Source organism: Anguilla rostrata, chromosome 6 (genome assembly GCF_018555375.3).
Source record: "Anguilla rostrata isolate EN2019 chromosome 6, ASM1855537v3, whole genome shotgun sequence".
NCBI classification, from domain to species: Eukaryota; Metazoa; Chordata; class Actinopteri; order Anguilliformes; family Anguillidae; genus Anguilla; species Anguilla rostrata.
The window spans coordinates 324,704-395,592 of NC_057938.1; the positions used below are offsets into that span (position 1 = coordinate 324,704).

At 48.0% G+C, this 70,889-nt stretch overlaps 5 protein-coding genes across 10 annotated transcripts in view; 2 read left to right on the forward strand and 3 right to left on the reverse strand.

Moving 5' to 3' along the window:
* Positions 1–3,601: 3,601 nt before the first annotated feature.
* On the reverse strand, positions 3,602–16,135 carry LOC135258097 (uncharacterized). Of its 3 annotated transcripts, XM_064341345.1 has the most exons (4): positions 15,508–16,133; positions 15,046–15,395; positions 4,561–4,943; positions 3,602–4,170 (listed from the first exon to the last, which is right to left on the reverse strand). In XM_064341345.1, the coding sequence occupies exons 3-4, from the start codon at positions 4,916–4,918 to the stop codon at positions 3,761–3,763; spliced, it is 768 nt and encodes a 255-aa protein (XP_064197415.1). In that variant the 5' UTR covers positions 4,919–4,943; positions 15,046–15,395; positions 15,508–16,133; the 3' UTR covers positions 3,602–3,760. The 3 variants fall into 3 exon arrangements, with proteins under 3 accessions (XP_064197415.1, XP_064197416.1, XP_064197414.1); XM_064341346.1 differs by lacking the exon at positions 15,046–15,395 and having other exon boundaries at positions 15,814–16,135; XM_064341344.1 differs by having other exon boundaries at positions 15,046–16,133.
* Positions 16,136–19,566: 3,431 nt separating this feature from the next.
* Positions 19,567–23,340, reverse strand: ndufa11 (NADH:ubiquinone oxidoreductase subunit A11). 3 transcript variants are annotated; one of them, XR_010330865.1, is made up of 5 exons: positions 23,165–23,340; positions 21,933–22,025; positions 21,503–21,625; positions 20,284–20,470; positions 19,567–19,958 (listed from the first exon to the last, which is right to left on the reverse strand). XR_010330865.1 is itself a non-coding variant. In XM_064341347.1 (4 exons), the coding sequence occupies exons 1-4, from the start codon at positions 23,241–23,243 to the stop codon at positions 20,358–20,360; spliced, it is 408 nt and encodes a 135-aa protein (XP_064197417.1). In that variant the 5' UTR covers positions 23,244–23,340; the 3' UTR covers positions 20,258–20,357. The 3 variants fall into 3 exon arrangements, 1 of the variants encoding a protein (XP_064197417.1); XR_010330864.1 differs by having other exon boundaries at positions 19,567–19,989; XM_064341347.1 differs by lacking the exon at positions 19,567–19,958 and having other exon boundaries at positions 20,258–20,470.
* Positions 23,341–25,835: 2,495 nt separating this feature from the next.
* On the forward strand, positions 25,836–34,387 carry LOC135258100 (AP-1 complex subunit mu-1-like). 2 transcript variants are annotated; one of them, XM_064341351.1, is made up of 12 exons: positions 25,836–26,091; positions 27,216–27,372; positions 27,894–27,961; positions 28,793–28,923; positions 29,811–29,958; positions 30,188–30,314; positions 30,766–30,830; positions 31,082–31,153; positions 31,290–31,448; positions 32,115–32,240; positions 33,097–33,172; positions 34,130–34,387. In XM_064341351.1, exons 1-12 carry the CDS (start codon positions 26,050–26,052, stop codon positions 34,150–34,152), a joined length of 1,194 nt encoding a protein of 397 aa, XP_064197421.1. In that variant the 5' UTR covers positions 25,836–26,049; the 3' UTR covers positions 34,153–34,387. The 2 variants fall into 2 exon arrangements, with proteins under 2 accessions (XP_064197421.1, XP_064197420.1); XM_064341350.1 differs by having other exon boundaries at positions 25,839–26,091; positions 30,822–30,964.
* Positions 34,388–59,166: 24,779 nt separating this feature from the next.
* LOC135258101 (Krueppel-like factor 2) lies at positions 59,167–63,991 on the forward strand. The gene is made up of 3 exons (XM_064341352.1): positions 59,167–59,578; positions 59,801–60,698; positions 62,736–63,991. The coding sequence occupies exons 1-3, from the start codon at positions 59,501–59,503 to the stop codon at positions 62,909–62,911; spliced, it is 1,152 nt and encodes a 383-aa protein (XP_064197422.1). The 5' UTR covers positions 59,167–59,500; the 3' UTR covers positions 62,912–63,991.
* A 4,029-nt stretch (positions 63,992–68,020) lies between these two features.
* The window catches only part of LOC135258103 (epidermal growth factor receptor substrate 15-like 1), a 21,579-nt gene continuing 18,710 nt past the window's right edge, over positions 68,021–70,889 (reverse strand). Inside the window, exon 22 of the mRNA XM_064341354.1 lies at positions 68,021–70,889. This exon is cut by the window's right edge and continues 145 nt beyond it. The gene's annotated coding sequence lies outside the window, so the exon portion shown is untranslated.

Below are 70,889 nucleotides of genomic sequence, written 5' to 3' on the forward strand. Positions count from 1 at the left end.
GGAGAGGGAGACGGGGAGAGAGAAAGAGATAGAAGGAGAGAGAAAGAGGGAGAGGGCAGGGATGTTGTCATAAGAGACAGGATGAAGAGTTGCAGAAGCATGCATGGCTATGTATCATAAGAGAGACGGCCATATATGGTCTGATATCATGCTGCACTGTATTGGAGCTTAATTGTAGTCATTCTGATTGTTTTATTGGAAGTGAGCTGCTGTGTTGTGCCGATCCCAGACGGTGCCCCGGTCCTGTGCTCTGTCTGTAAGGCTTCAGGGCCAGACCGGTCCTGTGCTCTCTCTTTAAGGCTTCAGGGCCAGACCGGTCCTGTGCTCTCTCTTTAAGGCTTCAGGGCCAGACCCCCGGTCCTGTGCTCTCTCTTTAAGGCTTCAGGGCCAGACCGGTCCTGTGCTCTCTCTTTAAGGCTTCAGGGCCAGACCCCCGGTCCTGTGCTCTCTCTTTAAGGCTTCAGGGCCAGACCGGTCCTGTGCTCTCTCTTTAAGGCTTCAGGGCCAGACCCCCGGTCCTGTGCTCTCTCTTTAAGGCTTCAGGGCCAGACACCCGGTCCTGTGCTCTCTCTTTAAGGCTTCAGGGCCAGACCCCTGGTCCTGTGCTCTCTCTTTAAGGCTTCAGGGCCAGACCCCTGGTCCTGTGCTCTCTCTTTAAGACTTCAGGGCCAGACCCCCGGTCCTGTGCTCTCTCTTTAAGGCTTCAGGGCCAGACCCCTGGTCCTGTGCTCTCTCTTTAAGACTTCAGGGCCAGACCCCCGGTCCTGTGCTCTCTCTTTAAGGCTTCAGGGCCAGACCCCTGGTCCTGTGCTCTCTCTTTAAGACTTCAGGGCCAGACCCCCGGTCCTGTGCTCTCTCTTTAAGGCTTCAGGGCCAGACCGGTCCTGTGCTCTCTCTTTAAGGCTTCAGGGCCAGACCCCCGGTCCTGTGCTCTCTCTTTAAGGCTTCAGGGCCAGACCCCCGGTCCTGTGCTCTCTCTTTAAGGCTTCAGGGCCAGACCCCCGGTCCTGTGCTCTCTCTTTAAGGCTTCAGGGCCAGACCGGTCCTGTGCTCTCTCTTTAAGGCTTCAGGGCCAGACCGGTCCTGTGCTCTCTCTTTAAGGCTTCAGGGCCAGACCCCCGGTCCTGTGCTCTCTCTTTAAGGCTTCAGGGCCAGACCCCCGGTCCTGTGCTCTCTCTTTAAGGCTTCAGGGCCAGGCCTCTGGGCATGCTCTTCCAGGTACAGGCCTTTGTTGCTAAGCTTGTCTTGTATTTATAGCACCCCCACAGTACATTTTAAACTCATCGACTCACCTGCATTTCACTACTAACTACACACAAATATATATGCTAGTCCTTTTTTGTGTCTCAGTAGTGTTGGGGTGTCAACAGTGTCGGGGGTGTCAGTGTTGGGGTGTCAGTAGTGTTGGGGTGGCTGTTGGGGGGTGTCAGACTGGCCACACCCTCTATAGGTGTTGGTGTGTCTGCAGGTGCTAGGTCTAATCCTGATCAATAGACACAAGGTATCACACTGCTGAGCTACTGTATGATGTTATTCATAAATGTTTTAAGAGCATCTGTTCTATAGTCTGTCAACCCTTTAAAATCTGTGTTTTGTGTCTTTCTGGAAATAAGTGTTTCTGGAATTCTCCACATGTTGCTCATATCTGTTAGATCTAAGATTCTAGGAAATGTTCGCCACTGCCGAGGGTGTGAAAAGCAAGGGCTATGACAACATTCTTATTCACAGGTGAAACCCAGGTGACTTTTCAAACACACCCCTCCACACTAGACGCCCCACGCCTGAGACATATAATTCAGACCCAAGATGCAGTTAAATGGCATGCAACAAGTGTTGGTCATCACCAAATTCACTAAACTGTATTTGCAAAGGAAACATTTTCTGAAGTAAAACTGTGAATCAACATTGAGGGCCATTTGTATACTGGATCAGGCCAGTGTGACAGACGCAGGGATACTAGCTAAAACATGTTGTTCCCCTCTGTATTTGACTGTAGTAATTCTCAGAAGGTTTGGGTACATTCCTAAACGAGGTCTACAGTCCCCCACGGCTATCATACCTGCTTTCACACAGAAACAACACGTTACACACGTACTTACATCAGCCTCCTTCCAGCGGGACCTACTTGCGTAATCACTTGCGTCAGGGCGAGATTAGGTAGGCCTAACCTCTGCACCTGCAACCAGACATTCATCATTATAGACTGAGGTCTTCTGACCGGAAACACAAACCATCCGGATTAACTCCACAAGCTCCCTGGTGTTCCACAATCGCTGTCTGTAAATACCGTAAGGACCTAAGCATTTGATTTGTCGAAAGTTGAAAGGGGTCTTCTTGACTCTTAAATGCATTTGTTCATTTACAGGTTTCTCTGGATGTCTGAGAGAGATTTGACCGGCTCAATAAGTAACAACAATAGTAAGCCAAAGATATAACACAGACAGGAACAGAAATGATACAAAGCCTGCTCACCCATCTTCCTGTCTGACTGTGTGATTGTGTGATGATCTTAGATAGGTCTTGGAAATAAATAATGTAGGAAAGCTTCCATCTGAAAAACTGGTTGCAAATGCACTTGTAGTAGTAGAAACACCCCCCCCCCCCCCACCACACGTGACACACAATACACCTGCACAGACCTTCTTTATCCGATAAAGGTCTCAGGCCGCAGAGACATAACCATGAGATAGAACCAAAAACAGGGCCCCATTATGTCACCTCTTAGTCCAGGGCAAACCCCTGTCCGATTCTTCGCTTACATTATTGCATTATAACCGTTTGTGCATATTATCAGTAGTAATATAGTTCATCAACTATTTTTTTTATTTTTTTTATACAGTACTTTACCACCAGGTATCCTTAGCTGAGGGGAGAGATGATCTGAACAAAACCGTCTGCAATATGAGGTAAGGTTTGGAAAAACTTTAAAAAAAAATAAAATCAAAGATAATTTTCATTTTTAACATTCTCTGACAATTATATTTGTCTGTCTTGCTTAACATAGAAATGTAGGATAAATTTCAGTTCAGACAAAATGAAGAATGTAGCAACTAATAAAGATGATTACTGATTGGTTGTTGATGCTTAAAAAAGGGAGGCGGGGTGAGTTCATATTCACCTGGGTTTGAACCAATCCATTCCAAAGAAAATGAGGTAGATTATTTATCACAGCTGAATGAAGCAAAAGTTTAAAATTTCACCCTTCGATCAAAGTATAAGACGAATAGTTTGGCATATAAAAATTGAGATTTTTTGGCTTCTTTTTTTTGTTTTAATAAAAATAACAGATATAATGTTTTTTTTTAAAGATTGTGACGTACTCAATATCATACACTGTAACAGTCTGAGAGGGAAGTATCCTGCAGTTAAACTCTGAGAGGGAAGTATCCTGCAGTTAAACTCTGAGAGGGAAGTATCCTGCAGTTAAACTCTGAGAGGGAAGTATCCCGCAGTTACACTCTGAGAGGGAAGTATCCCGCAGTTAAACTCTGAGAGGGAAGTATCCTGCAGTTAAACTCTGAGAGGGAAGTATCCAGCGTTTGAAACGAAGGGATGGATGTATCCAGCAAAAGACTGTGTCCCTCAGTTTTTTTCTCATGTGTCTGAAAACTTGAGACAGAAATTTCCCCCAGTCACACGGTCACAGCACCATAAACGTTTCAGAAGACCCTTCGGGCTTTCTCATGGAGATTTTGGAATTATTTTGTCCTCACACAAACCATCATGTATCCTCCGTGCCAGCAGGGGGCGGCAGTCTGGGCTATACGCAGCCACAGTCCTGGGCAGACAGCTCTTGGATGGTGTAGTACTTGTTGTTGTTCCCCAGAAAGGAGAAGTCTTCCTCGTAGTGCAGCGGGCGGCAGCAGGGAACGTGGCGAGTGGGCTCTTTCAGGACGCCGGCTGATTGGATGCTCTCCAGCGCCAGGTCGTAGGTCCGGCGGCGTTTGGAGCAGCGGCCGCTGCAGTACCTGAAGACGACCGTCTCCTCGCTCTCATAACCCAGCCCCAGCTGCGTCACGCTCACCTCCACCTCCTGCAAACCGCACAACTTCCTGCCCTTACGCTCCCGCTTTGTCCGCCTCGCCTTGTCCCGCCTCCACTTCCTGTCCAGCAGCGTTCCAATCACCTGCTTCAGCTCCCCCTCTGTAAAGCTCCGGAACATGTGATTAACTGTGGGAATAAACCAAACACTTTACATTATAGTACTGTATTTACTGTATTACTGTATTACTGTATTTACTGTAACACCCCATAACACACATAGCCATCATCAATTCTCTACTTAAAAAAAAATCTAATCTCACTGTATGTTTCAGGTTTCAGATGTGGTGTCAAACTCAGAAATCTGACCACACCTGTAAAATGAGGTTTTGGGACAGTGAACCCCTCTACAATACCAGTTTGAAAGAAATGCTGCTTACGCTAAATATCAGTATGAACAGGGACTGAACCGGCCCCAACTCCCCCTGCAGTGGCTGCTCTCATACTGCCGTCACATTCCCTAAATATGGGGGAAGAAGGCCGACGCACTGAACCCTGATGAAGGGAGCGGAACCTCACCTTCCGTGAGGAGGGACCGGAACCCGTCCACAGCCCTCCCAACCCGGAGCTTCCCCTCGCTTCGCAAGGAGGAAGAGGACGGAAAGGAATTTGAGTTTGAGGACGACGAAGACAACAACGATGATGATGATGATGGTGGTGATGACAACGATGATGGTACTGATGATAATGATGATGATGATGGTGGTGATGACGACGGTGATGGTGGTAACGAAGATGATGAGGGTTTCTGGGAGGCAGGACCCCAGAAGTGTCTGTGGTGGGGGAGGCCTGAGGGGACCATAGTTCTACTGAAGAGTCCAGAGAGGGCAGCAGTGCAGAGCATCAGGATGATGGCACCCCACTTCCATACCCTCATCTTACAATGACGGGGAGCATGGAGACTGCAACACACACAGAAACACCCCTTACTGCAACACACACAGAAACACCCCTTATTGTAACACACACATAAACACTCCTTACTGCAACACAACACACCATAACACACATTACTGCAACACAACACACCATAACACACATTACTGCAACACAACACACCATAACACACATTACTGTAACACACCACCCCAAAACACTGCTTACTGACACAGACACAGAAACACCACAAAACACCTGGGTATTACAGCAAAGCAATACCCTGCAATTGCAGCAAATTTAATGACAGCCTATGCTTCTTATCACACTGCAGTTTGCAAGCCAGGCTTGCACAGAAATGAGCTGGAGAAACATATTTCATATGCAGGTAGATATTGCAAACCCCCAAGTGACCAGCAGGGGTTGCTGGTGCACACCGAGAGTTCAGCTGACACAATTCCTCCCATCCTTGGGCAACGCTAGACCCAGTTATGCTATTAGGGCTGCAGACTGGCACGGTCCAGATCTGACAGTGGCACTTACAGGAACAACCGTGGGTTGGTGCTTTAAAGCAAAAATACACTTCAGGTAGCTTTTCAAACATGGGGACAGAGCCAAAGTATGCAGCCTCAGTTTAAACCTTGAGCAAAAGGTTGTTAGGGGCAGGAGACAGTTGAGGGCTTGTCACTGAGACAGGTCTTTAGGGGGGAGAAAGGGGTGTTAAGAATCTGTGGTTAAAACAGGTCTTTAGGGACACACAAGAGTGAACGGTTTATGGTTAAAACTGGCTTTTGTGGTGAGGAGACAGGTGTGTTAAGGGTCTGTGGTGGAGACAGGTCTTTAGGAAGAGGAAACACCGTTGTGTTAACAGTTTGCGGTTGAGACTTTCACAGATTGCTTCCAGACATTCGTGGTTGGACTGTGTTAAGCAACACTTTGCATGGCTTTGCTGACATGAGCGTGTGCTCTGTGCAATGAGTCACACAATCACTACAGAAGAAGAAGAGGGCAGTCCTCCAGCAGGAATGTGGAAAGCCACACCCACCTGCTGTCAACGTGCGTGCATGCATAGATTGTGTGTATTTGTGCGTGTGCGTGTGCGTGTGTGCGTGCTTACCGAGTGTGGGGGTGTGCGTGTGCGTGTGTGCGTGCTTACCGAGTGTGGGGGTGTGTGTGTGCGCGTGTGTGTATTTGTGTATGTGCGTGTGTGTGTGTGCGTGCGTGCTTACCGAGTGTGGGGGTGTGTGTATGTGCGTGTGTGTGTGTGCGTGCGTGCTTACGAGTGTGGGGTGTGCTGTGCGGTGTGTGGTGCTTACCGAGTGTGGGGGTGTGTGTGTGCGTGCTTACAGAGTGTGGTGTGTGTGTGGCGCATGTGTATGTGTGCGTGTGCGTGCTACCAGTGTGCGTGTGTGCGTGCTTACCGAGTGTGGGGGTGTGCGTGTGTGTGGTACGCTTACGAGTGTGGGGGTGTGTGTGTGCGGCTACAGTGTGGTGTTGTGTGTGCGCATGTGTGTATGTGTGCGTGTGCGTGCTTACCAAGTGTGCGTGTGTGCGTGCTTACCGAGTGTGGGGGTGTGCGTGTGCGTGTGTGTGTACGTGCTTACCGAGTGTGGGGGTGTGTGTGTGCATGCTTACAGAGTGTGCGTGTGTGTGTGTGCGCGTGTGTGTATGTGTATGTGTGTGTGTGCGTGTGTGTGTGCGTGCTTACCAAGTGTGGGGGTGTGTGTGTGCGTGCTTACAGAGTGTGGGGGTGTGTATGTGCGTGCTTACAGAGTGTGGGGGTGTGTGTATGTGCGTGTGCGTGTGCGTGTGTGCGTGCTTACCGAGTGTGGGTGTGTGTGTGTGTGTGCGTGTGCCTGGTATCCCTGGCTACTGAATCACCCCCATATGTATCCCAGGCCACCGAATCTCACCCGTATGTATCTCAGACTACTGAATCTCATCCGTATGTATCCCAGCATTCCTGGGAAATTCCATTCTCATCAGAAATTTGTGGTGAGGGTTAGGGTTAGGGTTAGGGTTAGTGCATTTGGGGACACATCAGAAAATTATCACCAAACACTTTTCCAGGTAGAGCAGTGATTCTCAGGTAGAATAGTGATTCTCTGGTAGAGGAGTGTGCTGAGAGGAGTGTGCTGAGAGGAGTGCGCTGAGAGGTGTGTGCTGAGAGGTGTGCGCTGAGAGGTGTGTGCTGAGAGGTGTGCACTGAGAGGTGTGTGCTGAGAGGTGTGTGCTGAGAGATGTGCGCTGAGAGGTGTGCGCTGAGAGGTGTGTGCTGAGAGGTGTGCGCTGAGAGGAGTGCGCTGAGAGGTGTGCGCTGAGAGGTGAGAGGTGTGTGCTGAGAGGAGTGTGCTGAGAGGTGTGCGCTGAGAGGAGTGTGCTGAGAGGTGTGCTGAGAGGTGAGAGGTGTGCGCTGAGAGGAGTGCGCTGACAGGTGTGCAATGAGAGGTGTGCGCTGAGAGGTGTGCGCTGAGAGGAGTGTGCTGAGAGGTGTGCGCTGAGAGGAGTGTGCTGAGAGGTGTGCTGAGAGGTGAGAGGTGTGCGCTGAGAGGAGTGCGCTGAGAGGAGTGTGCTGAGAGGTGTGTGCTGAAAGTGTCACGTGGTCCCTGGCCCCCACTTCCTGGTTCTCTGAGACTAAAGGCTATTTTAGACGATTTAGGATGTTTCACAACGGACCTGAAAAGCACTCAGGAGCATGTTGGCATTCCTTTCATTTTGAACCTAGCATTTCAACCTGCAACCCCAAAGTGAACAATGCTGACTTTGTTCCCTGCAGATCTAAAAAAAACTCTAGAAAGTGAAGGGTTCCTTTAACCTCGCATGAAATGCATTGCTGAGTTATTACTGCACTCCAGTTTCTCCGTTCTTCCTCTTCCCCTCTGCACCCCAGCTTCCACGTGTCTGTGACCAGCGCGTCTGGTCTGCTTGTTTTCATCCTTGTGTAGGCCATTGAGAGATCAGAGACAGAGGACAGAGGACATGGGGCTGTCTGCTCTGTGTCCTGGCCCATTCCAGGCCCGGACCGGCACCGATCTCATCAGAATGGAATGGAGCTTCTTTGTGTGAGGAGCGGACTCAGCCCGATGGCCTGCAGCCATGTTATGCGCCTTCAGAAACGATGAAGACGCGCCATTGTACTGTTAAACACAAAAACTCCATGAAGAAAACCCTCCAAGTCCCAACCCCTCGCCCCCCACCCCCAGCTGCAGAATTAACACTGCAGCTGCACGTCTGCACTGTGGAATTAACACTGCAGCTGCACGTCTGCACTGGGGAATTAACACTGCAGCTGCACGTCTGCACTGCGAAACTAACACTGCAGCTGCACGTCTGCACTGTGGAATTAACACTGCAGCTGCACGTCTGCACTGCGGAATTAACACTGCAGCTGCACGTCTGCACTGGGGAATTAACACTTCAGCTGCAAGTCTGCACTGTGGAATTAACACTGCAGCTGCACGTCTGCACTGTGGAATTAACACTGCAGCTGCACGTCTGCACTGTGGAATTAACACTGCAGCTGCACATCTGCACTGCGGAATTAACACTGCAGCTGCACGTCTGCACTGCGGAATTAACACTGCAGCTGCACATCTGCACTGGAATAACACTGCAGCTGCAGTCTGCACTGTGGAATTAACACTGCAGCTGCACGTCTGCACTGCGGAATTAACACTGCAGCTGCAAGTCTGCACTGGGAATTAACACTGCAGCTGCAAGTCTGCACTGTGGAATTAACACTGCAGCTGCACGTCTGCACTGTGGAATTAACACTGCAGCTGCACGTCTGCACTGTGGAATTAACACTGCAGCTGCACGTCTGCACTGTGGAATTAACACTGCAGCTGCACGTCTGCACTGCGGAATTAACACTGCAGCTGCACAGTCTGCACTGTGGAATTAACACTTCAGCTGCAAAGTCTGACACTGTGGAATTAACACTGCAGCGCAAGTCTGCACTGCTGGAATTAACACTGCAGCTGCACGTCTGCACTGCGGAATTAACACTGCAGCTGCACATCTGCACTGCGGAATTAACACTGCAGCTGCACGTCTGCACTGCGGAATTAACACTGCAGCTGCACGTCTGCACTGCGGAATTAACACTGCAGCAGAATTAACACTGCAGCTGCACGTCTGCACTGCGGAATTAACACTGCAGCTGCACGTCTGCACTGTGGAATTAACACTGCAGCTGCACGTCTGCACTGCAGAATTAACACTGGAGCTGCACGTCTAGCAGAAGTTGGCAGAAACCACCAAAACGAATGGGCCCTCGCTGGCACCCCTACTTTCCATTCTTAATTTCTTCTGGCATGTCACACTGATCGCCATGGTTACTGACAAGTATCTAATTTTGCCCTCATGGTGACCTTTAGGTGACCTCTGACCCCCATCTGGAGATTCTGCAGCCTGAATACCCTACTATCTGTGCAGCCCATGACTGTGCCTGTGCCTGTGCATGTGCGTGTGTGAGTTTATGTGTGTGTGAGCGTGTGTGTCTGCATATGTGTGAGAGCGTGCGTGTGTGTGTGCGAGTATGTGTTTATGTGTGTGTGTCTGTGTGTGTGCGTGTGTGTGAGAGTATGTGTTTATGTGTGTGTGTGTGTGTGCGAGTATGTGTTTATGTGTGTGTGTGTGTGTGTGTGTGTGCGTGCGTGTGTGAGTATGTGTTTATGTGTGTGTGTCTGTGTGTGTGCGTGTGTGTGCGAGTATGTGTTTATGTGTGTGTGCATGTGCGTGTGCCTGTGTACATGTACGTGCCTGTGTACATGTATGTGTGTGCGTGCATGTGTGTGTGTGTGCGTGTGTGTGTGAGAGTATGTGCGTGTGTGTGTGAGCATGTGTATGTGTATGAGTGTGTGTTTGTGAGAGAGTGAGTGCATGTGCGTGTGTGAGTGTGTGTATGAGTGTGTGTTTGTGAGAGAGTGAGTGTTTGTGAGAGAGTGAGTGCATGTGCGTGTGAGCGTGTGTATGTGTATGAGTGTGTGTTTGTGAGAGAGTGAGTGCATGTGCGTGAGCGTGTGTATGTGTATGAGTGTGTGTTTGTGAGAGAGTGAGTGTGTGTGAGAGAGTGAGTGCGTGTGTGTGTGAGCGTGTGTATGTGTATGAGTGTGTTTGTGAGAGAGTGAGTGAGCGTGTGTATGTGTATGAGTGTGTTTGTGAGAGAGTGAGTGTTTGTGAGAGAGTGAGTGCATGTGCGTGATTGAATGAAACATGTTTGACCTCCACCCCTCCCTCCATCAACTGGTCCAGACAATATTCTAAATCAGGCACATCAGGATTTTTAAAAACGTAATTGCTCTGTATTGTGCTGTCAGATTATAGCGTTTGGACTGAGTGTGTGTGTGTGTGCTGTAAACCTGTGCGTGCTTGTCCTCCAATTTACATTTGTTTGGAGAGAAAGCAAATGAGACACCTGTGTCTCTGTGTCTCTCTCTGCGCATTTCAGTCTCATTGCCAGGTGAAGAGCCCAGTACCCATCCAAACTGCATTGTGCAGGACAAGCCGGAGTGTAAGGTTGTGTATAAATAATAACAGTAATAAGAATAATATCAACAATAATAACACGAACATGCACCAGAAACACGTAGAGCAGAGCATCAGCCCAGTAAAGAGATCGTTCCGGGTAAAAGCCCAGACAATAACATGCATGTGTACAGTATGAAACTGTCAAACATCAGCCAATCAGAGATCAGAGACAGGCCCCCTCAGTAGAGTAAGCACCAGTCACAAGCATCGCCACGCAGGACCAAGTCTAACCCTACTCTGAACACTAACACAGAGCTCATAACCCCACTCTGAACACTAACACAGCCAGCTGATAACCCCACTCTGAACACTAACACAGAGCTCATAACCCCACTCTGAACACTAACACAGCCAGCTGATAACCCCACTCTGAACACTAACACAGCCAGCTCATAACCCCACTCTGAACACTAACACAGAGCTCATAACCCCACTCTGAACACTAACACAGAGCTCATAACCCCACTCTGAACACTAACACAGCCAGCTCATAACCCCACTCTGAACACTAACACAGCCAGCTCATAACCCCACTCTGAACACTAACACAGCCAGCTCATAACCCCACTCTGAACACTAACACAGAGCTCATAACCCCACTCTGAACACTAACACAGCCAGCTCATAACCCCACTCTGAACACTAACACAGCCAGCTGATAACCCCACTCTGAACACTAACACAGAGCTCATAACCCCACTCTGAACACTAACACAGCCAGCTCATAACCCCACTCTGAACACTAACACAGAGCTCATAACCCCACTCTGAACACTAACACAGAGCTCATAACCCCACTCTGAACACTAACACAGAGCTCATAACCCCACTCTGAACACTAACACAGAGCTCATAACCCCACTCTGAACACTAACATAGAGCTCATAACCCCACTCTGAACACTAACACAGAGCTCATAACCCCACTCTGAACACTAACATAGAGCTCATAACCCCACTCTGAACACTAACACAGAGCTCATAACCCCACTCTGAACACTAACACAGAGCTCATAACCCCACTCTGAACACTAACATAGCAAAGCCATGAACCCCACTCTGCACACACTAACACAGAGCTCTCCCCTGACACTAACAGAGCCTAACACTCTGAACACTAACACAGCCAGCTCATAACCCCACTCTGAACACTAACACAGAGCTCATAACTCCACTCTGAACACTAACACAGAGCTCATAACCCCACTCTGAACACTAACACAGAGCTCATAACCCCACTCTGAACACTAACACAGCCAGCTCATAACTCCACTCTGAACACTAACACATTCACTTTTAAAAAATATTAATTTATCTGGAAATGGAATAACTAATAAATACATAAGAAATAAAAAATAATTATTAATGCTGTCCTGTTGCCCATAATTTCATATTTTGTGTTTGTCTACGCAGCTCTCATTGTGTTGCATTAAATGCTCATTGATGCACAAACAGCCTACTCATCATGACTCAGAGAGACTACATTACAGGGAGAACGCAGTCTGCTGTTAAACCGTATGTTAAGACCACTTGCAAGTCGTTCAAGTCGACTTTGAGATGCAAATAAAAAATGTGCAGAGAAAAAGAAACGTGGTGAAGGAATACTGGCCTCGGTGAGACGTTGGCCAACACCACAGCCAGAATGTGCTCCCTTCATCAGGGCTGCAGAGTTAAGCAGAAATAACTCCCACATCTCACACAGAACCACATGTTTACGCCCCCAATCATTCTTCTTCTATAAACATTCAAATATCTTTTCACTTATTTATCTGAAATGTGTGTTATTTTTTGGCTTCCAGTGGCAGTGATATTTTGTATGTGTAAATTTGTTAGTAAAATCTGGGGGAGAAGCACAGAGCACAAAGTCTGATTATTACCATTCAGGCTCTGCTGATAAGGAGCACCGTAGCACAGAGAAACAGGGACATTGAGGGGATAATAACTGAGGGGTCAATCACTGCCTGCCTGTCCTCAAACACGCTCACATAGGGGCCCAACACGCTCGCATACGGGCTGAGCACGCTCACATACGGGCCCAACACGCTCACATAGGGGCCCAACACGCTCACATAGGAGCCCAACACGCTCACATAGGGGCCCAACACGCTCACATACAGGCCCAACACGCTCACATACAGGCCCAACACGCTCACATAGGGGCCAAACACGCTCGCATAGGGGCCAAACACGCTCACATACAGGCCCAACACGCTCACATAGGGGCCAAACACGCTCGCATAGGGGCCCAACACGCTCACATAGGGGCCAAACACCACTCACATACGGGCCAACACGCTCACATACAGGCCACCGCTACAAGAGCAAACCTCACATAGGCCAACACCTCACATAGGGGCCCAACATGCTCACATACAGGCCCAACACGCTCACATACAGGCCCAACACGCTCACATACGGGCCAAACACGCTCACATAGGGGCCAAACACGCTCACATAGGGGCCCAACACGCTCACATAGGGGCCAAACACGCTCACATAGGGGCCCAACACGCTCACATAGGGGCCAAACACGCTCACATAGGGGCCCAACACGCTCACATAGGAGCCCAACACGCTCACATACGGGCCAAACACGCTCACATAGGGGCCAAACACGCTCACATAGGGGCCCAACACGCTCACACACGGGTGAGTCTGGGTCAAATTCGGTCTCATAAGAAATCCCGAAACCAAAATGACGCTGATCTCAGATCGTTAACCCGGGAGATATGGGCCAATGAAATTAGGAACTCCATGACTTTGACCTACAAGAAAAACTATATGTATACTATATCTAAACGTAGACTATATTTATACTATACTAAAGTATACTATATAAAAACTATATCCTATATTTAAAAATGGATCAGAATTTCAAAGTTACTATAGGTAATAATGTCATCAACACCAGCATAAAATTTGGTGGTGGGATTTTGAGTTGCTGCCAAGCTGCATTTACCTTATGTGGCATCGCATCACTTATTCCTCACAGTGTTTTTGAACTGCAGTTAATGATCAGAGCCAACACACAAAGTCTGGCACATGAGAAATTACACTGTCTTTGAGGCCGACTCTGTATCTTCTACCTCAAGTCACAGGTCTGGAGGACCTCCCTGTGTCTTGTGTTCCTGTATTTTAGCCCTAGTGGGTTGCTAATGATGCTGCACTAGCCCCTGCCAGGACTCCATCGCTTCACTAAGATCAACTTTAAAAGACACTGAGGGGGAGGTGCTACTATCATTCTAAGATTATGAGGTACTTTACAAAGCTATGAATCCTTTCAGTATTTGCTACAAGCACAACATTCATAATTCAAATTGAAAGAATACATAAAGTCTGCAGCAGAGATTATTGTTTGGCCTGTAGGTAGGTGAGAATCCCTTCTTCATAGTCTTTATTAACATTAATATTATTTTCAATGGCCACGTTTTATTTGAGGAGAATAACAACCAGGATTATCTATGTTTCAATCACGTTTTCATAACGTATGCCTGGGCCACTATGTATGGAGGTTATACTGCCCGTCCTGAAATTACTGGAATCTGACCGCGCCCCTGTCGTCAGAAAATAATTATCCCCGTGCAGTTTCTACTGTACTGGCAAACTGACATCACTAAGACCTGCTTCTGAAGACGCCCGTGGCTATTCTCTCTTTTATAATCCCTCACGCAGAAGGCAGCTTAATGCGCTCGTTTCATGTTTCCCCGAATAAAAGCATTGCAATCATTAGGAGCGCCTTTACGCACGAGAAATATTAACGTCCATTTCGCTCAAACGTCCAAATAAACAGAGGTATTGAATGATGTTTTGATAAATCAAATTGACACTTCGATCACCGTTTACCGAATATCACTATTTTCAACAAAGATATATGTCGTCCTTCAGGATCTATTGTAAGAACACATGGAACACACACGCATGAGAGAGAATGCGCTCTCACGTGTGCGCCGGCTTTACAGTGGTACAAATAGAGTCTTTTCTTTATTTTTTGTTTTTTTTTTCAATAGTTTAATTTTAAGTTTTCTTTTATGCGCTAGGAGAGGCGAGTGAAGCTGATGTATCTGCAGCGGTCTTCACTGAGCTCGCGTTCTAAATTGGTGGCCGGTTTTCCACAGGTGATGGGTTTAGGAGACAAGATGAGCCCGTCTGCCTCTTTCCACACACGATTTGGACTGTACACTGAGTTTAAAGGCTACCACGCGCCCGAGGCGCGCCCCATGCTGCTTCCGTCTGGTCTTATAATACTGCCCCTTGAAATGCCGTAGAAGGCTACGACAGAGAGGTGAAGGTGATTTGGTTATGCCCTATAATAATAATTTAAACCTGGAAAAAATATGGAGTCTATTCTATGAAGTTCTACAAATGATTAAGCCAGACCAGGTTTCTTAACCAGTATGTTCTGTTTACTTATTAGCGTTTACTGTGAAACTATTAGCCTGGGCCAAACACAAGGGTTACTCACAGTAATGCGCGGGGAACCCGGAGCTTGGTGCTCGTTTTAGCAGCGCTAATGCAGCGCGTAACCGGGCACACCGATGCGCTTTACACCTGCTTCACAAATCCTGGCTGATATCCATAGAGGATGGCGCATCCTTACCGTTCGCCGGGCCAATCCAGACTGGTCTGCGTGCGTTAGCGTTCAGTAGACCCCGGTGAAGTCAGAGCTGTGTATGCACCTCCGCATGGAAAAGCGAGAGGAGAGGGGCTCTCCCTGTCCCTTTACACCGATAATCCATCCGTCTCGGCCTCGCGGGTTAGATTAGGGGGCGCCGCAGCGCGGGACGCTCCAAACGTGAATGGACTCCATCCCCTTCACGCGCGTGCGGCGCAGAAATCCCCATCCTGGCGCAAGGCACCGGGCTCCCCCAGGGACACGCGCATACGCAGGAGCCGATCGCCTGGTCAGCTGTGCCCAGCTAGTCGGCGCCCACGGACACCCTTGGTAAACTGATGAGACAAAGACGGGGACCGGTGGCGTATCCGCTCTCTGAAACTCACGCGTGTATGGAGTGAAAAACAATTAGCAATAAATATAAAACTCCAAACAAACTGGACCTACTTTCCCCTTTCCTGCTTCTCCAGAAAATGAGTCCAGGAATGTCAGGCGCGATGAATTCAATCGTTTAGTTCCACAATTTGCAACAGAGAAAAACTGAAACACCGAGTTATAGACGATCACTGTAACTCCGTCTCCATCAGAAAAACTGAACTTTTTCCATTCTCAAATCCAACAAAAGCAGTGGGACAGTTGCATGGATGTTGCATACAAGCTGCATTTCCCCAAACATCTTCAGGGGGAGTATTCCAGCAACGGTGATTTACACACGAAAGAAAATCCAACACACCTTTCAGATGGTATCCATACCTCTGTCGCTGACGTACATCAAATGTTTCCGCCTCCTAGTTCACAGTTAAGAGTCTGTGTTTCGGCGTCTTCACCTCGAACCGTTTCGCGGCTAATTTCACCTGTCAACAAAGACAGCACCGACACGGGGGGAGACACGAGAATGACGAGAAGCTCTCAACATCCTCCTCGACAGCTCCGCTGTGATTTATGTCCAAAAACACATTACAGCGCTCCCGTCTCGCATGAGTGCAAAGGGCTCAACCCCGGACTGTTGCTCCGTCTTTGGGGTGGAGCTCAAGGGGGGAGGCACGAGGGGTGCGCTGCGTCACAGAGGCTCCAACCCTCTCCGCTATGGCACATCCCACCCGGAAGCACGGCGCAACGGTAATGAGGCATGCTGCTGGTATGCTGATAACATTGATCGAGAAGCAGCGTGCATGGTCCGCGCGCTGGACTGCGACACTGAGTATAACGAGATCGACAGGCAGAGTGAAAACGTGCGGACAGTACAGGTGTCCCGAGAACGGACGGTTGATGCTTCACCTGGCATCCTGGTAATAATTATGCACTCTTGCTTTCAACCTGACAACGCTGTATTCTGTATCCCCCTTAGATAGCAAGCGTGTAAGAAAGGCTGGGGTATGACAGTTATCATGTAATGGAGTGAATGGGAGTCGTTTTATTTGCTCATTGGACCCTGTGTGGATTTTGCCGTATCATGCAGGACAGTGATGAAAACATGGCTACCATGCCCACTATGTCTATTATTTTTTAAACATTACTTGTTTCTGCGCTGCATACTCGGGTATAGACTTTTCATCTTCAGACCTGTACATAAATTATGCTTTCTGAAATTGTGCAATTCAGGTGTGTTCTCCAAGGGAGTTTGTGAAGAGCTTTCAGATGAGGAAACGCCAGCCTTCAGGTGAACCATGTCTGTCTCAATATTAAACCACAGGGATTAATCCAACACCCCTCAGCCACCTGTACACAGATAATAGAGAGAGGACACCTGTGACATCAATTTACTCACCCACGGTGTCAGAATGTGTGCACTCTGGGTTAGAAAACAGCAGAAAACCAATGCTTCATCTTGAAGATGTAATAACTATCTGTACCAGGGGATGTGACAGCCTGCCACTGTAACAGGGGATGTGACCGCCTGCCACGGTAACAGGGATGTGACAGGCTGCCACGGTAACAGGGATGTGCCAGGCTGCCACGGTAACAGGGATGTGACAGGCTATCACTGTAACAGGGGATGTGACAGGCTGCCACGGTAACAGGGATGTGCCAGGCTGTCACTGTAACAGGCTGCCACGGTAACAGGGATGTGACAGCCTGCCACGGTAACAGGGGATGTGACAGCCTGCCACGGTAACAGGGGATGTGACAGGCTGCCACGGTAACAGGGATGTGCCAGGCTGTCACTGTAACAGGCTGCCGGTACAGGATGTGACAGCTGCCCGTACAGGGATGTGACAGCCTGCCACGGTAACAGGGGATGTGACAGGCTGCCACGGTAACAGGCTGCCACGGTAACAGGGATGTGACAGGCTGCCACGGTAACAGGGATGTGACAGGCTATCACTGTAACAGGGGATGTGACAGCCTGCCACTGTAACAGGGGATGTGACAGGCTATCACTGTAACAGGGGATGTGACAGGCTGCCACGGTAAATGGGATGTGACAAGCTGCCATAATGCTACAATTAAATCCAGAAATCTGCATGTTAATGAGATGGATGTTTTTTCTGCATTAAAATGTGATGAAACCAATTAAGAAAGAACACGGAGCACACAGCTGGTAAAGGTGGACCCAGACCGAGCGCTACAAAAACAGGCTTTGTGTGGCTTGGGTTAATTCACAGAACAGACACAAGGCCAGAGCATCAGTTTGCCATTAGGCTGCCACATGTTGTGTGTGGATAAACAGCCTTAATAAAGACCTGCTGTTTGTCCACTTTCCATTTTTAAACAATGTCACAGTTTTAGCATAGGTGATGTAGCACACTTAGTGTACATATAACACCTAACAATTATTAAGAGCAGTAAACCTAGCTACATGTATGCTAACATGCACATACATTCATAAGGGTAGTTATATGCATCCAAGCACACACATAAATAATAATTAGCTAATAATAATCAATGCTACTTTGTATTGTGTTCATTTGGTACAAATGATGATCCATATGAGGAATGTTCAGTAAGCAACATGCAGGCTATCAGAGAGCTAGCTGAGACCTGACAAAGCTGCTTATCCTGTTACGCTGCATCACAGCAGGGTGAGGAATACAAGGGTGAGGGCCAGACTGAGAGGCGACTGGGGTAACCAGGCTAATAACCAGCTCACTGGCCCCCCAGAGGCCCAATCCCACCCCAATCCTGCCCTGCTCTCGAACCTGCCCCAGCCCCCAATCCTGCCCTGATCCTGAACCTGCCCCACCCCCCAAACCTGCCCTGCTCTCGAACCTGCCCCACCCCCCAAACCTGCCCTGATCTCGAACCTGCCCCACCCCCCAATCCTGCTCTCAAACCTGCCCCACCCCCCAAACCTGCCCTGCTCTCGAACCTGCCCCACCCCCCAAACCTGCCCTGATCTCGAAACTGCCCCACCCCCAATCCTGCCCTGCTCTCGAACCTGCCTCACCCCCCAACCTGCCCTTCTCTCGAACCTGCCCGCCCCAAACATGCCCCCCCCCCAACCTGCCTTCTCTCGAACCTGCCCGCCCCCAAACATGCCCCACCCCCCCAACCTGCCCTTCTCTCGAACCTGCCCCAGCCCCGAATCCTGCCCTGCTCTCAACCTGCCTCACCCCCAACCTGCCCTTCTCTCGAACCTGCCGCCCCAATGCCCACCCCCAACCTGCCCTTCTCTCGACCTGCCGCCCCAACATGCCACCCAACCTGCCTTCTCTCGACCTGCCCAGCCCGAATCCTGCCTGCTCTCGAACCTGCCCCACCCCCAACCTGCCTGCTCTGAACCTGCCCACCCCCCAACCTGCCCTGCTCTCGAACCTGCCCCACCCCCAAACCTGCACCGCCCCCAAACATGCCCCACCCCTTGGGGAAGCACAGAATTGTCTAGAATGTCATTGTACGCTGTAGCATTAAGATTCGCCTTCATTGGAACTAAGGGGCCTAGCTGAACACATGAAAAACAGCCCTAGGCCAAGGGGTGTCCAGATACTTTTGGACATACAGTGTAATTGTTTGTTATTTATTTATTGTTTCATTTAGTTTTGTTTGTTCTGACATGTAATTTTTTGTTGGATGACTTGGCTTTGTACATGTTTCATAAATGAATACTCAAAATGCCTATTTGTATATTCTTTGCGATTAAAAAAATATATACTTCCTTTCTTGGCTCCTAGCTCCACCCATCAGAGGACGCGAGGAAAGAAAGCAAGGACAGATAAAATAAGCCCTTACTGTGCGTCTCAGAGGCTGCAGAGCCATGTCGGCCACCAGGGGGCAGCAGAGCAGAGAAACAGCAGGGCGACCCCACTGGGCCGTTTCCTAGTCTGATTAAGTGCCTGAGTGCAACTTTTTACCCCCCTCAGGTCCACACTGCCTCTCAGGTCTCACACCCCCCACTCAGGTCCACACTGCCTCTCAGGTCTCTGTGGAGTGGAGTTTATTACCCTCCCCAGCTCAGCAACTGGTAGTTTCGAGCATTTAGAGCCCTCGCTCTGAAGGTAAGAGTAGTTTCATAGTTTCTACAGCCCTGGTAGAAACAGTATAGGCTTCCCTAGTTCAGGATATGATGCAGTTTCCAATGATCCCAGCCTTTTAACAGGGCTCAAAACATCAGAAAATGTGAACAAACATTTATATTGGAACCAAATTGTCTACTTTATTCATTGACTTAGGTGCAGGAACATATTTTTGTGTTTTTTAACCTTCGTTGTTTTTTTATTCCCCCAGATTAAAGTGTTGGAACGGCTACATTCCTCTAAACATGTTTCCACATGGACGCTAGCATGTGCAGCTGCGTGACATTTCTGCAAACAGACCATTTCCTGTCTTCACCTGTAATTAGCTCCACCATTTCCTCCGTGTGATCCTGCCAACGGCCTGCTTGTTTGTGCCAGGTCTTGCGCGTCGATCACAGTGTGGTAAAACTTCGCCCCCATCAGGCAGGTTGTCAAACTGCAGCACTTATTGATGGGAAGAATAAACCTGATTAACCTGTAATAATTAAATAGGAGTTCAGCACTCAATTAAATTATTTTATCTGGTTTCAGGTAAACACAAACTGTATGCTCTCTTTTCAATTACCTAAAAGTTATCAAGAGGCAAGCTTTCAACAAGGAAAGTAAGCCGGTCTTCTGATTAAATCAATCCCATCCAAAATATGAAACCAAATGGAAACCATTTTGCAGTGTAATTTCTCTTTTCTTTGGTGATGACCGGTCACAGTTCAGACAATAATAATAACCAGATGCTCAACACCATCTTTGAACAGAGGAAAAAAATAATTACATTTATTCAGGACAAAAAAAAGAAGAAATGTACATGACATCACACCGGGGCGGGGCGGGATGTGTCCAGGCGGGTCACATTTTGGGCGGACTGAAGATGTTCCACCCCTCCATCTTGCCCACCTTGGTGAACATGGCGACCGTCCCGAGGCCCATGCATGCGCCGAAACCAGTCATGGCGCTGTGACCTGCCCACCAGAAAAACACCAGCCTTTAACACTGCTAATCAACACTGAGACACCAGCATTTAACACTGCCAATCAACACTGGGACCCCAGCCTTTAACACTTCCGATCAACACTCAGACACCTGCCTTTAACACTGCCGATCAACACTCAGACACCAGCCTTTAACACTTCCAATCAACACAGACACCTGCCTTAACACCGATCAACACTGGGACCCCAGCCTTTAACACTTCCAATCAACACTCAGACACCAGCCTTTAACACTTCCGATCAACACTCAGACACCTGCCTTTAACACTGCCGATCAACACTCAGACACCAGCCTTTAACACTTCCAATCAACACAGACACCTGCCTTTAACACTGCCGATCAACACTCAGACACCAGCCTTTAACAGTGCCAATCAACACTGAGACACCAGCATTTAACACTGCCAATCAACACTCAGACACCAGCCTTTAACACTGCCAATCAACACTCAGACACCAGCCTTTAACACTGCCAATCAACACTCAGACACCAGAATTTAACACTGCCAATCAACACTCAGACACCAGAATTTAACACTGCCAATCAACACTCAGACACCAGCCTTTAACACTGCCAATCAACAGACACCAGCCTTTAACACCGCCAATCAACACTGAGACACCAGCCTTTAACACTGCCAATCCACTCGGATACACCAGCTTTTAACACTGCCAATCAACACTGAGACACCAGCATTTAACACTGCCAATCAACAGAGACACCAGCATTTAACACTGCCAATCCACTCTGATACACCAGCTTTTAACACTGTCAATCAATACTGAGACACCAGCATTTAACACTGCCAATCAACACTGAGACACTAGTCTTTAACACTGCCAATCAACAGAGACACCAGAATTTAACACTGCTAATGAACTTGGTTACAGCCAGTCACTCTGACTTTTACAGTGAAATAAAGGAATCCTGGTTCAGGCACTCTTATTGTGAAATACAGGACTCCTGGTTCAGACACTCTTATTGTGAAATGCAGGACTCACTGCGGGCTCCAAGGAAGACTCCCGAGGCGCAGCCGCCGATGAAGTAGTTGAGGGGGTCATCGGGGGCGTCACGGGCCTGTGCACTCAGACAGGTGGCCATCCCAAAAATCGCCCCCAGACTGGCTGCAAGTAACAAACACACAGCTCAGTCTCCTCAAACAACCACCACATCCACATAACAACGCCAAACAACCACATAACCAACACACAACAACCACATTACCACATACAGCAACCACATAACCAACACAACCACATAACTAACACACAACAACCACATAACCAACACACACCAACCGCATAACCACACAACAACCACCCAACCAACACACAACAACCACATAACGTCCTCACACAACCACTGAACCATCTCCACACAGGAACTCATAACTCAATAGAGGCATAAGGACGCAGAGAGGGGAAGGGTTACCCATGGTGACTGTGCCTGCAGTGGCTCTCTGTACAGCCTGGAGGGCGGAGTCAGGCTGGAACGCGACAATGTGGTAGGCGGAGCCCACAAGCCCTGCAGAAGGATAGGAGAGTTAAGGAACAGTGGTTGGTTGCATGAAACAGTGCCCATATCATAAGATAATGACCAATAATAATAGGGATTTGATGCCTCAGGTGGGAAATATGTTTTTCTGGAAGTTAAATATGTCCTTAATGTTGTGGGGTGTTCAGAAAAGTTATACATAATACATCTAAAAATGTCAAAGTCCAAATCGTACTGGTTTCGTGGAATGACTCTTATACTTCAGTAAATTCTTTAGTAAGTACTTATGTAGTTCTATGCAACTCAAAGTTAAGGGTATTTTAAGGGAAAAGTTAAGAGGTCATTTTCTTTAAGGCGTTTCATGCAACCAGCCAGTGAAGGTGTCAGATCTAACTACAGGTTGACTGACTAGGCACTCAACAGGCACAAAAGGCTGGCAATCTTAAATACTTCATCCACAGGTTATATGCGTATTTAGCAGCAGCCATTACACAGTTTCAATTATCAAAAGCACAAATATAACTGCTTATTAGAATAAAAAATGTTCAGAATCCACAAACTAGCTAATAGCTATTTACACACACAACACAGGCTACAAATCGTAAACTGTGCAAGTCAGTCTCCCGAAAGCTTGCAAAAAAAACAATCTCTCGTAGAAGTGTGCATAACGATCAACCAAGTGGGGTTGAAGTTTCGATACCAGGTGGGACACTGCCGTTATAAAGCTATGCAGTGTATTTAACGTGATTCAGGACAGTAAATATCATATTTAAAATGTAGTATGTGTAGTATGTGTAAGTTGACTATCCGCTAAATGAAAGTAAAACATGAAACGTAAAACAGGTGCACTAACACGTACGTTACGCCGCCTATATCTCATCATCTAGTTGTAATATCGATATAAAATCAACCACAGCTACAAGGCTACCGGTAAACCGCGTGATCAGTTTATACGCCACCAAAACCAAGCTGGACAGGGCTTTGAATGTGATTATTTAGGAAGCTGAGACCCGGGCACCGCCATATCTCTGTTAGGACAAACTTGCAAGCATAGCTAACGTTAGCTGTTGATAGAGACTGTTCAGGCCCACTGTTCTCGCGGGCGCTCTTTAACATTTTATCCGACTGAAACGGCGTCGCTAGTGCTATGCACAGTGAGCCAGACTTACCCAGCGCTGTGCCTAACTTTGTGGTGATCCATGTTTTCCCTACGCAGTCTCTCCCTTCTTCGAGATCCCAGTAACCCATCTTGAATCTAACAAGGGCATCTGCAGCACAGGGAAATACCGCGAGATCGTACGAGACCTGAGTGGTCTTAAAACTTTATTAGTAAGTGTTACAAAAGCAAGAACACACTGGCAAGTCGCCCGAGTTTATATAGCATGGAGACGCTGTGTGTCGATCGCAGATTTTAAGTCTCAGCTGAAAACGCGGCTGTTTAATTGTTGATTTCAATCTCTGTCTCTACAATTTGTTTTAGTTAACCTTTATTTAACCAGGAAAAAACCCACTGAGATCTAAATCTCTTTTGCAAGGGGGACCTGACTAATCATTGATTTGATTTGGTTTTACTCTTGTTCTTTATTTTCTGTCCTTTCTCCCCACTATGGATCTACTGAACTACTTCCTTTCTTATTTGAAAGGTGCTCTATAAATGAAGTTGTTGTTGTTGATGATGATGATACACATGAAGAATCTTCCTCCAGCTCATCTTTTATATTTCTGTTTAATCTGGCAAATTTCCACAAACAAATGCTTTTAGCTTGGATGCTACACAATTTTTTCCCACACAGATATGTTATGAATAATCGTGACATATTAAAACAAATCTATTTACTTCCGTAGTTGGTTTAACAATAATATTGTGTTATTATTGTATTGCAACTACTTAATTCTGAGTGTTTTCTTTTGAACTATTCTGAATTCTTATCTACTTACAATATCTCTGTTATTCCAAGAGAGTTTGCCATTAGAATGGATGTTATTCCTCAAGGGGTTATTGAAGGATAGCAATGAATCACAATGTATCTACCATGCTCCTTGACTTGTATGGTGGTTAAACTTTTTTTTTTAATTTTTTTAAATCTAGTCCCTCAATTGCATCTTGGAAAAATTTGAAAATGAGAGAAGTTAGATCCATTTTTGAAAAAGACATTCCTTGTGCAATATCTCATTGGAGGGATTTATTTCGAATAATCAGTGAATTGTTGCAATAACTCCAAAGCTATAGATTCTTCACACGTGTAATCACTTTAAGATATTTATTTAATCTTTTTTCTTTTTTTATTGTGAACCCCTGGGAACTTCAACTGCTATTATGACTTTAGTTGTACTGATTCCGATAGTTAAATATTTCATTGTGAATGTTAGTTTCCTATACAAGCAGCATTTAAAAATGTTCAGGTTTGGAGATGCCAAGTTTTCATGGTCATCCTCCACCGCACTGATTCTTGGGTAGGAGTCCGAGGAATAACCAGGAAGTGGACCGGTGCTTGGGGACTGATGTCACGGAATGCCAGGCACTGAGCCACAGAACAACACGGGCGTTACAAGTCCTCATTTTCACACACCCTTTACCCTTATATTTACTTCTGTATTATCTGATGCTGCGCTAACCTGTGCAGCCAAAGATCTGGGCAGCGCTGGATATAAACTGTATCATCTAGCTGCAAAAGGGAAACGTGCTGCGGGTGTGGAATCCGTGTGGACCCCTAACCCTAGGACCAGCCCCGCCCCCTTCTACCACATGCAAGATTAACTTTCAGATACACAGAGACCATTAAGCTGCTCACTGCTATCATTGCTAACTTACTCATAATATATCAGGGATTGTTTGTACAATGATGAGAAGGTCTTAAAACTTTATTAGTAAAGTTTTACAAAAGCAAGAACACAGTGGCAAGCCGCCCAAGTTTATATAGCATGGAGACGCTGTGGGTCCATCACAGATTTTAAGTCTCAGCTGAAAACGCGGCTGTTTAAGGTGCTTTCATTTAATTGTTGACTCTAATCTCTGCAAAAATGATTTGCAGATCCAAGGTAACACTGTGCAACACTGCACTCAATGGGACCTTGATTGCTGAAGAAGGTCGCGGCTCATTAGTGTCTCTTGCTGGTAAACGGTGCCGGTCAGTGTGATATGTATGTCTCTCCACTGAAGCTGTTGCTTCTATATTTCCTCCTGGCTTTGTCTGCCAGTGGTGATCGGTGATGTCATCACCTCCTCACTGGTTGCCTCTGTGAAGCTTCTCTGTAGTCTCACACATGGGAGGAGCCGTAAGCCTTCACAGACACTACTCACAAGTGTCTGTGTACCAACGGAGTTTAGCTTGAGACACGTCCTCTTTGGACACTTATCGGCCTAACTAATGAGCCCGTAGCTAGCTTGGCCCGTTCACAGTTTTTACGGCGGGAAATTCATGATCAACATTCCAGAGCGTAGAACCTGTCCCACCAAAAACATTAAAGCAAAAAATGTGCTTTGTCAAATGCCATAGCTTACTCTCTAATGTAGACCACTAATATATCAACTCCATTGATTTCAGTTACCAGTAGTGATTTTTACATCAGCATCATAATGTTCAGTTACTAGCCTTAGCGGAGCAAAACTTCAGCTTCACAATCCTGAAAACTCTAAAGTGCTCTATTAAGCACAGACCTTTTAAAGCATATTACAAATTTGAAAGCCAGCAAGGACTGAAAAGCAACTTCGAGGTTTTCAGTATTATTTGTACGCAACACGTTCAGCACGTGATTCTGGTTTACATATAAGTATTTTGTTCCACGTACCAAATGGTCCTGAATCTTTTTTTACATAATGGGTGGGGTTTGGGGAAGCTGGCATTGGATCTGTTGCCAATGGCCGCTCTGTTTCCCGGAAAAGGAAGGCGTTTGGCAGCTGATCTCTGCTTTGCGCAGCGCAGGGAGCTCTGCGCACTGACCGTTTCTGGATAGCCACGTGCAGCTGCGTTTCCAGTCGCGCAGAAACACAGCATCCTTCAGTGTTTTTCGTAACTTTGATTCACCGGAGTCGCTGCATCCGAAAGCGACCAGGATGTCGGCCAGTGCCGTATATGTCTTAGACCTGAAAGGCAAGGTAAGAATACACGAAGGAGCGACCTGGACCGCTTATTCGCCACCAACTGTCTTAGCGGTCGTGCACCTGTGGTATCGCGGGACAGTTACTTTGCTTGCGACCCAGTAGTTAAAAACGAAAATTAGATCTGTCGTAAAAGTAGCCTAGTTCACAAAGCCAGGCTATGACATCATCACTACCAGCTAACTCACGAGGCTATCCTGCCGAAATCTCGGTAAGGCTGAGGGACATTGATTTAATTAACATTAAGCTCACTTAACACGATATTTTGTTTTTAGTTATTCAGTTAGTTTGTTTAGTTATTCATTTGTGTCTATACTTTTATGTCTATCATCAGTATCGGGTGTAGCTGAATCTTTTTCTAAACTGTAAATTTTGAGGTGAGGATAAAATACAATGGATATGATAAAGACGGTAAATTGTGTGTGTGTGCGCATATTTTTCCTCTGACAGTTCCTTTGTACAATTTAATTGCCAGAATTATTTAGAAAATAGCAGATTTCTTGAGCGGAACAGTACCTTTTTAAAAGCAGTTTCTTGTTGTGAGCCTACAGTTTGCAGACCTGTCAGTTCTGTTGACCTAGCCCACCCCTTAACCCCATTAGCTTCTACATTCCTGGACTTGAATTTCTGTTCCCATGGTTACGAAGTGAAACTTATTGCGATCTTTAGACGATTAGCATCGGGCACCGTGCTCTCTTGGATAGGTTTAAGCTTAATTTCTGTCATGTGCAGCGAATTAGCTCTTGGTGTTGTTTCCACACTTAATGCCATGGAAAAAACTGAATTTTGTTTATTCTTTTACATACTTGGATTCTCTATCAGGACCGTACTTTCTAATTATTATTATTATTATTATTATTATTATTATTATTATTATTATTATTTTACTATTTCTGTATTCTTACCGTAGATGTGCTTGTGTGTGTCTATATATGTGTTCATGTTTTCCTCTCTGCATGTGTGTGTGTTTGCATGTATGTATGTGTATGCATAAGTGCATGTATGCGTGTGTGTGTATGTGTATGACCATTGGTGTGTGTGTGCCAGTGTGCGTGTGTCTGTGTGTGTGTGTGTGTGCGTGTGTGAAAATATATAACTGCAGTGTGATGATGTCCCTTCAGGTGCTTATCTGCAGGAACTACAGAGGGGATGTGGACATGTCTGAGATTGAGCAGTTCCTGGGGCTCCTGATGGATCGGGAGGAGGAGGGGGCCCTGTCCCCTATCCTGTCCCACGGATCTGTGCGCTTCATGTGGATCAAACACAACAACCTGTACCGTATCCTTCCAGAGAGAATCCGGCCTTCTCTACTCTTTAACCTGTACTGTATCCTTACCTAGAGGATACAGCCTTCTCTACTCTTTAACCTGTACATTAACCTGTACTGTACTGTACTGTACAGAGAATACATTTAAATAATTGAGACATTATTTTTTAGATATTATCACCTAGCCCTATGTCTGTTTCATGTGGGTCAGTAAATGCTGATTGAATCAGTGAGTGTTGGGGTCAGTAAATGCTGATTGAATCAGAGAGTTTTGGGGTGAGTAAATGCTGATTGAATCAGTGAGTGTTGGGGTCAGTAAATGCTGATTGAACCAGAGAGTGTTGGGGTCAGTAAATGCTGATTGAATCAGTGAGTGTTGGGGTCAGTAAATGCTGATTGAATCAGTGAGTGTTGGGGTCAGTAAATGCTGATTGAATCAGAGAGTTTTGGGGTCAGTAAATGCTGATTGAATCAGTGAGTGTTGGGGTCAGGGGATCAGAAAGCTGTGCTTTTTTTAACACCATCCTGTCAGTTGTGGCAACATCCAAGAAGAATGCCTGTGTTTCCCTGGTCTTCTCGTTCCTTTACAAGATGATCCAGGTGGGTACCGAGTCCGGGCAGACATATCCTTCACCTGTTCCTGTTCTGCTCAACACGCTTTCCTGTCCAACGGGGAGTTCAATGTCTGGCAACATTTGGTGTCATTTATTCTGTCTGCTTTCAACAGAACAAAAGTATTTACTGTGCTTAATCTCAAACAGGACACACACACATACACACACACAGCCATAACTGTGCGGACTGCAGTAGTGCACACACACATACCACGGTATTTTATATCCTAAATGCTTTAGGTGTTAGCTATCGTGTAGCATTGTATTACCAATTGCTAGATGTTAGCTATCGTGTAGCACTGTGGTACACATTGCTAGGTGTTAGCTCACCTGTTGCACTGTGGTACACATTGCTTGGTGTTAGCTCACTGTTGACGTGTACACATTGCTAGGTGTTAGCTCACCTGTTGCACTGTGGTACACATTGCTTGGTGTTAGCTCTCCTGTTGCACTGTGGTACACATTGCTTGGTGTTAGCTCACCTGTTGCACTGTGGTACACATTGCTTGGTGTTAGCTCTCCTGTTGCACTGTGGTACACATTGCTTGGTGTTAGCTCACCTGTTGCACTGTGGTACACATTGCTTGGTGTTAGCTCACCTGTTGCACTGTGGTACACATTGCTAGGTGTTAGCTCACCTGTTGCACTGTGGTACACATTGCTTGGTGTTAGCTATCCTGTAGCACTGCGCTACACAACTGTTAGCACAGCACTAATTTATATGATTTATCATATGAACTGGATATTTTTGTCCAGCTGCATCATGGTGATGTGGCATTTTGCAGGAGTTGTCATGGCGACGTGTCTGGTTTTACAGGTGTTCTCAGAGTACTTCAAAGAGCTGGAGGAGGAGAGCATCCGGGATAACTTTGTCATCATCTATGAACTGATGGACGAGCTGATGGACTTTGGATACCCCCAAACTACAGACAGCAAGATCCTGCAGGAGTGAGTGCACCCCAAAACTCACACAGCAACATCCTGTAGTAATGAGTGCACGCCAAAACTCACACTGCAACATTCTGCAGGAGTGAGTGCACCCCAAAACTCACACTGCAACATTCTGCAGGAGTGAGTGCACCGCAAAACTCACACAGCAAGATTCTGCAGGAGTGAGTGCACCCCAAAACTCACACAGCAAGATTCTGCAGGAGTGAGTGCACCCCAAAACTCCCACTGCAACATTCTGCTGGAGTGAGTGCACCCCAAAACTCACACAGCAACATTCTTCAGGAGTGAGTACACCCCAAAACTCCCACTGCAACCTCCTGCAGGAGTGAGTGCACCCCAAAACTCATACAGCAACATTTTTCAGGAGTGAGTGCACCCCAAAACTCACACAGCAACATTCTGCAGGAGTGAGTGCACCCCAAAACTCACACTGCAACCTCCTGCAGGAGTGAGTGCACCCCAAAACTCACACTGCAACCTCCTGCAGGAGTGAGTGCACTCCAAAACTCACACAGCAACATTCTGCAGGAGTGAGTGCACCCCAAAACTCACACTGCAACCTCCTGCAGGAGTGAGTGCACCCCAAAACTCACACTGCAACCTCCTGCAGGAGTGAGTGCACCCCAAGACTCACACAGCAACATTCTGCAGGAGTGAGTGCACCCCAAAACTCACACAGCAACATTCTGCAGGAGTGAGTGCACCCCAAAACTCACACAGCAACATCCTGCAGGAGTGAGTGCACCCCAAAACTCAACCAGCAATATTCTGCAGGAGTGAGTGCACCCCAGAATAAACACCCCATAATCGCCCAGTGGCTGTATGCGTACCTGCAGGCTCTCACCTTCACTCATGTCGGGGGGGGGGTCCTCGTGTCTTGGCAGGTACATCACCCAGGAGGGGCACAAGCTGGAGACGGGCACCGCTCGGCCACCCGCCACTGTCACCAACGCCGTGTCCTGGCGTTCCGAGGGCATCAAGTACCGGAAGAACGAGGTGTTCCTGGACGTCATCGAATCCGTAAACCTTCTGGTACAGGGATTCTTTCAAATTAATTTTTTTTCTAAACAATCCAGCATAGTCTCCTGATATTTACAAGCCAGCCAATCAGAGATTAAGCATAGTCTCCAGATATTTCAATGCTAGCCAATCAGGGATCCAGCACAATCTCCAGATATTTAACCCCAGACCCATCATCAGCAGTGAGTATATCAATTCATATGCAATTAGGAATGGCTGGGGGGGTGTCCTCTCTCTGCAGGTGAGCGCTAATGGGAACGTTCTGCGCAGTGAGATTGTGGGCTCCATCAGGATGCGCGTGTTCCTGTCTGGGATGCCCGAGCTGCGCCTGGGTCTCAACGACAAGGTTCTGTTTGAGAACACTGGCCGTGAGTTCCACCGGAATGTTCCATTTTAGAACACTGGCCGTGAGTTCCACCGGAATGTTCCATTTTAGAACACTGGCCGTGAGTTCCACCGGAATGTTCCATTTTAGATCATTGGCTGTAAATTCTTCTAGAATGTCTCCTTTTATTTTTACATTTTCCAGTGACTACCAAGCTCCACCAAGAATATTTAGCAAAAACATTAACAAGGTGAATTCATGACTGGTGATAAATCAAGGCTGAATGTACAATGTTGCACAGTGTTTAGGTTCACAGTGTTCACAAACAGCATGTTGTCAATTCAAACATGAGGCAGTGGTGTTGTTCCATTGAAATAATCCTGAATTGCTTTAGTGAGTCTCCAAACAAAGATATGCAGTGTGTGATAAATGTGTATAAGTTTACCTGGATAAGGACCCCACTGTGATGGCTGTGTGTGATAAATGTGTATAAGTTTACCTGGATAAGGACCCCACTGTGGTGGCTGTGTGGACCTCCATCTGCCTGCAGGAGGGAAGAGTAAGTCTGTGGAGCTTGAGGATGTGAAGTTTCACCAGTGTGTGCGCCTATCACGCTTTGAGAATGACCGCACCATCTCCTTCATCCCGCCTGATGGCGAGTTTGAGCTCATGTCCTACCGCCTGAACATGCATGTGTGTACCATGCTTCACCAACTAAGCATGCATACAAAGACATGTGTGGAGAATGTGTATATATAGATTTCTAAATCTATTTTTAAGGCCTTGTGTGTGGGCACATCTGTTCTGCAGGTGAAGCCTTTGATCTGGATTGAGTCGGTGATCGAAAAGCATTCACACAGCAGGATCGAGATCATGATCAAGGTAGACTTTCCAGGAACCAGACCATTATATTTTTTATTGCAGTAAAAAATGTAATTAAATAGAGAGTTTGTTAGAATCTGTAGAATATGAATGAAATGACTTGTGCTCAGATGTTGGTTCTGCTGCTGTCTCTCAGGCTAAAAGCCAGTTCAAGCGGAGGTCCACCGCCAACAATGTGGAGATCCACATTCCTGTGCCCACTGACGCGGACTCCCCCAAATTTAAGACCACAGTGGGCGGGGTCAAGTGGGTCCCCGAGAACAGCGAGATTGTCTGGTCCATCAAGTCCTTTCCGGTGACACATCCCAAAACCTGCACCCATAACCCACAAAACCTACACCCCTATAACCCATAACCCACAAAACCTACACCCCTATAACCCACAACCCCCAAAACCTACACCCCTATAACCCACAACCCTCAAAACCTACACCCCTATAACACACCACCCCAAAAACCTACACCCCTATAACACACCACCCCAAAACCTACACCCCTATAACCCACAACCCCCAAAACCTACACCCCTATAACACACCTCCCCAAAACCTACACCCCTATAATCCAAAACCCCCAAAACCTACACCCCTATAACACACCACCCCAAAACCTATACCCCTATAACCCACAATTCCCAAAACCTACACCCCTATAACCCACAACCCCCAAAACCTACACCCCTATAACCCACAATTCCCAAAACCTACACCCCTATAACCCACAACCCCCAAAACCTACACCCCTATAACCCACAATTCCCAAAATCTACACCCCTATAACTCACCACCCACAAAACATATTCCCCTATAATCCACAACCCCCCAAAACTACACCCTTATAACCCACAACCCCCAAAACCTACACCCCTATAACACACCACCCCCAAAACCTACACCCCTATAACCCACTTCCCCCAAAACCTACACCCCTACGCTTACCTGTGCGTACCTGTGCTCTGCAGGGGGGGAAGGAGTACCTGATGCGTGCGCATTTCGGGCTTCCCAGCGTGGAGGCGGAGAATAAGGAGGGGAAGCCGCCAGTCAGCGTGAAATTTGAGATCCCGTACTTCACCACCTCCGGGATCCAGGTGAGCGCCGCCGTGCCACCACCTGCCAGCAGAGGGAGACGTACCACAGGGATAATAATTTCACATTTAAAAGTACAGCGCTCAAACTACAGTGATGACCTCAAACCCCGCCCTCTTCCACAAAGCATTCAGAAAAACTCACTGGCAGAATACTGGGAATCATGCCAACCATCAGCAGTCGTAACCTTGGTGACCTTATTCTGGAGGGAGTGCGGGATCAGGGAGTGTGTATGTGCGAGTGTGTGTGTGTGTGTGTGCGCGCATATGTGAGTGTGTGTGTGCGCATGTGTGAGTATGTGTGTGCGCATGTGTGAGTGTGTGTGTGTGCATGTGCGAGTGTGCGTGAGGATCAGAAGAAATGCAAACGTCTTTACTTTTCTATAAAAGCACAATTGCTTTGTGTTTTCATGCTCTGACATTGCGGCATGCTTGTGAATTTTCTTTGTTTCCACTTTTTTTAGGATACAGGCAAGAGTAACTTATCGTTTTTTTAAGAAAGTGACAAAAAATAGTTTTGCTAAGAATGGCCTTTTCATTTCCTAGTAATACTCACAGTTCCTCAACAATTTCTACAGTCACTCCTCTTTCTGTTCAATATTCCTGACCCATAGAGTCATGGGGTCAAAGGTCATGTTCTTCTGGGGCAGTAGGGGGGTTTAGAGGGGTATGAGAGGCAGTGGATGGCATGAGGGGGCAGTTAGGAACAGAGAGAGAGAGAGAGACCAGTCTCTGCTCTCTGTACTCTTTGTATCAGCCAGAGTACAAGTATTGATGAGGAACAGTGTGTGAAATGGATGGCATTCTCCGAGCAGGACTCAGAGCTGGACGGTGCCTAAGGCGTTTCTGTGCTCTTCAGGTACGCTACCTGAAGATCATTGAGAAGAGTGGGTACCAGGCTCTACCGTGGGTTCGTTACATCACTCAGAACGGAGGCACGTATACCCGACCTCTCAGTAATCACTGCCGTTACCTTAAAGTGCCAGAGAGCTGCACGCTAATCTGGCTAATCTCTGACACTAGCAGGGACAATCTGGCTAATCTCTGACACTAGCAGGGACAATCTGGCTAATCTCTGACACTAGCAGGGACAATCTGGCTAATCTCTGACACTAGCAGGGACAATCTGGCTAATCTCTGACTCAAGCAGGGACGATCTGGCTAATCTCTGACACTAGCAGGGACGATCTGGCTAATCTCTGACACTAAATAGGGACAATCTGGCTAATCTCTGACACTAGCAGGGACAATCTGGCTAATCTCTGACACTAGCAGGGACAATCTGGCTAATCTCTGACTCAAGCAGGGACGATCTGGCTAATCTCTGACACTAGCAGGGACGATCTGGCTAATCTCTGACACTAGCAGGGACAACCTGGCTAATCTCTGACACTAGCAGGGACAACCTGGCTAATCTCTGACACTAGCAGGGACAATCTGGCTAATCTCTGACTAGCAGGGAGATCTGCACTGACGGGACAACTGGCAATCTCTGACACAGCGGGACAATGGCTAATCTCTGACACTAGCAGGGACGATCTGGCTAATCTCTGACACTAGCAGGGACGATCTGGCTAATCTCTGACACTAGCAGGGACAACCTGGCTAATCTCTGACACTAGCAGGGACGCTAATGCTCATGTGAATATTCCACAGCTCCCACAATCAAACAACATGTTAAAATACTGCTGTATAATTTCATTTTACTTTTGTATGTATGTGATATACTGTGTGTACAGTTCATTATAAAGGTCTTGAGTAGTGTAAAAAAAATCTGTCACTCTATTTAAAAGTGATCTTCTGAACGTCTTCTGTTTAATATGTAATTCAGATTTTTCAGATTAACCAGTGATTCCGATTTCTCAGATTAATAAGTGATTTTAATTTCTCAGATTACCAGTTGAGGACCCAGTAGAGGTGCCATGGCAGTGATGGACCAGCAGGAACCCGTTCTGATGTTTGCTGCACATTGTGTCACAAACCTCCAGATTTACTTCCAAATTGTTGTTTTTGTCAAAGTTTATGTTCATGAGAAGAATCACTGCATCATTAACCCAACGTTTAATGTTATTATTTACATTTCTGCATATGAGTAGTGTCACTCAACTGGTACATTCAATCGCACACATTAAATGATTAATTCTAAATTATTTTAAACCTGGTGATTACATTGTTGAAATTGTTAATGTTTCAGAAATTTGAGGAAAATCACCGCATGGAATAATGCAGAGGTCAGTTTCAGGTCAAAGCTTTCGCTCTTACCAACATGACTCAGACCGCCACAGTCTTACCACCATGACTCAGACAGCCACAGTCTTACCACCATGACTCAGACAGCCACAGTCTTACCAACATGACTCAGACATCTTACCAACATGACTCAGACCGCCACAGTCTTACCAACATGACTCAGACAGCCACAGTCTTACCAACATGACTCAGACAGCCACAGTCTTACCAACATGACTCAGACAGCCACAGTCTTACCAACATGACTCAGACAGCCACAGTCTTACCAACATGACTCAGACAGCCACAGTCTTACCAACATGACTCAGACCGCCACAGTCTTACCAACATGACTCAGACAGCCACAGACAGTCTGACCTCCAGAGACTTTCGCTCTTACCAACATGACTCAGACAGCCACAGTCTTACCAACATGACTCAGACAGCCACAGTCTTACCAACATGACTCAGACAGCCACAGTCTTACCAACATGACTCAGACAGCCACAGACAGTCTAACCTCCAGAGACTTTCGCTCTTACCAACATGACTCAGACATCCACAGACAGTCTAACCTCCAGAGACTTTCGCTCTTACCAACATGACTCAGACAGCCACAGACAGTCTAATCTCCAGAGGCTTTCGCTCTTACCAACATGACTCAGACCGCCACAGTCTTACCAACATGACTCAGACAGCCACAGTCTTACCAACATGACTCAGACAGCCACAGACAGTCTGACCTCCAGAGACTTTCGCTCTTACCAACATGACTCAGACAGCCACAGACAGTCTGACCTCCAGAGACTTTCGCTCTTACCAACATGACTCAGACAGCCACAGACAGTCTGACCTCCAGAGACTTTCGCTCTTACCAACATGACTCAGACAGCCACAGACAGTGACCCCCAGAACTTTGCTCTACCACTGACTCAGCAGACTCTACCTCTAAGCTTCGCTCTTACCAACATGACTCAGACAGCCACAGACAGTCTGACCTCCAGAGACTTTCGCTCTTACCAACATGACTCAGACAGCCACAGACAGTCTAACCTCTAGAGACTTTCGCTCTTACCAACATGACTCAGACAGCCACAGACAGTCTGACCTCCAGAGACTTTCGCTCTTACCAACATGACTCAGACAGCCACAGTCTTACCAATCTTACCAGTCTTACTTTTTTTTTAAACTGGTATTTTAAAAATAATTTTTGTACTTGCATTTGAGATGATCCAGGCCGCTTTGCTCTGAAGACTGAATGCAGGTCTGGGCGAGAGGAGGCGAGTCTGTCGGGTCATGTGATGATTTCAGGTTGGGACTACAAATGAGTCTTTAAATTAAGCAGCATTCTGGTTACTTGTCCTCTCTGCAGTCTGTCTTGGGCTGTTTTTTTTTCTCAAACTGACTTCCATCGGAACAGAATTCTGATTTTAAGGCCCTGAAATGAAAGATCAGTGAGACAGCGAAATCCCATCTGCTGGATGAATCTTTCCTAATTAAATTGAAATGTTGTGAATATTTCCTTTTCTCATGCGGGTTTTCTTTAAATCGCCAGGGTAGATGGGCTGAGTGGCCGGTTCTCACCTCTATGAGCTGTGTGTGTGAAGTGCATTGCTCATACCTGCAGGCAGGGGGCGCAGAGGAGACGAGCAGCTCATTCAGGTACTGAGAGGCTGTGGATTCAGTTCAGATCCTCGGAATCGGCTCAGTCTGCTTCATTTTATTTGTTATGTTATGTTATTTTGGTTTAAGTGATTTAGAGTGAGTAGTGATTTCATAGCTCATATGAGAACCCGGGTTCTGACCCCTGTGGCAACAAGACCAGGTCAAAACCTAGTATATGGCTGGACCTAACACACTTCATCCGGCCGACCAATGGTGTGACTTCATAACTTGGCCGACCAATGGTGTAACTTCATCACTCGATGACTCAGTCACAGACATTCACATTTATAGGGCTGGCCCTGCTGTTACGGTCCAGCCAAAAAAACAGGACCAGTGTTTCTTTCCTTTCAAAGGTGAGGTGCCAAAGGTCATTTAAAATTCAAGCAGAATGTCTTAATATCTCCAAAAATCCGAATCCACCATATGGCCGTGTTTCATGAACTATAAATCAGTTGTTAGGAGGACAAATAAGGACGACTAACAGCAGTCATGGTGGGCCATTTGAAGTCCAAAGAGCGGAATGAACAAGGGCATTATGGGTACAGGATATGAGGTCACACAGTAGAGCCCAAAGTCACACAGTGGCAATAAAAGACACAATTACATTTAGCTTCTTTCTGAACAATCACAGGAAGCCTTTGCTAATTGCCCTGCATAACTCCGAAACCAAGTTCCTCGCATAGAAAACAGGAGCAAATGTAACGACCGGGACATGTCCAGCACAAGTATTCACAGTTATTAACACCGATCTATGACGCCACGTTGCCAAGATTTACACTTTGTTAAAACTGGTCTCCGACACTACTTTATGCCAGCATTTAAGCTTGAGAACATGTTCTGGCCAAGAGGTTTGCACTGGTCTATGAGAGAGCACTGGGGACTTCAGAGTTCATTCAATAATACATCTGCCTCTTTTAATGGCATTTGAAGTATATTAATTTGTGAATATATATAAATAAACGTTTTCCACTTCTAGTATTCTTGTGCAATGGACCGACAGTCTGTCACCTAATCACTCAGAGTAGCACCCAACATCAGACACACACACACACACACATTCACACGCACACACACACACACATTCACACACACACACCACTTACATTAAAAAAGTCGCTTGAAGTCCTTTGACAGGGAGCAGGGGCACACGTTGCCATAGCAGCCTACTGGCGTCTTATGCTGCAGGAGACCGAGCCCAGCCGGCAGTGAACTCCTGCTTTCAGAAGCGGGAAACGCCATCTCACAAGTTCCTCCAGGGCATCCCATAAACACAGGATCGGGCTCAGATTGGGTTACTGAAGGCCGACACATACGCACAACATCTCAAACCCCTGGGTGTCTACCAGTGCTCTGTGGAAGAGCTAAATCCCACTCAGCCAAACTCACTCACTCAAGCAGAAGTCAAAACTTATTCAAGAAACTGCTTAAGAGGAAGAAAGCATGTTATAAAATACTGCACTGTGATTAAAGGGACATTATCATTGGCAGGCAGCTGTAGTGGAATCAATGTTTACACAGAAGTGCCATGTGCTGGTGAGAGACTAAAAACAATTATCAACCAATAATAAAGGGAGATTTCCACAGAGAGCGATGATTGGCTGGTACTCATGTGATACATTGGCCATGCTCAGGGCCTTGAGCCTATGAGCAGGTCTGCTGGTTCAGTGATTGGCACTGACAGGCAGGCCTTGCGTGTCATTGGCTGATTTTAGCTTTGTACCAACAGCCTGGTTAGTATTACATAATTGATTCATAAAGTGAAAACAGTCTGTTCCAGTGAAACTCAGCCAGTGACTGGTTTGATGCCAGGTAAGGAGGCTAGTGGAACAGCTGCCCTGCTGGCTGGCCAGACTGCAGTACTGCTGAGGAGGCATAGAGGGTGCTGTGGCACCATGATGCTGACAATGTCAAGCAAATCGTCCTTCAGGTTTGGATAAAACATATTCTGCAACCTGAAATAACACCACATCACAGCAATTCAAAAATAATGTGGAAATTTATGTGTTAATTCTCAGAAAGGTTTTTCTTATATTTCCTGTTTTTTTTTTCTATAATTAGGCAGGAAACATGACACTTAAACACACGTACACGCACACACACACTTATACACACGCACACACACGTGTGCACACGCACTCACAGACATGCATACACTCACACACACACACTCGTGCACACACACACACACACACACACACTCACACGTGCACACACACTTGTGCACACACTCACAGACACGCACACACACCCACACGCGCACACACACACACACACGCACACAGTGAGTCAGCATGTGAACCTCGGGTAATTTCCAAGGAACTGACTGTGGCTGAGAGGAAACACATTTCTCAATCTACAGAGCAAGTGTCTGAACCACAGTAGGGCTTCATTAAACCGCCCTTACTGTACAGCCTGACCCTCTGTCTCAGGATGTGGATCACTGCCCTTACTGTACAGCCTGACCCTCTGTCTCAGGATGTGGATCACTGCCCTTACTGTACAGCCTGACCCTCTGTCTCAGGATGTGGATCATCTTAACTCCTCTCTCATGTGGCTGTCATATTACTTTCAGTAAAAACTATTTAAAAAGTTATCTTTAGTAAGATATGCTACAGAATAAGAGCGTAGCTCTCACTACAGGGGACACAAGAGGCACAGAGGCTTTTGCTTTCTAGTGAAATGGTGTGTTGCTGGTGACTGGCCTACCTGTGTGGTGTTTTCTAGTGAAATGGTCTGGGGCTGGTGAGTAGCCTACCTGTGTGGTAACCGGAAGCTTTGATCCGGCTGGGATCTGTCGCAATGTGTGCTGCTGCACCTGAGCACACCTGAGCACACAGCCATAGGTAGGGCACACGGAACAGGGAATGTTTATTTTGCGTGGTGGAAGCTTGTTGCCTAGCAGCCAGTGTGAGCGTGCCTGGAGCAGAGTCTGCTTTGTAGGCGCGATGTCACTGACCAGTCCTTTCCCAGGAGGCCGAGGGGCAAGCAGGAAGCGCACCGGTGAGCTACTCTGAAGGAATCTGCGAGAGAGAGAGGTGTAGAGAGAGAGAGAGAGAGAGTAAATGCTTGGGCAGCCATATCCAGCACCACCCGGCCCCCACAGGTAAACCACATAGGTGAGCTCAGGTGATTATGTAAGAGCTGACGTGTGTGTGTGCTGGGGGGGAGGGGGGGGGTGTATTAGGCAAGAAAAGGTAACTGTCACCATGGAAATGCAGAATAGCGTCTGAGTCACTCCTGTCATCTGTCAAAGGTGGAAGGAACTGTGTCACACTTGCACTACCTGTGCCGCCTACACACGTCTCACAACCTCACACATCTCATAGCGTATGTGTTTGGCTGCGTTCAGTCTGTGTTCAGGCTGTGTTTGGCAGTGTTAAGGCTATGTTCATGCTGTGTTCAGGTGGTGTTCAGGCTGAGTTCAGGCTGTGTTCAGGTGCTGTTCAGGCTGAGTTAAGGCTGTGCTCAGCTGAGTTCAGGCTGTGTTGGTGAGGGGCAGCCATGCATGCACCAGGGATCTCTCCACGTCTCCATCTGCAGATGCATAATCAGTGACACTGACCCCCCTGCAGCCCCCCACCACCCCACCTCAAAACCGCGAGCATTCTCCATTACCACCAGTCCGCAGTTCTGTGCCTGAAAGGGGAGTAAAAATAAACTTCAGGGACAAATGTACTTCTCATTTAGCGGGGTAGGGGGCGGTCTGGTGGGGGGGGGGGGGGGGGGTTGGGCCAACGGCCAACCCACTGTTATACTCAGACCCAACCCCAACATGCAATCAGCACTTTATTATTTCCCAAATAACATGGTGCCGCACACACAAAGAGCAGAAGGGGAGAGAAACCCGAGCGATGAGTTAAAATAGAACAGCGTTTCCCACATAAAGATACCAGCTCCCGCAAAACTCTATTTCAGGCTTCTGCCCACCGCACGAGGGCCTTCATCCAGACGTTTCCAATAACAGTGAAAAAGACGGGAATGGTGAAGGTTTGGATTAAGTTCTCTTCCTCTTCTCTGACCTGAGCAGCCCTTTACGCTGCCTTCTGCACCAGCATCCAGCCTCTCATTCAGCACAGCCAGGACCAGCACAGCCCGGCCGAAATCCAGCTCCACCCCTCCAGCACACTCGCACCCCTGCAGATACACCTGTCACCACATCGCTGGGGGGGGGGGGGGGGTGACATGATATTTCCACAGGTGTACAGCCCCAAAAAAAATAAAAAAACTCATATAAGATAAGAAGTGCTGAAAGCAAGTCTGGACTGAAATCTGATCTGACATGCATTACTTTTATCATGACTGAAAATCAGACACCAGACAGGTATCAGGTGTGCAGTGGGTGTTGCACTCGGACACACGCACACGCACAGACACACACACACACACACTCATTCATGCACACATGCACTCGCACATGCACACTTACAAGCACACACACACACACACACATGTGCGCATGCGCGTGCAATGCTGCAGTGAAACTCTACGTTTGACAGACAGGAGCCTGATTGACATCCCCTGTGGTGCAGAGGCTTCAGTACCTGCAAGCACAGTGAGGTCACAGAATATTACATTTAAATCACAGTGAGCTCACAGAATATTACATTTGGATCACAGTAAGCTCACAGACTACTACATTTGGATCACAGTGAGCTCACATAATATTATATTTGCATCACAATGAGCTCACAGAATATTACATTTAGATCACAGTGAGCTCACAGAATATTATATTTGGATCATAATGAGCTCACAGAATATTATATTTGGATTACAGTGAGCTCACAGAATATTACATTTATCTGAAAATCCCTCTGTTTATCTGTGCAGTTTCGAACCCTTTGGTTTGTTTTTTGAAATGTGGATGTAGGGGAGCCATATGATCACAGCTGTTACCATGGCACCCTAAGAGGGTGATGTCACCTCTCACTGTTTGCTCACCTGCACACATTACAATGAGTAATGAGCATCTCTTTATGCCCAAAACATTACCACAACAAACCAGAGCGCACAGAGCAAAGAGAGACAGGGTTTCACTGCAGCAGAATGGTCAGGAATAGAGTGTCTGTTTCAGGATCAGGGTTCAAAATTCACCTTAATGTGCATGAACACCCTTCCACAGAATCTGCTCCAGTATCTCTGGTGCCCTGGAGCGGACTAACCATGCTGCCGGTATCTCCCTTCCTCCCTCACGCAGTCTGAGATGTGGGCACAGAATGATGTGGAATATTAACCGGACCGTGCAGCAATAAGGAGAGAGATGGGGCTCCAGTGTTGCACAGCTATATCACCACAGCCAATCCACACTCACTTTAATCATTTGAACCAGCTCCCATTCCAATGCTTCTATCCATCCATCCATTTCCAAATCGGTTAGTCCAATCGCTGTCACACGGATGTTGCCACATATTTAAAACAGCCTCCTGGCCTTCTGCACAGGTGCTACAGCGGGGCACAGGTCCAGTGGCCTCCACCCGCACTGCCACACTGCAGCGCATTTCTGCAGAAGCAGTCTGAGGACACGACTTCATCATCTCTCTTATTAGTCATGTGCTGTAAGACTGCACATTGTACATCTGTCAATCAAAGGAATTTCCTGTTTATGATGGTAAACACTTTCCAAAGGAGAAGGAGTGACTCAGGACAAGTTGATGCATGCAGGTCTAACCTGTAAGCATCAAGGATCTTATATTTACAAAACACATGCAAGATTCCAATGGGTTTGCACTATATGTTCGCTAAAACTGAAATGAAGGACACGTGCTTCTGTATTTGTTTTCTCTGAACTAGAAGCATTGCATCACCTGGCTGGCCTGGGATCACCTTTGGATCCCCTGGGCTGAGCTGGAGGAAGTCGCCGGGGAGAGGGACGTCTGGGCTGCTCTGCTTGCCCTGTAGCCATTGCGACCCTGACTTGGACTAAGCGATTTGGAAATGGATGGATGGATAGAAGCATTGGAATGGGAGCTGGTTCAAATGATTAAAGTGAGTGTGGATTGGCTGTGGTGATATAGCTGTGCAACACTAGAGCCCCATCTCTCTCCTTATCTGCGTGGGATGGGCTACACTGGTCCCAGGTGCACACTAGAGCCCCATCTCTCTCCTTAACCACGTGGGATGGGCTACACTGGTCCCAGGTGCACACTAGAGCCCCATCTCTCTCCTTAACCACGTGGGATGGGCTACACTGGTCCCACGTGCGCATACCTCCCCACATGGAAAACCAAGACTAGGGGGTTAAAAACCCTTATGTTGCACACTTTGTAAACAGAGGAACTGAAAATCATAGGGTGTGTTTGTATTTGTTCAAGGTTGCTCAAAAAAATGATAAAGACTTCCTGCACTATTGAGATCTTAGTCAGGACAAACTGTGGTAGGAGAAACATTGGAATACGAATTCAAACGGATTCCAGATCAAACTACGAATGAGTTGGAGCCTTGAATGTGGGTCCTGTTACTAACAGAGCCATTTTAGGCCTGTCATTACCACATTGTGAATGCTGATTTTAAGCCTGTTAACCAAACAAAGAGAACAGGATCAAGCATTCTACCTACCCACAGGAGCCAAATGTTCCACTGTGATGCTACCCAGCTATTTCACCCAACGATCCTACCCAACCATCTAACCCAGCATCCAACTCAGTAATCCTACTCAGCCATTTTACCCAGCCATCCTACCCAACCATCTAACCCAGCAGCCTACCCAGTCATCCTACCCAGCCATTGTACCCAAGTATAACCCAGCAGCCTACCCAGCCATCCTACCCAGCCATTTTACCCAACCATCTAACCCTGCAGCCAACCCAGTCATCCTACCCAGCCCAGCCTGGGAAAGTCTTTGCGTTTAGAGGCGTGTCCAACCCAGTCTCCACAAACACATTCCACACTGCATATTACTAGTCATTTATATGACCAAAAACATTCAGAAAATGCTTGTGTGAAAATACACCATGATAGTGTATGTTAATGAAGAATGATATGCAGTAGAATGATTTTCATTTAGACCTTACCTGAACACCACTCCTGGAACAGGTTACATTACCTGCAGCTTCATTCCACTCCAGGGAGGGGAACCAACAGAATACAAACTGTACACAGGTAAACAATGAGCATTTCACACACAAACACACACACACACAAACATACACACACACCTCAGGTGTCAATGCACAATGACAGACCATAGTATCTCCACTAAAATTATCATTCAAAATACCCATCTCATTAACATGGGGACACAGGCACATTCAAGGTACAAGGCATGCAAGGCATTTAACCATACACACGCATGCATACATTTTATACCTGTTAACCTGTTTCTCTTAACGATTCTCTGTATAACATCTTCTGTTATTTATTAATTAACTATGATTATTATGAATATTATTATTATTATTACTGAGTGTGACATCACAGCACATGCATATTCACGGTGACATCACAATACAAGGGCTCTGAGTGTGACATCATAGTACAGGCATGCTCACTGTGACATCACAATACAGAGAGTTCCAACATTCTACTCTGTGGGTTATCTGGGGGACAGCAGGAGCTGCCAGTGTTTTGAGGGAGGAAAGACAACGCAGAGCATTTTCCTCCCCCCAGAGATAGTTTCTCCAGAAACCTGGGCTGTTGTTAGACCGTCTGTTTCCGTCATGCTTCATTTTAATAGCACGAGGTTCCTTTTCATGGAAATGCATCATTCAAGTCAGAGATTTGCTTTAATCTGGGGAAAGAGTGGCATTAAGCCCTCAGTCTTATGTGTGAATAGGCTGGTGGGGGTGATGGCACTTGGGGTACACATAAAAAACAAACACCACGCAGAAGGCGTTGTTCTCTTCTGTACAAGCGATGTAATTTACTCAACCCACACTTCAGGTTTCTGTCTTCTGCTCAAACTTTAAAGTTCAGGTGCAACACATAAATACTCTTCACACGCTGTAATTTGAAGGTTCACTGTATGTTTCCCAAAAACAAAAACCTAAACATCTTGTGTGAAAATAGTTGCAGGACTTGCCAAGTTCACATTTAGATACTTTCTTTTTTCGTGACATGAAAGCCATCTTAGGTCACAGGAAATCTCCGGTTCTCAGAGGTTCTGCAGTAGGTTATGAGGGGGTGGATGCAGATTTGGCTCTGCCCCCACTTGCTTCTGGATGGACCAAAGATCCATTGTAAAAGCTCGAAATCCTCAAATACATTTTTATTTTTACCACTTGGTCTGAAGACAGTATTGCACTAGTAGACTATACTGGGAATGGGAGAAGACAGCAGAAAATAAAACTACATAAACAGAATGATGCCAGGTTTGTCCAGAATGGATTTAGCAGAAAAGAACACAGAGGCCTCTTCTTTTGCCACGCCCAACAGGAAGTGTGCCAAGCATGGGCAATGCAGCAGCCTCCTGCCACTGTCTGACTCCTTTCATCTTTTTACCTTCAGTGCTCAGGAGAAAGATGAACCAACACCACTGATCTAGCTCTGTACTGAAAATCTAGCCCTTTACTGAACATCAAGCCCTTTACTGAACATTTAGCTCTTTACTGAATATCTAGTCCTTTACTGAACATCTAGCACTTTACTGAACATCCAGCACTTTACTGAACATCCAGCCCTTTACTGAACATCTATCCCTTTACTGAACATCTAGCACTTTACTGAACATCTAGCACTTTACTGAACATCCAGCCCTTTACTGAACATCTAGCTCTTTACTGAACATCTAGCCCTTTACTGAACATCTAGCACTTTACTGAACATCTAGCACTTTACTGAACATCTAGCACTTTACTGAACATCCAGCCCTTTACTGAACATCTAGCTCTTTACTGAACATCTAGCCCTTTACTGAACATTTAGCTCTTTACTGAATATCTAGTCCTTTACTGAACATCTAGCACATTACTGAACATCTAGCCCTTTAGTGACTATATGATTCCACATTTCCTCCTGAAGACTGAAGATGGTTAAAGAAATTATTTGCGCTGGCATTGTGAGGTCTTTCTGTGAAAATACGATGTCTGCCGCTGAGGACAAGGTATGAAGCTGCTCGCTTTTCCAGAGAGGAACTCACATCAGAATCAAAATAAATAAACGGACCAATAATTTTAAGAATGCAGGGAAATTCCTAAGAATTTCCCCATTATGACCTCACAGGTCCCTGCGGAATGTTGCGGATGTGAAGACTCCGGGCAGAGTTAGAGCCACTCGGACATACTGCAGTGCAAATGCCTCCATCTCAGAGAACACTCTGATTTGTGAGACAGAACTGATCTGTGGTTTCCAAGTTCAGCGTTATCTACAAACATCTCAGTGGAGCAACAAATCCATTTTTAACTTCCGGTGTTCTTGCATGACTGCAGTTAATCTCGTAATTGCCTGTGTAATGTTCCTGTGCATTATAACCTGTGAACTGTTTGGGCGTGATTTGTTCTGAGCACACCGTCTCCGTTTAATCCTCACTTCTATTAAGAACCGCAACATATTTTTCTGGGGGGGGAAATGCCAGCACATCTTTCAAAAGAAAAATAAATGACTTAGTCATTCAATGAGCACAAAGGATAATTCCGAACTGCTGGCAAAAAAAAGAAAAAACGACTGGAGAGATCACTGCCTGTAAAGATGTTTCAGAAGGACGTGAAACGCACACGAGGTCCTGAAAGAACACCATTCCGCCCACAGGTAGGCTGCCCCACCTACCTGGGCAGAGCTCGAGCAGTCTGCCAGCGACCACCATACTCCCTCACCCTCTCTCTCCACAGTCAGTCTCAAATCTCCCCTCTCTCTCCCCAGTCAGCCTCAAATCTCCCCTCTCTCTCCACAGTCAGTCTCAAATCTCCCCTCTCTCTCCACAGTCAGTCTCAAATCTCCCCTCTCTCTCTACAGTCAGCCTCAAATCTCCCTCTCTCTCCACAGTCAGTCTCAAATCTCCCCTCTCTCTCCACAGTCAGCCTCAAATCTCCCCTCTCTCTCCAGTCAGCCTCAAATCTCCCCTCTCTCTCCAGTCAGCCTCAAATCTCCCCTCTCTCTCCAGTCAGCCTCAAATCTCCCCTCTCTCTCCACAGTCAGTCTCAAATCTCCCGTCTCTCTCCACAGTCAGTCTCAAATCTCCCCTCTCTCTCCACAGTCAGTCTCAAATCACACACACACACACACACTTGCACACACATACGCACGCGCACACACACACACACCTATGCTTTGTTCTTAGACAGGATAAACATGCTTTCTTCGAGATTACAGTGCAATAAATCAATTGTGAGAGAGCGACTCTCTAGCTGGCTGAACAGCCACTAGGTTTTATAGCTGTTTTTCAGCAGTTAAACTCTGACCCATGGGGGTGCAGTGGAGGGGGGGCTGTAGAGGGGGTGCAGTGGAGGGGGGGCTGTAGAGGGGGTACAGTGGAGGGGGGGCTGTGGAGGGGGCTTTGGAGAGGGTGCAGTGGAGGGGGGGCTGTGGAGGGGGTGCTCAGGGGTGTCTGAGGTCATTGGGATCACCTGGGTCCTGGAGACGTTCTGTATTTTCAAAGAGAAGCGGTGAAATAACAGTGGAACAGTAATCCTGTGTGGAAGGAACACAAACAGCCTGCGGCTACTCAGCTGGAACCCGGAACACCTCTGAACCTGCCTGTCCCTGTTAACGCTAGTCCTGCCTGTCCCTGTTAACGCTAGCCCTGCCTGTCCCTGTTAACGCTAGCCCTGCCTGTTCCTGCTAACGCTAGCCCTGCCTGTCCCTGCTAACGCTAGCCCTGCCTGCCCCTGCTAACGCTAGCCCTGCCTGTCCCTGCTAACGCTAGCCCTGCCTGTTCCTGCTAACGCTAGCCCTGCCTGTCCCTGCTAACGCTAGCCCTGCCTGTCCCTGTTAACGCTAGCCCTGCCTGTCCCTGCTAACGCTAGTCCTGCCTGTCCCTGCTAACGCTAACCCTGCCTGTCCCTGTTAACGCTAACCCTGCCTGTCCCTGTTAACGCTAACCCTGCCTGTCCCTGCTAACGCTAGCCCTGCCTGTCCCTGCTAACGCTAGCCCTGCCTGTCCCTGCTAACGCTAGCCCTGCCTGTCCCTGCTAACGCTAACCCTGCCTGTCCCTGCTAACGCTAGCCCTGCCTGTCCCTGTTAACGCTAGCCCTGCCTGTCCCTGCTAACGCTAGCCCTGCCTGTCCCTGCTAATGCTAGCCCTGCCTGTCCCTGCTAACGCTAGCCCTGCCTGTCTCTGTTAACGCTAGCCCTGCCTGTCCCTGCTAACGCACACGCATGCACACACACAGCACACATACCATGCTCACACACACACATGCACACCTTCACACACACACACACACACACACACACTCTCACACAGACAACACACACACATACACACACACACACTCACACAGACAACACACACACACACACATGCACACACACACACACACACACACACACATCTCTACCTGGCATGCTGCATGTTTGAACTCTTCTCAGGACGGGGAGCCCCTCCCTCCTCCAGCTCACCTGAGAGTATACCTCACTTCCTCTGTTCTGCTTTACATTCCGAACCCTGTCCCCAAATAACCCCCCGCTCACACTGTGGCCCACGTCCTTATCTACCTGCCCCCTCCCCCAACAGCTGTCCCCATATGACTCCTGATCAAGGTGTACCTGCACAGAACGTTCTCCAGTCTGTTCTCCTGTGTTTGTCCGTTTAAACGCCTCCACATGTCACTGAGTGTCTGTAATCCTCTAACTGTCACAACCACACAGGGACACACCTACAGCTTCTCTTACTGTCACACACACAGGGACACACCTACAGCTTCTCTTACTGTCACACACACAGGGACGCACCTACAGCTTCATACCAGCACACATCAGCTTCATAACACTGACCTGCTACTGTTCAGCTTTATAACAGGGACAAAATCGGAATTCCAGGGACAAAATCGGAATTTCACTTCAGAATTCCAGGGACAGAATCGGTATTTCACTTCAGAATTCCAGGGTGAAGGATTTGCTGCAGAAGAGAGTGCTCAGTGACCTTCCTGTTCCCAAACTTTTGCTACAGATCATTTGACATGACAGAAGAGATGTATTATTATTATTATTATTATTATTATTATTATTATTATTATTATTATTATCAGACTGCTTAGAATACCCACTGTATTGGTACAGGTTCAGCTGTGTCTCCCTGAAGAACTAAAGTAGCCATCTGGTGAGTTTAAGATCAGAGAGAAGGGAAGTCATATCTGTAGATTATCTCTGACTGAGGCCAATTGCTCTCTGTTCTCACTTCCTTCCAGAGTGCAAAGCTGTGATCTCACTTCCCATGAGAACTCAATCTCTAAAACCCAAATGGGGTAACTGGGCTGTGAGTGTCTGCGTGCTCTGGGCAGAAACCCCCCTATATGGCCCTCCCCATCTGGGGTCAAGAAAAACACCGCCAGCTTCGCAAAGTGATATCCCGCTGCTAGCTATCAACAGGAAACATCTTTGGCAGCACAGGAAGTGCTGCTTTCTAATTGGCCTGGTGTGATTCAGTGAGGACGCTGGTCTGGGCCAATGGGAAGCCAGATATTTTAAGCACTGGTATAAAAGGGGAACAGGGCACGACAAGAGCTCTCAGACACAGCGGTGCTAATGAGAGAACTTCATGGAAACGTGCTAATGAGAGAAATTCACAGCAACGTGCTAACGAAAGATACACACAGTAAAATGCTAACGAAAGATAAACACAGCAACATGCTAACGAAAGATACACACAGTAAAATGCTAACGAAAGATAAACACAGCAACATGCTAACGAAAGATAAACACAGCAACACGCTAACGGAAGATAAACACAGCAACATGCTAACGATAGATACACACAGTGACATGCTAACGGAAGCTACAAATAGCAACATGCTAACAAAAGATACACACAGTAACATGCTAATGAAAGGTACACACAGTAACATGCTAATGAAAGATACACACAGTAACATGCTAATGAAAGATACACACAGTAACATGCTAACAAAAGATACACACAGTAACATGCTAACGGAAGCTACAAATTAGGAGTGTGTGGCGGGGCATTAGGAGTGTGCAGTGAGGCATTAGGAATGTGTGGTGGGGCATTAGGAGCGTGCAGTGAGGCATTAGGAATGTGTGGTGGGGCATTAGGAGCGTGTGGTGGGGCATTAGGAGTGTGTGGTGGGGCATTAGGAGTGTGCGGTGGGGCATTAGGAGTGTGCAGTGAGGCATTAGGAATGTGTGGTGGAGCATTAGGAGCGTGCGGTGGGGCATTAGGAGTGTGTGGTGGGGCATTAGGAATGTGTGGTGGGGCATTAGGAGTGTGTGGTGGGGCATTAGGAGTGTGTGGTGGGGCATTATGAGCGTGCGGTGGGGCATTATAAGTGTGTGGTGGGGCATTATGAGCGTGCAGTGGGGCATTATGAGTGTGTGGTGGGGCATTATGAGTGTGTGGTGGGACATTATGACCACGCGGTGGGGCATTAGGAGCGTGCAGTGGGGCATTAGGAGTGTGTGGTGGGGCATTAGGAGCGTGCAGTGAGGCATTAGGAGTGTGTGGTGGGGCATTAGGAGTGTGTGGTGGGGCATTATGAGCGTGCGGTGGGGCATTATGAGTGTGTGGTGGGGCATTATGAGCGTGCGCAGTTGGGGCATTATGAGGTGTTGTGTGGTGCGCATTATGAGTGTGTGGTGGGACATTATGACCACGCGGTGGGGCATTAGGAGCGTGCAGTGGGGCATTAGGAGTGTGTGGTGGGGCATTAGGAGCGGGCAGTGAGTCATTAGGAGTGTGTGGTGGGGCATTATGAGCGTGCGGTGGGGCATTATAAGTGTGTGGTGGGGCATTATGAGCGTGCAGTGGGGCATTATGAGTGTGTGGTGGGGCATTATGAGTGTGTGGTGGGACATTATGACCACGCGGTGGGGCATTAGGAGTGTGACGTGGGGCATTATGAGCGTGCGGTCAGTGTGTGGCCTGGCGGTTGGGGTTAGTGGTGGAGCTCTGTGGCCACAGGAAGAGATTTCAGTCAGGCAGCCTGCACACTTTCCAGGAAACGAGCCGAAAATAACAAACCCCCCCCCCCCCATCCAGCACCCCCCCTGAGCACGGGTACAGCGTGTGACCAACAGAGCAGCACTGGTGTAAACACACAAGCACACTCTACAACACGGTAACATGAGCGTAAACACGCAAGCACTCTACAACACGGCAACATGAGCGTAAACACGGGAGCGCACTCTACAACACGGTAACATGAGCGTAAACACACTAGCACTCTCTACAACACGGCAACGTGAGCGTAAACACGCAAGCACTCTACAACACGGCAACATGAGCGTAAACACACTAGCACTCTCTACAACACGGCAACATGAGCGTAAACACGCAAGCACTCTACAACACGGCAACATGAGCGTAAACACGCAAGCACTCTACAACACGGCAACATGAGCGTAAACACGCAAGCACTCTACAACACGGCAACGTGAGCGTAAACACGCAAGCACTCTACAACACGGCAACATGAGCGTAAACACACTAGCACTCTCTACAACACGGCAACATGAGCGTAAACACGCTAGCACTCTCTACAACACGGCAACATGAGCGTAAACACACTAGCACTCTCTACAACACGGCAACGTGAGCGTAAACACGCAAGCACTCTACAACACGGTAACATGAGCGTAAACACACTAGCACTCTCTACAACACGGCAACGTGAGCGTAAACACGCAAGCACTCTACAACACGGTAACATGAGCGTAAACACGCTAGCACTCTCTACAACGCGGCAACATGAGCGTAAACACGCTAGCACTCTACAACACGGCAACATGAGCGTAAACACGCTAGCACTCTACAACACGGCAACATGAGTGTAGTTATTCTTACATCAACATTAGAATGTTCAGTTCTGAACATTCTAACTGAAGTATTTGTGATCTAACTGTACACCTTGAAGGGTTAAAATGAAAGTTTCCTGCAAAACAGTCAGCCAGTTAGCTGCAGGGAGAACACCTAAGGGTGTTCCAGGCACATGGGGGGGGGGGGGAGCAGAGTGCCCCTGAAAGGTCTCTGCAAACACCACCCCCCCCCCCCCACCAAACACTGTTCTATTAACACATTATTATTTTCAGCCCTCCTTCCCCCATTTTTGAACCAGTTTTGAACCATTACCGTGGAAACCAGCTATTCTGGCCATCATGTGAAAATTTGCTCAGAACTTTCGCTTCTGCTTCCGGCCGCTCACGCTCGGCCTCAGAAAATGCACCAATCCTGGCCTCTGTTTTGATTATCTGACAAATTAGAGCTGCTTTCCCTAACCCTAGAGGGGGGTTGTGGGGGGGGGGGGGGGTCCCTGGTCCCTGGTCCCCCTTACAGCTGGGCCTTAATGTTCCCCAGATATGTGACAGTACCAGCTGACACCCCCCAACAGGTTTTCTGTGTGCCTAAAAGCTGACAGGGCATGCTGTGGTTAGACTGAACTTGCCCCGTTAGTTAGCATGCTGACACATGGCACGCAGTGATGCTGCAATCTGAAGTTCCTCCTTCGCATGAACGCTAGAAGTGGTGCTCCAGAGGTTTCTGTAGGAACACGGCCTTTACTGGCGCGCCATGGAGGTTGACGAAAGGTCATGACCCCAGGCCAGCAGGGTCAGAGAAGAGGATGGCGGCGAGAACAGGCCCCGCAAAGACAGTCGGTTCAGCAATTATTTGAACCTAATCACTTCAGTAAAATTGCGACACTGTAAAACTGTAATGTAACACTGATGTGGCTGCCGATAGGCCGAATGTCCACGGCGTGACACTGATGTGGCTGCTGATAGGCCGAATATCCACAGTGAGACACTGATGTGGCTGCTGATAGGCCGAATGTCCACAGTGAGACACTGATGTGGCTGCTGATAGGCTGAATGTCCACAGCGTGACACTGATGTGGCTGCCGATAGGCCGAATGTCCACAGTGAGACACTGATGTGGCTGCTGATAGGCCGAATGTCCACAGCGTGACACTGATGTGGCTGCTGATAGGCCGAATGTCCATGGGGTGACACTGATTGTTAAATAAGTCTCTCTCCCGTTCCACCCCAGGCACATCCCCCAAAGATGGTTGTGAAACTGCGATCTGTTTGCAGAGCGTGTGACGAACGTTGCACCGAAACTCTCGCTCGTGTGCGACTGCAGAAAGTGAAAACCCGAAACCCAACCCCATTGGTGGAGAGGAAGCCGCGGCCAGTGTAACCACGGAAACACTCGAAATGAAAAGCAGAGCTTCAGAGCCTGAGGAGCGAGAGCCCAGCAGCTTGCCAACCCCCCCCCCCCCCCCAGCATAGCCGCCCCCCCCAGGGCCGGTGACTGTCAACCGGCATACAGTTAGGGTCCCTCCCGCCCCACCCCCGAACCCAACCTGTACCTCGAAATTAGTCAAGGGAGGTTTGAAAACGATCAGGCAGCTCGCTGCGGACTTGTGTAATGCCTGACTGACGGTCAGGCAGCTCGCTGTGGACTTGTGTAATGCCTGACTGTGCAGAACTCTCCCTTTCAAGGCGCTCTTGCCACAAACGGGACAGTGACTGTTTGAAGCGCTCTTTCTCAAAATGACTTTCACACCAGTCCACCATGCGGTCTCTGCTCTGTGGAACGCACAGACCGCCAGCTCACCGCTTACTTGATCAGACTTCACACGCAGCAGCGGAGCCATGAGAACGTGGGCAAGGTCTGAACTGAAGTCCCCGCGGCAGAGATGGGTAGAGATGGGTAGAGATGGGTAGAGATGGGTAGAGATGGGTAGAGATGAGTAGAGATGAGGCTGAGATGGGTAGAGATGGGTAGAGATGGGGCAGAGATGGGGTAGAGATGGGGCAGAGATGGGGTAGAGATGGGGCAGGGAATGAGGCAGATGGGGCAGGGTATGGGCAGGGATGGGGTAAAGATGGGGCAGAGATGGGGTAGAGATGGGGCAGGGAATGAGGCAGATGGGGCAGGGTATGGGTAGAGATGAGGTAGAGATGGAGCAGGGGATGGGGTAAAGATAGGGCAGGGGGTGGAGGCAGGGGATGGGGGGTAGAGATAGGGCAGGGGGTGGGGCAGGGGATGGGGTAGAGGTGGGTACAGATGGGGCAGGGGATGGGGCAGATGAGGTAGAGATGGGGCAGGGGATAGGGCAGAGATGGGGCAGGAGATGAGGCAGATGAGGTAGAGATGGGGCAGGGGATAGGGCAGAGATGGGGCAGGAGATGAGGCAGACGGGGTAGAGATGGGGCAGGGGATAGGGCAGAGATGGGGCAGGAGATGAGGCAGACGGGGTAGAGATGGGGCAGGGGATAGGGCAGAGATGGGGCAGGAGATGGGGCAGATGGGGTAGAGATGGGGCAGGGGGTGGGGCAGAGATGGGGTAGAGATGGGGCAGGGGATGGGGTAGAGATGGGCAGAGATGGGTAGAGATGGGGCAGGGGATGGGGTAGAGATGGGGCAGGGGATGGGGCAGATGGGGTAGAGATGGGGCAGGGATGGGGTAGTTTGTAAAACACGTTAAATACAACAGCTGTCTGCTGCTGAGCTGTGCGGATATTAGATGTAAGGGGCCGCAGGGCCTGCAGGTATCGGTGGTTTCCTTTCAGCAGGCAGCCAATCTGAATGAACGACTGGTGCTGAAGCCCACTGCAGACCCGCAGCCCAGAACTGGATTGTGACGGTCATGGTCCATGATATCTAGGGAGGGCTGCAGCTTTGATTAACGGTGCAGCGAGGTCTTAGGTTCTGTACACACTTCACACCCTCAGGCAAAGGTACTGATCCTGAACTGCTTCAGGAAATATCCAGCTTTTCAAAGCATAAATAAATAAACTATAGGCTCCTCTGGAATGTCAGCTTAAGGTCCAAACCAAATGCCTCATGCCTTTTCCTGCTACAACCCCCCCCCCCCCCCCCGACACACAAATGCCCCCCCCCCCCTTACTATGAGCTGAAAGAGAGAGGAGAGCGAGCATATAAACACACACCTTTCCTCCCTCCACCCAACACTCACTGTGCCAAGCTGTAATGCCACCCTCCAGGGACGACTGCAGTGCGACATGTTTTATTTCTAAAAGGCCTATTTCCAGGGCCTGCCGTTCTCGCCCGTTGTTTTTGGACAGGGCAGGGACTTGGCTCCGGTGAGGTGCAGTAAAAGGCTCTTTCTCACGGCTGAGCTCTGTGAAATAAGCACGGGGGAGGCAGCCCTGTTTCAGCCCTGACGTTTCTCGTTTCTTCTCGGGTTCGAGCGCCTGCTGGCTGGGCAGGGCAACACCCAGAGGTCACAGTTCAGGGGTCAGAGCAGGACAGAGGTCATAGGTCAGGGGTCAGCGCAGGACAGAGGTCACAGGTCAGGGGTCAGAGTAGGACAGATGTCACAGTTCAGGGGTCAGAGCAGGTCAGAGGTCACAGGCCAGGGGTCAGAGCAGGACAGACATGCTCGTGGCCACAAAGCACACTGCTGGAAAGTGTGTGACGGAAAAAATCAGGGAACACAATCTGAACACAGAAAGAGCCCGTTTAGCGCACGGTTAGCCGGTTTAGCACAGAGCCCGTTTAGCGCACGGTTAGCCGGTTTAGCACAGAGCCCGTTTAGCGCACGGTTAGCGGGTTTAGCACAGAGCCCGTTTAGCGCACGGTTAGCGGGTTTAGCACAGAGCCCGTTTAGCGCACGGTTAGCGGGTTTAGCACAGAGCCCGTTTAGCGCACGGTTAGCGGGTTTAGCACAGAGCCCGTTTAGCGCACGGTTAGGTTTAGCCAGACCCGTTTAGCCACGTTAGGGTTCACAGACCGTTTAGCGCACAGTTAGCGGGTTTAGCACAGAGCCCGTTTAGCGCACGGTTAGCCGGTTTAGCACAGAGCCCGTTTAGCGCACGGTTAGCGGGTTTAGCACAGAGCCCGTTTAGCGCACGGTTAGCGGGTTTAGCACAGAGCCCGTTTAGCGCACGGTTGGCAGGTTTCCCCAACTTCCCTCGCTCCCTCCCTCCATCTCTATTCCACCACTTCTCTCCAGTAGTGAAGCTCTGCTCTGAAACTACTACAGAGTTCCACAATCTCAGTAAGAGAAGAAAAAATAAACAGAAGAGAGTGGGCTCCAGTGTTCTGGATCAGATCCAGGGCTCCGAGCCCCTCGTGGGACGGGGACGGGGACAGGGGGGTCGGCTGGAGTCTGGCAGTTCCCCAGTCCCGTTGTTATCTGGCCCAGGCTGGGGATCGAATGCTGCTCTGAGTGAGAAGGAAGTGGAGCCAAACTCACTTCCTGTGCGGAGAGGAAGTGCTGTAATAAGCAGAGGGGCGTGTGGTTAAAAATAACCGCCCTATATAAGGCAGAGCCTGAATCCCACACTCACACTCACACTCACGCCACCGCCAAGCAAGGACTCCCCTCCCGCTAACCCTGCTCTCTCCTGCTCTCTTTCTGTGTCTCTCCCCCTCTCTCTCCATCTCCTCTCTCTCTCCCTGTTTCCCCCTCTCTCTTTCCCTCTCTCCCACTCTCTCCCTGTCTCCTCCCTCTCCCTGTTTCCCCCTCTCTCTTTCCCTCTCTCCCACTCTCTCCCTGTCTCCTCCCTCTCTCTCTCCCTGTTTCCCCCTCTCTCTTTCCCTCTCTCCCACTCTCTCCGTCTCCTCCCTCTCTCTTCGTTTCCCCCCTCTCTTTCCCTCTGACTCTCGCTCTCTCCGTTTACCCCCTCTCTTTCCCTCTGACTCTCGCTCTCTCTCTCATACTCTCTTTCTCTCTGTCTCTCATCCTCTCTCACTCTCCCTCCCTCCCTCTCTCCCTCTCTCCCTCTCCCCCTCCCTCCCTCATACTCTCTTTCTCTCATTCTCTCTCTCTCCCACTCTCCTCCCCCCCTCTCTCTCTCTCCTATGTGAAAGGCTGTGCAGAATGGCAGTAGGCAGGATGAATGAGAGCAGGTATCCAGGTGAAATCCTAAGCATTTTTGAATTTTAAATTATTTTTATTTGCATAATCTCCCAAATTTAAGCACTTTGCACAGGACATTAGAACTCCACAGCGACACAGTGGAGCCTTTTGGAACTCCTCCTTCTAAGAGTGTAAGGATTCCTCTTCTGTAAATTATTTATTAAAATTCCACAAAGAGAAGTCACCTCATTCTGCAGAACTCATGAGTACACACTTACGCTCTTTCCAAATGCTGAGGGACACATGATGTGGGTTTGCATTTCTTTAGAATGAACATCTTACTGCACACACACTCACACACTCACTCACACACTCACACACTCGCACACACACACACACAACACACACAATACACACTCATATAAATGATTCACAGGGCTGGCATTATTCACACACACTCACATACTGAGATATATAAATATTAATTTTTAATATGAGTATTAAAATATTACCCTAAAGTTTGTAAAGACTAATCTAAGCAGGCCTTTAACATTTCCTTCAGTTGCCTGTTAGGTGTGTTTACCCGCCTGTACCTGCATCTTAGAACTAAGTCTTAAATAAGTAAGCTCTAATAGGAACATTGGGAGGGACTTGAACATAAATAAAACTTTACTGAGGCCCCGTAGGGGAGTGCACTGAGATGGCAGTATTGTGGGGTCTTTGGGGAGTGCACTGAGATGGCAGTATTGTGGGGTCTCTGAGGGCAGTGCACTGAGATGGCAGTATTGTGGGGTCTTTGGGGAGTGCACTGAGATGGCAGTATTGTGGGGTCTCTGAGGGGAGTGCACTGAGATGGCAGTATTGTGGGGTCTTTGGGGAGTGCACTGAGATGGCAGTATTGTGGGGTCTCTGAGGGCAGTGCACTGAGATGGCAGTATTGTGGGGTCTTTGGGGAGTGCACTGAGATGGCAGTATTGTGGGGTCTTTGGGGAGTGCACTGAGATGGCAGTATTGTGGGGTCTGAGGGCAGTGCACTGAGATGGCAGTATTGTGGGGTCTCTGAGGGCAGTGCACTGAGATGGCAGTATTGTGGGGTCTCTGAGGGCAGTGCACTGAGATGGCAGTATTGTGGGGTCTCTGAGGGGAGTGCACTGAGATGGCAGTATTGTGGGGTCTTTGGGGAGTGCACTGAGATGGCAGTATTGTGGGGTCTTTGGGGAGTGCACTGAGATGGCAGTATTGTGGGGTCTCTGAGGGCAGTGCACTGAGATGGCAGTATTGTGGGGTCTTTGGGGAGTGCACTGAGATGGCAGTATTGTGGGGTCTTTGGGGAGTGCACTGAGATGGCAGTATTGTGGGGTCTTTGGGGAGTGCACTGAGATGGCAGTATTGTGGGGTCTGAGGGGAGTGCACTGAGATGGCAGTATTGTGGGGTCTGAGGGGAGTGCACTGAGATGGCAGTATTGTGGGGTCTTTGGGCAGTGCACTGAGATGGCAGTATTGTGGGGTCTTTGGGGAGTGCACTGAGATGGCAGTATTGTGGGGTCTTTGGGGAGTGCACTGAGATGGCAGTATTGTGGGGTCTGAGGGGAGTGCACTGAGATGGCAGTATTGTGGGGTCTCTGAGGGCAGTGCACTGAGATGGCAGTATTGTGGGGTCTCTGAGGGCAGTGCACTGAGATGGCAGTATTGTGGGGTCTCTGAGGGCAGTGCACTGAGATGGCAGTATTGTGGGGTCTTTGGGGAGTGCACTGAGATGGCAGTATTGTGGGGTCTCTTACGGATGCATGTAGGCCGAGCTGCCCCCTGCTGTCCCATGTCAGGATGCTTTTCGAGAATGTTACGTTCATGATCTCAGGCAGAGAATCTCGCGGACAGAAATGACTTCCTGTACACTGTCCATTCTTCTGCTTAGTTGGCTTTGCAGAGGTTAGGTCTGAATAGTGTTCACTGTGTGAACTAAACTGTGTTCTTGGCTAGAAATAGCTGTACAAAATAAGTATTGTATCTTACTGAACCTGTGTTTAGTAGTTGTCTATGACCATTAAATGCACTTTTTGTACGTCGCTTTGGATAAAAGCGTCTGCCAAATAAATGTAATGTAATGTAATGTACACTGGATATTTCAGCAGGTGTAAAACCGATCGCCATATTTCACCTGCAACACACATACACACACACACGTATCGCAACGGTCTCCAAATAAAAGCGCACTCCGCGCACAATAGAAACGGATAATTATAAAACTCGTTTTTACACATGAACAGCTTTTACCTTTCCCATAAACAGGGGAACTCGATTTGACACAGGTCTGGAATAGCCTACAGCAAAGTCCATTATAAAGATCTACAAGCCAGATAAAATTAACCACCCTTGACGTCATATATCAAATATTCATAAATTACTGCTTTCAACAAAGGCTGCATAATAAGATCCATTTACAGATACGGAAATATGTTACGTATTTTTATTATTTCATTTTTTTATTACGTATTTAGATCCGAATTACAGCATTGGTTGCAGAGTACAATTCTGATATATTTATTTACTGCAACTTCTTTAACTGGTCACTATAAAATCTACAACATTGTACTTATGCGATACAGCTTTCAATTATACACCATGTGAGTAAGCAATATATTTTAGATAAAAACATCATGCCTCTTCCAAATGTTGGAAAATTGCTCACAAAATACAAATACACTTTTGTTCGCTCAAATTCGAGTTTCTTTGTCGCCCTATTTTGACAGTAAAATATAATGGATAAGTGCGTTTCTGAAATGAACAATGAATACATTTAAAATAGGCTATTACGAAAATGTATCTTAATGAAACCACATTATGAAAAAATATCCCATCAATTCATAATAATTATGTTTGGTTGTAAAACAGCGTTGTAAAACTAGTTATAGACTTATTCGTTAAAATGTTTCTTTTTCCTTGTTAAAACAAAAAGTGTCCCAATGCACTCAAAAGTCCTCTGATATTTCAATTTAAGTATTGTAATGTGGTAACATTTGAGCCCTCCAGCAACAGCGCGCTCGCGCTCGGTGTATTCTGGTCCCATTCCAAAGGGGTTGGTTTTAACGCGTCTGTTTTACGTTAAACTCGTTCAGCTACAGACTGGGGGTGGCGCTGGGGCTTTAAGAAGCGCGCCTGAGCACAAGAACAAGAGAGTCTGGAACAGAGGGAAACACTGGGCGAGCAGCAGCTTTATATACCGGCGCTAAATTTAGGGTCGAGTGGGACGCTACGTCCATCCTGAACGTGTTTCCTCCGCCTCGACAATTGGTCCAGCCTTTTTCCTGCAATATTTATAAAGTAGGAACTCCTACCAATCAAACTTGCCTATAAATTTGAAACGTTACTTCGAAAGAGAACTTTCAGCCTTACAACTTAAGAGTCTCTGTGGAGGAGTGAGGTGGACCGAGCGCACACATGTAAATATTTACAGACACAGAGAACGTTTATCGTACTTAAAGCAAAGTGTGGACATGGCCTTAAGCGAGACCATTCTACCCTCAATTTCGACATTTACATTTGCGAGTCAAAAGGAGAAATTTTGGGAAAATGTAAGTATAATTTAAAAATTGTGTTTCCTACGAATTCTTTTTCTCTATTTTTATTTCTGTTTCTGTTGTTGCGTAGCCTATTTATGTAAAGTGTATGGATCTAAAGAGTTTACCTTAATTGTGTGCGCTAGTTTGGCAAATCTGTGGAGTACCGCTGGGTTTGACGCGCGCGTGCCGGGCGGCGCATTTTCTAATGAACTCCCTTATGCTCGTCTCGCGCAGAGGTGGAAAAGCAGCACGGACAAACTCGCGCACTCCGGCTATTCCATGGCAGGCGCAGCGCAGAACACGGAGGGCTGTTTGCGCAGGAAAGACGACGAGGACCTCAGCAAGTACCTGGATCTGGAGTTCATTCTCGCCAACACCAGCGGCTCAGAGTGCGTCTCAGCGCTAGGGTCTGGTGGAGAGTGCAGTGTGGCTTCGGCAGATCTGTATCAGTCCGGGAGCAGCCCCCTCGCTTACACCGTGCCTGAGCAGGGCAGCCCCCCTCCGCCATACGGCAGCAGTCTGATGGCGGATCTGCTGGCGTCGGAGGTGGACAGCGGCGGGTACTGCGTGTCCAGTGGCAGGTTACTCTTGGGCCCCGCCCCTCTCCACAGACAGGGCTTTGTGGACAGTGTCAAAGTGGAGCGGTCAGTGGACGGGTACGCGCCTGTTTTGAGCGGCTCCAAAATCAAGCAGGAAGGCAGCGTGTCATGCATGATGTCGTTTGAGCCCAGGCTGGCCACCCCCCCGCAGGCTGGGGGCAGTATCACGCCCCCCCTCACCCCGGAGGATGTGGGGAGCCCGGAGTGCCCAGGGCAGATGCTCGGCTCCCTGGCGTTCGCACACGCCTACCGCGCTCCCGCCGCGTTCCCCCCCCCACCGGCCCGTCCCCTGCTCTACCACAGCGCGCAGCAGCGGGGCGGGTACGGGGGCCGCCGGGGGGGCCTGCCCGTCCCGCAGCGAGCCGTGCTCACGCCCCCCTCCTCGCCCATGGACCTGATGGACTCCAAGCCCAAGAGGGGTCGGCGCTCCTGGCCACGGAAACGCACGGCGAGCCACACCTGCACCTTCCCCGGCTGCGCAAAAACCTACACCAAGAGCTCACACCTGAAGGCACATCACCGCACACACACAGGTAACACCGCACCACCGCAGACACACAGGTAACACCGCACACACACGTAACACCGCACCACCGCACACACACAGATAACACTGCACCACCACACATACACAGGTAACACCACACCACCGCACACACACGTAACACCACACCACCACACACACACAGGTAACACCACACCACCGCACATACACAGGTAACACTGCACCACTGCACACACACAGGTAACACTGCACCACTGCACACACACAGGTAACACCGCACACACACGTAACACCGCACCACCGCACACACACAGGTAACACTGCACCACCGCACATACACAGGTAACACCACACCACCGCACACACACAGGTAACACTGCACCACCGCACACACACAGGTAACACCACACCACCGCACACACACAGGTAACACTGCACCACCGCACATACACAGGTAACACCGCACCACCGCACACACACAGGTAACACCACACCACCGCACACGCACAGGTAACACTGCACCACCGCACACACACAGGTAACACCACACCACCGCACACGCACAGGTAACACCACACCACCGCACACGCACAGGTAACACTGCACCACCGCACACGCACAGGTAACACTGCACCACCGCACACACACAGGTAACACCACCGCACAGACACAGGTAACACCGCACCACTGCACACACACAGGTAACATGCACCACCGCACACACACAGGTAACACTGCACCACCGCACACACACAGGTAACACCACACCACCGCACACGCACAGGTAACACCACACCACCGCACACACACACGTAACATCACAACACCGCACACACACAGGTAACACTGCACCACCGCACAGACACAGGTAACACCGCACCACTGCACACACACAGGTAACATGCACCACCGCACACGCACAAGTAACACCACAACACAGCACAGACACAAGTTACACCACACCACTGCACACACACAGGTAACATGCACCACCGCACACGCACAAGTAACACTACAACACAGCACAGACACAAGTTACACCACACCACTGCACACACACAGGTAACACTGCACCACCGCACACACACAGGTAACACCACACCACCGCACACGCACAAGTAACACCACAACACAGCACACACAGGTAACACAGCACCACCGCACACATACAGGTAACACAGCAACACCACACACACATAGGTAACACCACACCACCGCACAGACACAGGTAAAACGGCAACACCGTACACACACACAGATAAAAACAACACCGCACACACACAGGTAACACCACACCACCGCACAGACACAGGTAACACAGCAAAACCGTACACACACACAGGTAAAAACAACACCGCACACACACAGGTAACACCACAACCCCGCACATACACAGGTAACACTGCACACACAGGTAACACCGCAACACCACACCACTGCACACACACAGGTAACACTGCACACACAGGTAACACCACACCACAGCACACACACAGGTAACACTGCACACACAGGTAACACCACACCACAGCACACACAGGTAACACTGCACACACAGGTAACACCACACCACAGCACACACAGGTAACACTGCACACACACAGGTAACACTGCACACACAGGTAACACCACACCACTGCACACACACAGGTAACACTGCACACACAGGTAACACCACACCACTGCACACACACAGGTAACACTGCACACACAGGTAACACCACACCACAGCACGCACTACAAACCGCATAACTTATTAGCTGCTAAACTTCCACTATTAGTAATACCGAAAATATATATTTTCCCACCTTCACTGAGATTAATGGCGCTTCCTTGTTACGTCCTCATGCTGATATAAGGCTGTGTGTGTGACTGTGCTGCTCGGCTAGCGTTTGCTCTTCCTGGGCTGAGCTCTGCGTGTACCCGTGCTGCTCGGCTAGCGTTTGCGCTTCCTGGGCTCGGCTAGCGTTTGCTCTTCCTGGGCTGAGCTCTGTGTGTGACTGTGCTGCTCGGCTAGCGTCTGCTCTTCCTGGGCTCGGCTAACGTTTGCTATTCCTGGGCGCAGGTGAGAAGCCTTACCACTGCAGCTGGGAGGGATGCGGCTGGAAGTTCGCCCGCTCCGACGAGCTGACGCGCCACTTCCGCAAGCACACGGGCCACAGGCCCTTCCAGTGCCACCTGTGTGAGCGTGCCTTCTCCCGCTCCGACCACCTGGCCCTGCACATGAAGCGCCACATGTGAAGAGCTGTGTGTGTGTGTGTGTGAGTGTGTGTGAGAGTGTGTGTGTGTGTGTGCGTGTGTGTGTGTGCGTGCGTGTGTGTGAGAGAGCGCATGTGCGTGTGTGTGAGTGTGAGAGTGTGTGTGTGTGAGTGTGAGAGTATGTGTGTGTGTGAGAGAGCGCATGTGCGTGTGTGTGTGAGTGTGAGAGTGTGTGTGTGTGTGTGTGTGTGAGAGAGTGCATGTGTGTGTGTGTGTGTGTGTGTGTGAGAGAGTGTGAGTGCGCATGTGTGTGTGTGTGTGTGCGCGTGCGTGCACTAAGACTATTCAGGAGCAAGCAAATCTGTGGAAGATGTGGGAATGTCAAGTTTTATATAAATCAAAGAATACACGCTTTGAATATACAAATTTACACACATATACAAATGAATATTTTTAAAATAATGTAGCTGGTACTACTTTGGTATAGACAAAGATGCTTTGTAAAACTTTTTTTAGAAGCATTAGATGATGTTTGCTTTGGGGCAAACATGCCAACCTGTTAGGCAGGTCCCTGAAGCAGTGCTGCCGTGCGTGGAACAGGAACACTGCACTGCTGAACTCATTTCAGCACCACGGTCCTTAACGCTGTTTCAACATGTTCCCTAACCTGCTGTTTCTCCACAGTGCCTAACCCCTTTTTCACCACGGTGCCTAACCCTCTGTTTCACCACTCAGACTGTGCAAATGCAGTGTGTCAGAGACCAGAAATAGACAAGTTCACATTTCGTGAGTAAACTCGAGGATACAATGTTTTGTTTTAAAACTGCCCTTCAGCCAGACAGGTGAGCCTTGCATGTTGACTGTGTGCTCTGGGTTGAATTTTGAAGTCAGGTTTTTTTTTTTTCAAAAAATTGAAAAGTTTTGTTTCTGTTCTAACGTATTGTGTCTGAAAGGTGCAATAACATGAGTCTGTCCCAGCCCAGAGTCAGTGTGAGGCTAGATGACTTCCAGATTAAAGCAAGATTTGTATTCTGAATGAAATGTATATAGAATGTGTATATACGCTGTACAATGTAAAAATTGTATTTATTGTAAATATTAAACTAATCTGGTGGATTTTTATTTTGTTGTTGCTCTTATTGTGCAGCATTATTTGCATTTTTTAATTTTTTGTCTCATACTGTATAGAGGAAAGCTTTAGCATAAATAAATAAAAGTTTGTGTTTGGGAACCTACACAAGATCTGCAGCCAGACTCTACATTGCAGACCATCTTGCCATGAGACGCACAGTGCACACAGCAGGACAGTGTGCACATATACACTGCCTGTAACCTGAGGTGTGGCTTCGATTCGTAAGTACACTCCGTGTACCTGAGGGTACACCTGCATGCTAATATACATCCTGTACTAAATGGATACAATGTAAGCTATAAAAATTGAATCGCACTATAGGCGTCTCAGCCACTGTAATATACACTCCCCCTACCTGAGTGTGCCTCAGAGCTCAGCACTCTAATATACATTCCCACTACCTGAGTGTGCCTCAGCACTCTAATATACACTCCCCCTACCTGAGTGTGCCTCAGAGCTCTAATATACACTCCCGCTACCTGAGTGTGCCTCAGCACTCTAATATACACTCCCGCTACCTGAGTGTGCCACAGACACTCCGTATGCAGAACGTCCCACTCACCGGGTGGGGTCACTCAGAAACCACATTACATTCCGAGCTACTTTAGAGTGGGGTGCCTAGCCTAATATACACTCCCGCTACCTGAGTGTGCCTCAGAGCTCTAATATACACTCCCGCTACCTGAGTGTCTCTCAGCACTCTAGTATACACTCCTGCTACCTGAGCAGTTGGTTGCCATGGCGAGGGACAGCATGAAGCGGCGTTATGCAGAAACGGTTCCCAGCTGCAGGGCAGCTGCAGCCGCAGGCCTGTGGCCTCACTCTAGGAAGACAAACAGCACATTTACATGATCACAGAGACTGGATTTAGACATGTGTGGGTATGGGGGTACACCCCCCACTCTATTAATACTGTGAGCTGCAGATGAAAGGAACTTTGGTTACTGTGGAAACATGAAAGGGGGCATGACAGCCATGCAAAAATGTGCAGCTCCGGGATCGTCCGCGAACACAGACCTACAAACACTTTCAAAATCCATCAGGTTCTATTTTACCACCCAGCTGATTAGTCAACACAAGGCCTGGGTGAGTGGCTCCATTCATAAGATACAACCAATACAAACCTCCATTATACAGCAGAGTACAAGCCTTGGTTAATCAGCCATTTTAAACTGCAGAAGACATTGCTGACAACTGCAGTAAGAGTAACGCTTTTTGGAGGAGAACTTGTACTCGTGTGGTAAAACAATAATGCTATAAAATGTACACAAGTCACAATAAAACACGCCTGTGACCACACATGCCAGCCAAGGGCCATGTCTCAGAGTCTGGCTGTGATCCTGTCCACCCACACTGCTTTTACACACAAACCACAGAGTGCCGGTGCATTGTGGGCCAGCGGCTATAACACAGAGTGCATTATGGGCCTGCGCTTGTCCCACAGAGTGCCGGTGCATTATGGGCCAGCGGCTGTACTACAGAGTGCTAGTGCATTGTGGGCCAGCGGCTCTAACACAGAGTGCCGGTGCATTGTGGGCCAGCGGCTCTAACACAGAGTGCCGGTGCATTGTGGGCCAGCGGCTCTAACACAGAGTGCCGGTGCATTGTGGGCCAGCGGCTGTAACACAGAGTGCCGGTGCATTGTGGGCCAGCGGCTGTACTACAGAGTGCTAGTGCATTGTGGGCCAGCGGCTGTACTACAGAGTACTGGTGCATTGTGGGCCAGCGGCTGTAACACAGAGTGCCGGTGCATTGTGGGCCAGCGGCTGTAACACAGAGTGCCGGTGCATTGTGGGCCAGCGGCTCTAACACAGAGTGCCGGTGCATTGTGGGCCAGCGGCTCTAACACAGAGTGCCGGTGCATTGTGGGCCAGCGGCTCTAACACAGAGTGCCGGTGCATTGTGGGCCAGCAGCTCTAACACAGAGTGCTAATAATAGCAACATCTACTGTGACTGCTGAGGTCATGAAACAACAGCGTACAGCATCTGCCCGGGGATGATGTCATTTTCAATTCACTTTAATAGGCCTGTATGCCCTTTGACAAAGAAACCTACAAAACAGTCTAATGATAAGTATAAAAATGTAAAACACTTAAAATGTTAAAACTTGTTAAATGTTTTTTAATTACTACAAGTAAAAAACAACGTCAGTAAAAAACAGCGCCAGTGTATACCATCTCACAATCGGTCTCTGAACAGTTAGGAAAACTTTGAGAGAGGAACTTAGGGTCTCAAGCCTGAGCTTTCTGTTCATTTCTGTTACTACTGAGCTCAAAGTCCTTTAAGAAGCTGTTTTTTTCTCTTTTTTTAACGTATACTGTAAACTCAACTCAACTGCATGACAAAGCTGCCTGTGGTTATTGTGAATTTAGGCCTTTGTTTGAAATATTTACAGATACATAAGGAAGACATCACTGTGGATCAAGCGTTAGACTGTATTTAGAGAATGTGATGACATCACAGCCTCCACAACACAGGACAGCCAAGCCACATTTCTAAAACAGAGAACATAAAAATACACAAGATTGCAGAGGAGGATTCACGGCACCAACAGCACAGACCACTGATACTGAAAGAGGAACAGTAAAACAGAACAACCGACTGCGCTTAAGGCCACTTGAGTTCTATGACCATATTATCTGCCTGTACGCACCGCCACATTACATTACACAAGCACAGTTTCCATCAGCCCTTCATCACGCCGTCAGTGCAGCGTGACACGTAGTTTACATTCATCTGGGTCAGGCCTGATTCGCGCCTGCATACTGGCGAAAGCCCGCGAGGATCACAGGAACGCCATGGAACGCGCGTGCCCTCTGCTGGAGTAACGACGCATTTCCCTGCCTCGGCGGAAATCTTAACTGCGGACCATGAGGCCAGGTTATACTGTAACGACTATAACGACTATAACGCAAACTGCGCTAATTTTAAAACGAATTGGAGGACTGCAACTAATTTCCGACTGCTACTAAAGATTTGTGCATTATGCATAAGTGTTATTCATATATCGGTGAATAAAATATGATTCCAAACAACCTTCGGCGCGCTAATCTGTTCTCATAAAATGTATTAAGAATGTATGAAGACTTTACATTTAGACACCTTCCCTCTAACCCACCGCCACGCCACATCTTGCTCAAGTAGTTCAGCGCGGCAGCACAAAAGCACCCGTGTCAGAGGGGTTTACCTGTATTGCTGGTTTCCAGCAATTTTAAACTGAAAAATGTTTGAAATCGTAAAATACGGACTAGACCCCCTACTCCCGACAGCCGCAGTGTGCGTGAGCATCGCCCGCCGCGGTACGGATTCCCAGTGACGGGGTTAGACCACTGTGACGAAACGGAAGATCCTAAACTTTACCTGTGACTGAAAAACAGGCTGAGGACAGGTGACAAAATGCTCTAAAATGTTTTTACACGCTCAGAATGAGAGCCAGCGTTGTACTAAGACTAGAGACAAGCGATCCACATTTGAGAAATGGCACGAAAAAATTGAAAAATTTGGTTAACGGAGGAAATAATTATTTCAGCTTTTTGTAATGTTTTTTTTTTTTTTGCAATGACGTCAGGTAAGCCATTTAGAATGACGCCAGGTAACCCATAGAATGAACCCCCCGCGAAGCTAGGGGATTCTACAAAAATAAGGCTTGCTTTGGATTCATAATGTGAAATGCGCGACGGGACACACGCACAGAGCGGAGTAAATCTGCGGGATCCCAGTGCTCACCTGCGTCAGAACCCTTCACCTGGAATCCTGACGCTCGCTTTGGAGGAGGATGAACTAAGACAGCATTTCCTCAGCCCCGGTCCTGGAGACCCACTGTTTAAGCTGGTTTGTGTCACAGCCAGTCCCGTTAATTAGTTAAGGTCGTTCGAAATGTGCTTACCTAGTGGGGTGGTTAAACTTATTTAACTTACCTTAACAGATTAACAGACTGGCTGTGACTAAAACCAGCCTACACAGTGGGTCCCCAGGTCCGGGGCTGAGAAACACTAAATTAAGACACCGGAGAGGAATAAACAATTTATCATATCTCTTTATTATATTAAACAATAATGTACAGATGATTCTAATCGCAAAGAATACAAGGCTTTTATCAACATCATTATTATAATCTTCATCTTACGTGTTTGTAAAGGCCAGTGTTGCTGCTTTTCTGGAAGACCCCTTTCAGCACAAGAAGTGCCGTCTGACCGATCAAAGGAAAACACCCACATCCCACACTAAGATTTCTGAGGTAAGGAGGAAACCTGAGGCTCTTTTGTTTGACAGAAAAAAGGGAGAAAGGTCCAGAGCAGGTGACCTAACGAGGAAAATAAATAGCAGGAAACAAAAACCCATCAACCGCAAACAAAAGGAAGACTATTGCACAACTGAGATAAAGACAAACAAACAAAAACAAAAACACGTGATGGAACCTGCATGGAAAACCGAAGCATCCAAGGTTCCACGGAGTGCCACTTCCGCACGGGACGTCCCGGGGGCCAGGGAAGGGGGGGGGGGGGGCAGTCCAGGGTAACAGCCCGGGGGGGCAGCCAGAGGGGACAGCCCGGGGTGCGAAAGAGCACAGATGGGGTTCAGCCCAAAGTGAAACGCAGTCCCTCCTTTCCAGGTTTGTTTAACTGCATGAATGGAGGAATGGTGAGGGAGACTGAGCAGGCTGATATCTGAAGTGGAGGATGATGGGTGGTGTAGTTCAGAGGTTGTGGAGGTCCTTTACTCAGCTGTGAACTACACTTCCCACCAGCACATATATGAAAAGCACTGTGGCAGTTAACACACTGGGCTCAGGGAAGGCGAGTGGCTGAATTTAAGGTTGTACCCACAGGAGATAGGTTTGGGGGTGCAGGCAGGGGGAAAGCAGAGTAAAAGGGTAAAATTTGCAGGCAGTAGTCCTGATTGGTCCCCACAGCACACAGCAGCCTGTGATATTACAGAGCTGACAGAGCCTTCTCTACATCTTCAGTAGCTAATCTGCTAAGGGCTGCATCAGCACAGTGTGCGATTATGACGCCACAGCCACTGACCAATAGGATAGGAGAACAACGACTTCATAGAGCCTCTCCGCGCAGCAGGTAGAGGGGGTGATTTTTTCCCTCCTTTAGTTAGGTTTTAAGGCAACGGCACACAAATAAATCTGATATGTAATAAAAACACAAAGACAGTACAGCTGTGGGCTTTAAGGCTTGCTGTGACTGTGTCTGTATGAATACAGTCTGCAGTCAGTCACACTCCTAAAAACGTTTAATTTAAGGTTTGTAGTAAGCGTGGGGAACGGAGCTTCACACAGGAGAGTCTGGAACACCACACAGGGCATCTACCGCTGTTCCACTAACCCTAACCCTAACCACACAGGGCATCTACCGCTGTTCCTCTAACCCTAACCCTAACCACACAGGGCATCTACCGCTGTTCCTCTAACCCTAACCCTAACCACACAGGGCATCTACCGCTGTTCCTCTAACCCTAACCCTAACCACACAGGGCATCTACGCTGTTCCTCTAACCCTAACCCTAACCACACAGGGCATCTACCGCTGTTCCACTAACCCTAACCCTAACCACACAGGGCATCTACCGCTGTTCCTCTAACCCTAACCCTAACCACACAGGGCATCTACCGCTGTTCCTCTAACCCTAACCCTAACCACACAGGGCATCTACCGCTGTTCCTCTAACCCTAACCCTAACCACACAGGGCATCTACCGCTGTTCCTCTAACCCTAACCCTAACCACACAGGGCATCTACCGCTGTTCCTCTAACCCTAACCCTAACCACACAGGGAATCTACCGCTGTTCCTCTAACCCTAACCACACAGGGCATCTACTGCTGTTCCTCTAACCCTAACCCTAACCACACAGGGTATCTACCACTGTTCCTCTAACCCTAACCACACAGGGCATCTACCGCTGTTCCTCTAACCCTAACCACACAGGGCATCTACCGCTGTTCCTCTAACCCTAACCCTAACCAATATAAACATTTTTCCTATAGCACTTTGACACAAATGGTAACAAATGCACTCCAAAATGGCAACCCTAACATCTGTGCTAATCCGGAAACCGCAGCCCTAAGGTTAGCACAAAACCCCAAAATCATCCTTCATATCGACACTAACCAAAATATTTCAGACCCTATGATCAGAACTAACCCCAGTACTGACCCCTACGATCAGTACTAACCCCAACACTCCAACCCCAAAAATCACAGTTGGGTACAATTTCTCCCTCCCCATAGAGGAATCCCCCCCTGTCCCAGGACGCCCCCAGTTTACAAGCATTTGGCTGAGTCTACGGTTTGTCTTAACCAGAATGTCTGATAATAATACAAATATTTAGAAGTATACAAAAATGTGTCTAACTTGTGCCTGTCCATTTATGAGTAAAAACTCACCTTAGAGACCAATAACACACCATAAAGCAATTTCACCTCTGAAGACTACCTACCCAAGAGGCCATTTTGAAGAGGATAAATTAAAATAATTTAACAAAGAAACAGAGTCCAGTGGGAAAAGAAATCTTCAGCTGATGAAATCCGCAGTGCTGATGAACATTCGATCCAGACAGAATCCCATAAATTCCAGCCTTCCCCACACTTTCACATCCACCGGCTCACACAAAAAGGAGTGTATATTTGAGTATAAATAAGAAATAAAAAGCTTTGCTCATAAACTACGGTACAATTTTGGTTGTTTTCATACAGTGCTTTTCACAGAACGATAAACCAGAAGCATTCCCCTTCTCCACAGACTATAAGAGTAGCAGAGGGCCCCACCTTAGCCCCCCCAGCCTGCCCCCCCCAGAGACAGCTGCTATATACCAGCTAGCAGGAAAGTAGACTTGAGCGGAGCCTGGCTTGGGAGAGGAGGGTGGAACCCTGATGAA

Bases quoted from the DNA above. Each gene is read 5' to 3' on its own strand.
- LOC135258101 (XM_064341352.1), top strand. From the start codon at position 59,501: ATGGCCTTAAGCGAGACCATTCTACCCTCAATTTCGACATTTACATTT. The intron at 59,579-59,800 runs GTAAGTATAATT...CGTCTCGCGCAG, and splicing joins AGGAGAAATTTTGGGAAAAT to AGGTGGAAAAGCAGCACGGA. The intron at 60,699-62,735 runs GTAACACCGCAC...TCCTGGGCGCAG, and splicing joins ACATCACCGCACACACACAG to GTGAGAAGCCTTACCACTGC.
- LOC135258097 (XM_064341346.1), bottom strand. From the start codon at position 4,918: ATGAGGGTATGGAAGTGGGGTGCCATCATCCTGATGCTCTGCACTGCT. The intron at 4,171-4,560 runs GTGAGGTTCCGC...TTATTCCCACAG, and splicing joins CCGGTCCCTCCTCACGGAAG to TTAATCACATGTTCCGGAGC.
- ndufa11 (XM_064341347.1), bottom strand. From the start codon at position 23,243: ATGGGTTACTGGGATCTCGAAGAAGGGAGAGACTGCGTAGGGAAAACA. The intron at 22,026-23,164 runs GTAAGTCTGGCT...ATCCTTCTGCAG, and splicing joins AAAGTTAGGCACAGCGCTGG to GGCTTGTGGGCTCCGCCTAC. The intron at 21,626-21,932 runs GTAACCCTTCCC...TGTTACTTGCAG, and splicing joins TGCAGGCACAGTCACCATGG to CCAGTCTGGGGGCGATTTTT.
- LOC135258100 (XM_064341350.1), top strand. From the start codon at position 26,050: ATGTCGGCCAGTGCCGTATATGTCTTAGACCTGAAAGGCAAG. The intron at 30,315-30,821 runs GTGAGTTCCACC...ATCTGCCTGCAG, and splicing joins TCTGTTTGAGAACACTGGCC to GAGGGAAGAGTAAGTCTGTG. The intron at 31,154-31,289 runs GTAGACTTTCCA...GCTGTCTCTCAG, and splicing joins GGATCGAGATCATGATCAAG to GCTAAAAGCCAGTTCAAGCG.